Raw genomic sequence first — 70408 nt, forward strand, 5'->3', positions numbered from 1 at the left:
GATAATGCTGAGCTAGATGGCCTCAGTATACAGCAACCTCCTATGTACGGCAACTTCCTCTTGTGTGCTTCAGAAATGACCCATCAGAACAGACCAATGAAGGGCCAAGGTCAGAGGGTACATGAGGCAGCCACTGGCAGAAGCTACACGGGTTCGGGTTCGGCCAGTGGGGGATGCCTGGGAGCCTCCTGTACACGCCCCCCCCCCTTGAGTTTAACGGCAGAGAAAAAGCAGGATATAAACATTTGAGTGACAGCTGCCTGAAGCAGCTACCCTACCCACCAAAGTAAGGAAATTATTCTCTGTGTGTGTTCACAGAGGAAAAGAATGCTCTCTGTTCTCCTTTTGAAAAGATCCAGAACGACGCAGGAACAGTAGCAGCTCAGGTGTGTCCCCACCCAGCCAGTTTCAGGTGTCAATACAACGCAGGCTATAAAAAAAAAAAGTATCAAAGGACATTCCTACCGCACACTCTCATTGTTTAGTTGTTACCCAACACTGCAAGGCTCCCACTTCCAGCCTGCCGTACTCATTTACAGTAGGGTCTCTTACCCGCTGTCAATGAGACACAGGCGTGAATGAAGTGGGCAGGGAGATGTTTTCTTCTTTGGCAATCACTCGTAGCCAAGTAAGATTGTCATCCATAAACACGGTTTTAACAATGAGTCCGTAAGTGACTGTGGAGGCCAATTCTGGATCCACACGTCTTTCCACAGTGAGGACATTGGTTTCCAGGAGGGAGTTGATCACAGTGTGGATTTGCCAAGCATGCCTTCCTCTTAGCACGTTTCTCCCTTGCATCCTGAGTTTGAGTGTCTTCAAAGTCCATGACACCTTTGGTAAAGGCTGTTCTCCAACTGGAGTGCTTGCAGGAAAGTGTTTCCCAGTTGTCAGTGTTTATACAGTACTACATTTTTTTAGATTTGCCTTGAGACAGTCTTTAAACCTCCTTTGTTGATCACCAGCATTACGCTTTCCATTTTGAAGTTAGGAATAGAGTAGTTGCTTTGGAAGACGATAACCAGGCATCCGCACAACATGACCAGTCCAACGAAGTTGAAGAATCATTACTTCAACACTGGTGATCTTTGCTTCTTCCAGTACACTGGTATTAGTTTGCCTATCTTCCCAAGTGATGTGTAAAATGTGTCAATGAGACGCAGGTGTGAGTGAAGTGGGTAGGGATATGTTTTATACTGTAGGTAACAGCGCAACATCCTTGAGGCTGCCTCAGAACAGGTCACACTCTTTGCCCATCTAGTTCAGTGATGTCTACTCTAACAGGCAGCAGCTATGGGGTGTCTCTCTTTTTTTAAGGGTGATCATTAGTATTGCTTACTCACATCCTGCCCTAACTCCCAAAGGAGCAGCAAACACATAAGCGATAAAATAATTGAAACATGGAAAGCTACACACACCCATTCCAGTACAGATGCAGACTGGGAATGATCTCTACTTAAAAGGCTTGTTGGGAGAGAAAGGTTGTGAACAGGAGCTGAGAAATGAACAGCCAGTCTAATATTTAACAAGAGGGAATCCTAAAAAAGGTTGATGCCATAAATCTAAAAGCCTGGATATCTTCTGATCTTCCTTTTGAGAGGCAGGGACTGAGTCTAGGGCCTTCTGCATCCAAAGCATGCTCTCTGGCAAGAAAAATTACAATTCCTTCCCCTGACTAGTGCGATGCAGCCCCTGTTATTGGGAGATGGGAGCCCTGTCTGTGGGGCCCTGGAGTTGAGTAGGCAAGGCTGCAGCAAGGCCTCTCTTGCTAGGTGGGGCTGCAGAGCGAAATCATTTCCTCATAAACCTCCAAAACTGGCTGTGTACATTTTAACGCCTCTGGGTTGCTATAGCACAGGAAACACACAAGCAGAACAATAAAGTTCTTTTTTTAAAAAAACACACACCACCATACATTTTAATGTACTAATGCTGATTAATACCTTAAAAATGCAGCTCCCATGAACCTGACACGCAACTTGTCAGAGTTACAGGACAGCCAGCTTTCCCACATCATGAAAGCATGCCATAGGGGAGGGATCCACCCTGAGACAGGAAGAAACCCAAGCATGCGGAATTGGGGGGCGGGGCGGGGGGCGGGAAGGACAACAACCCTATTACCAGAGTTGGGGGAAGCATAAAAAATACACCAAGCTGTCAAAAAAAATTAGTGGGAGCTCTAATGTCACAGATCACAAAGGTGGTCTAAAACAAATGTATTAGAAAAGAGGTGGAAAACAAATTAGGGCTCTGGGCAAGTTGGCAACCCCCAAACCTCTACCCTGCCTCTAGTCCAGAGGTTCCCAACCCTTTTTTGGCCATGCCCCACCTAAGTAACTCTAAAATCCTGACCCCCCCCCGCCCCCGGTGACATATAATTCTTTATTATTCAAAAAGTGAACTCCTATTCATGTGGAGGAAGCCCAAAAGGCTATTAGGTAAAGGTAAAGGGACCCCTGACTGTTCGGTCCAGTTGTGGACGACTCTGGGGTTGCGGCGCTCATCTCGCTCTATAGGCCGAGGGACCCAGCGTTTTGGGTTATGTGGCCAGCATGACTAAGCCGCTTCTGGCGAACCAGAGCAGCGCACAGAAACGCCGTTTACTTTCCCGCCAGAGCGGTACCTACTTGCACTTTGACGTGCTTTCGAACTGCTAGGTGGGGAGGAGCTGGAACAGAGTAACAGGAGCTAACCCCGTCGTGGGGATTCGAACCGCCAACCTTCCGATTGGAAAGCCCAAGAGGCTCAGTGGTTTAACCCACAGCGCCACCTGCGTCCCAAAAGGCCATTAGCTTGGTCTTAAACAAGCTTCCAAAGAACATGGCACCCATGAAAGAGAAGAAGGAAAGGACAGTTGAAGTACTGTGGAAGAAATCACGAAGAAATTAAGAAGAAACGAAGCGATATGAAAAAATGGCAAATGAAGTTTCAAAACATGTAATAAAGATGTGTATGTCACAATATATATTTATATACTGCATATGAAGCCCCTAGAATACAAAAAGGTCCGTTAACTGGTTCTCGAATTGCCCCCCTTAAAAATCAAATTGCCCCCCTGTGGGGCGTGTGCCTCACGTTGGGAACCATGGCTCTAGTCCTTCGCATCCAAGAAGCCAAGACTATGAGGTGGTGCCAAAGAGGAACAGCTCGGACCAGAGAGAGGAGGCCGCCTTTCCTGCCTAGAGGGATGCCCAGATCCGATGGGTCACCCTTACTCGAAGGGTGACACCTTGCCACAGCATCCTTACCATTCCTGAAGGTTAGGTTTGGCCTGGGGAGGAAGGGTGGGGCCGAGACCAGCTCTAATTTTAGCCCAAGGAGGCTTAAGAACAGCCTGAATCACCCAGACGTAAGAACCTAATCTGGAGAGCTACCTTTTGTTTGTCCTGGGGGTGCGGGAGCAAGAGTTACGCAATCTTGTGGCAAAGGTCTTGGCACAGTGAGCAGAAGCGTCGTTTTGGTCTGAGTTTGGCAGAGAGCAGTGATCAAAAGCAAGGAGGCCGGATGAGACAAGAGACTTGAGCCCCATCTGTGCAAGAAGCCTGTAATTGGAAAGAACTGTGATTTAGAGGGACAAGGCCAACTGCAAAGGAGGAAACAGGTGTAGCTGAGCAAGCGAGAGCAGACAGGCCCAGCCAACACAAACTGACTCAGGTGCTCTAGGTCATAGCCAGGACACCTGGGTTTTCCAAAGTCGGCAGGCCGTTTCAGCCAGGGTTTTCCAAAAGAGCACACCTGCATGAGCATAAAGTGTTGATTCAGGTACTGGTGCTAATAACTGCTATAAGGTCCTGTATTTATGCCTTCTGATGTGGAGCCCCTTGTATAGCCATGCATTTATCAATAAAAAAACAGAGGGATCAGACCTAAGGTCTATCTAGTCCGGCATCCCGTTTTGCACAGCAGCCATCAGATGGCTCTGGAAAGCCGAGGCAGGGCACAAGAAACAGCCCTCCGCTACTAGTCAGGGTACAAATAATAAATTATTATTATTACTATTACTGTTGCTCCACAGCATCTGGGATCCAGCAACATCTAGTCTTTTGAATAGAGCTGGCTCTATTTAGCCAACACAGTGAAGAGTCATTGACACATCTATCTGGGTTTGTTGAACCCACAATCCCTGTAAAGTTAACGATCCATTAAAAACAGATTAAACAAGCCCTTTTCTACCAGGTGGGCTATGTGTGGATAGTGACTGCTTGAAGGGTTAGGACTTAAGGAAGAATTATAACCAAATCCAACATGCATTATCCACTAAAACAGCCTTCCAGAAATTCTGGACTACAATTCCCATTGTGCTGGTTGGGGCTGATGGAATTGTAATCCAAACATTTGAAAAGCAGCAGGTTGAGGAAGGCCGCACTATACCAAAACCAAAACCATGTACATTGACATGTTAAAAGAAATGAACACATCTAAGGAGCAATCTTTTTTATTTTTAATTATATTCAACACGGTAATTTCAATTCCCTGTTCTTTAAAACATATGCAGCTGAGCTGCTGAATAAACAAGTACAATATAGAGACTTCTTTGGAAAAAAAATACTCATGCGATATTGCACATTTAAGTTTTTCTGCATTTTTTTCTTCTTGTTTTTTTTTTCTTGGCGATGCAACCATATAGAAAATACTTCTGTTATGTACAGATATGTTTGGGGAGGGGGAGTTCACAGATCAGGGCAGGTGGAGAGAGAGAGAGAAAATAAAAATAAAAAGGGGTGGGCGAAGAAAAGAGAAAGGGGTGACATGGTAGAAAAGAAGGGACTTATTTATTTTGGCGGAGGAAATCTTGGCTCATGATAGCGCAGGAAAAAAACAACACACACACACACAGACAGGATTTTCAGGGTAGTACTTTGGACCCGTTTCTCTTGGAATTACTTCTAGCCCTCAGTTTCACTTGGAAGTACTTCTAGCCCTCAGTTTTAACATTGAAAATATTTGATTGTGTGCGTGCAGGAAGAGGGATGGAGGAGAGCCGTGTAAATGGACACCCCCACCCCCACCCCAATGCATCCTCTAGGAAAGCGGCGGCGGCAGAATCCAACAAACCGGAATACGAGAGGTCAAGGAGGCACAGGTCCTGGAAGAGGAGGAGTGGAGGAACTGGCAAATGGGACAATGACAAATGTGGACTTGTATGGCCAATGCTGTCCATTGCACAGCCCAGGGTTATAGACGTCTAGGAGATCCTCACAGCGGGACTGGGCGTTGGCAGAAGGCTGTGGGGAGGGGGGCACTGTCCAGACAGCGGGAAGGGGAATGAGACCGTTTCCCTGGGATTCGGCCTCAGGTTCAGGCAAGGGAACACTAGAAGCATCCTTCAGAGCCAGGCTGGACGCTATAGGACGCTGGAGTTTCCGAGAAGGGACCAAGCCACACTCGCACCTGAAAAATCGAGATGCTGAGGGAAGTGAAGAACAGGAGCAGAGATCTAGACCCTCCCCATGTAGCCCCACCCCTGCAGCTGTCTCCCCCAACCCCAAGCTATGGCACTTAATAGCCTCATCTTCACAGGCAATACTATCTCGGCTCCTAAATTAATGCCGCCGCAGAACTCTCCTGTCCGTCTGGCTCTAGAGAGTGGCAGCCAACCCCAAAAGACCATAAAAAAACCCCCAACCGTTACCCACAATTCCCCGCTGATTAAACAGTGCTAAGGCGCTTCTCTTTCTCGCTCTCGTACATGCACATACACACACCCACACACCCAGGGCTACCACATCCCATTTTTAAACTCGTCTGCTCAAGTTCTCCGACTTCCAGACCAGCTGCCAGCCTCGGCTCTAAAACCTGGCTGCCACCTTCAACTCTGCTGCCCTCTTGGGAGAACTAACCCAATTGTCAAATGCATTGGTTTGTTTTGGCAGGATGTGAGTGGGTGCTTGGACTGAGTCCTGCCACCATTTCCCTTACGCAGCCTTGAGATAGCGGCGCTCCTGAGCTGCAGAGCTATGGGGCCAAAGCTACGAGCAACACCGATGACCCAAGATATCCTGCCGGTTAACAGGGAACCCCTGTCAACTCAACTTTGCCCACAGCCTCAAAAAACTTCCCAACCTGTAAAGCAAACGCTTATTTGCCTGCTGTCAGGAGAATGACATCAAGGCCCCCCTCGCTCCTCTTGAGCCCCCAGAAAGACTGGCTCCCGTCATTCCCTCTCCCTTTGTTCGTTAAAGGAAAAGCAACAAGCAAATAGCATCACTTTTAAAAGGAAGCCACAAAATAAATACTGTCTCTGGAGAGGAGGAGGGAGGGTGGGGTGGGGAGAGGGGATGGGGAGGACATTGGGCTGGAGACATCACATCTGGTGAGAAAAACTTGGCCCCTCTGTGTAAAACAATGGATGATGGGTGTCTGATTGGCTGAGGCTCAGAATCCCCCACGTTTGGAGTGTTTTGAGTGGTGAAGAGGGAGTTGGCCATCCCTAGCCTTGCGTTATGTCTCCTGTTCCGATTGAGGATCTGGTACACAAGGAGGTGGGGTGCGGAATAAGGCCCCTGCATCTCCCCTCCCCGGGGGGGGGGGGAGGAGTCGGGGGCGGTGGCAGCGGCGGTCACTTGGAGAGTTTGCTGATCACACGGATTAGAGCGGCGTTTTCGTCTTTGAGACGCTGGTTGTCTGCCTTCAAATCCGAAAGAGCCTGCAAGAGAGAAGACGAGTAAGACAAAACCTGCACCACCTGGTAAAATCCTCCACCCTCCCCAACTGAGCCACAGCTTCTCTCCGTCAAACTCCAGGATGAGACCTGACGGCTGATCCAACCAGGTGGGAATTACCTTCAATTCTTCCTCTAGCTCTGCTGCTTTCCTCTCCAAAGCTCGGCGTTCCTGGAGGGAGAAGAGGCAAAGGTGAGGATAATGGGAAAGGGGCAGGGGAACTCCAAGAATGTATTTAGGGAAAGCCAATCCCTTCAGGGCAGAAGTGGGCTGACTTCGGTCTTGTGTGTCCTAAAATGCCACCTAGGTGTGTGCGTTATTTTTTATTTTTTAATATAAAATTTATTAACATATAAAACACATACATATACATAATACACATACACAACAGACTACCTTATTTTCCTAACATAAAACATACCTACATCACTCTATATAATACCTACCTATACTGTACATATCAACATACCTACACACCTACCCCACATGGACACCCACCAAGTGACTTGACTTCCAGCCGTTCTTGTAATGCTACTTTATTTTTCCAACTAGCTTAAACGCATTTCATTATTTATTTAATCTCTTCTTCTATATTGACTTTACTCTCCCTTTGCTCTAATCATTTTCTGGATTCACTCAATATCTATTAAAAATTCTGCTTTTTCCACATAAATGTTGATGTATTCCTTAAAGATAGCCCACTCCTTATTCACTTTTTGTACCATATCTCCTCTTATCCTCCCTGTTAGTTTGGCAATATGGAAGTATTCCATCATTTTAGATAACCAGTCTGTTTTAGTTGGGACACTGCTACTTTTCCAATTTTTGGCAATCAATAACCTTGCCGTCGTAGTTGCATACATAAATATTGGTCTGACCGTTCTTTTTATTTCCTCTGACATGATAACTAGGAGAAAGGATTCTGTTTCTTCCCCCAAATGAAAATTGAAGCATCTTTTTCAGTTCGTTATAGATATTTTCCCAGAATCCCACTCTCTGCACTCTCACCACATATGTAGAAAGGTTCCTGCCCCATTGTTGCCGTCATCACTGCAGTTTTTATACATTTTTGCCGGTCTGACCGGGGTCAGGTACCATCTGTATTGTGTGTGTGTTAGCTTTACGAAGCTCTTTACAGGTTAGCAGTAACTAGCCTACTCTTAAGTGATCCTGAACATACACTCTTGCTTAAGATCATAAGAAGCATCTGACTGGGTAAGACCAAGGTCGACACACCAAAGCGTACTTTGTAAAAATCTCAGAAACCCCTGGGGTACAACTGCATCTACCCCCACCCTGCTAAAGAACAAAAGGATAACCCCTCCGGGCCCACAGGGGGCAGCAGAGGGATTCACTCTAATCTCGTTTCCCTTCCTATCACTATCAAAGAGCTGGGTTCGTTCCCAGGCTTCTCCAGCAGGAGGCATCAAACAAGTCTTGCAATTCAGTTCGTTTGAAGCAGCAGAATCCTTAACACTCAGCAAGGGAAGAAAAAGAAGGACCAAAATAGGTACTTACAAATCTCTCCAGCTCTAGGAGAGCCGGCCGCTCAGCGAAACGCTCTTGCCTCTGTGGGTGAACAACGAAACAAAACACACAACGTAAGGTACGCAACACAATGAAGCCTCCAACCTTTGAGGGGGAGAGGGGATTTGTTTATCTGTTAAATCAGGCACCCCCAAACTCGGCCCTCCAGATTTTTTGGGACTACAATTCCCATCATCCCTGACCACTGGTCCTGTTAGCTAGGGATAATGGGAGTTGTAGTCTCAAAACATCTGGAGGGCTGAGTTTGCGGATGCCTGTATTTAAACGAAAATTCTACCCTCTTCAAAGACTGTGCTAAAAATGGGGGCGGGGGGCGGCACGGGATGAAGGAGCACATAAACTGTTTTCAGGAAACCAAAGGATTTAAATTTTACCTTCTGAAAATGTCAGGTAATGCTACATTAATAGTAATGATAACAACAACAACAACTTCTAAGTACTCGGCAATCATTTTTAATGATTTATATGGCATTTTACACACATTTTACTTACCAAGCAAAACTAAATTATATTAAAATGTCTTTTGAATTCCCAGGTCATGTTACAACTTTTTAGCACCCCTCATTGTTGGGATTTGAAAGCTGGAAAATTCAACACGCCCCTTATCTCAATAACGCTGTATCTCAATAGGTATGCATGGAAACCAGGTATATATAAAACACACCACATCTATCGCAGAGCTGCCTGTTGCTCTTCATGTCCCCACTGTGTCCCAGCTGCCACCCAACCGAGAAGCTTCTGCTCTGCCCTGTTCCTTACCTGGGTCACTCTTTCCAGCTCCAGCTTGATCTGCGTCAGCTGTAGCTGTGCTTCTTGTAGCTGCTCCTTCAGTTTTTCATTCTCGATCACGAGATCTTCATACAGCTTAGGGTCACAGACACACACACGGTAAAATAAGGTACTGAGATCCCTATGAATCCCTTTCCCACCCATATCCCTTCAACCCAGGAGCCCCAACTTCCAATCATGTGAGTTGATATAGAACTTGTGCGCTTGTGCTCCCTCCTCCCTCCCATTCCTTTTTCCTTGCGTGTCATGACCTTTTAAGAAATCTTAGTACTGATTTATGTAAGTTGCTCCAAGACCCTTTTTGGCTAGAGGGTGGGGAATAAATGCCTGAAATGAAAACATAAACAAAACAACTAACTTTCTTGTAATAGTGATCAGGTTCCTCTTTGCAGCCCAAATTGCTGTTCTGTCTCTGGCAGCTGTAGGGAGCTGTCCGGTTTGACAGGACGCTGTTTAGGTGTTCGCTGAAAAAGAAAAGGGGGACCAATATTATGGGAGGCCACCCCTCGGGTGGCTCCTCACACTGTGCAAACCAGGTGGGCAGTATATAATCTTAATAATGGTCAGAAAGTTAAGGCACGAGGATTGGGCACATTAGCAAAACCACGTGTCGAGTTTTGCATATTAAGACTATTGGATCTTTGGGGTTCACAGTTTAAAAAACCCCACCATCCTCTTGAGGCCAGCATTAATGTCTTTCTACAATATGAATTGGGACGCAGGTGGCGCTGTGGGTTAAACCACAGAGCCTAGGACTTGCCGATCAGAAGGTCGGCGGTTCGAATCCCCACAACGGGGTGAGCTCCCATTGCTCGGTCCCTGCTCCTGCCAGCCTATCAGTTCAAAAGCACATCAAAGTACAAGTAGATAAATAGGTACCGCTCTGGGGGGAAGGTAAACGGCGTTTCCGTGCGCTGCTCTGGTTTGCCAGCAGCGGCTTAGTCATGCTGGCCACATAACCCGGAAGCTGTACACTGGCTCCCTTGGCCAATAAAGCGAGATGAGCGCCGCAACCCCAGAGTCGGTCACGACTGGACCTAATGGTCAGGGGTCCCTTTACCTTTACCTTACAATATGTATGGCATGAGTACTAAGAAGCATTAGTAGGCAGGCAGGCAGCAACTCGTGAGTCAACCTACCCCCTTCTCCACAACCCAGCTTGAAGTGCTGGATCCCAAAGAGGAATCTACCTGCCATGTCCTGATGGATCTTCATTGTTGACTTGCTCACTGTCTTCATCATCTTCACCCTAAAGTGGGGGGAGAGAGAAGTTGGGGGGTTTAAGGTCTCCCCTACATTCCCTGTGCAGACAACTTGGGTGCTTGTACAAGGCAGCTGCCGCGTTCTCAGCAACAGAACGGGACTGAGCCTCATACAGATGGTCCTGAAACTCTGCCCTCCTTTCAGTGCAACAGCCCTGACCAAGTCCGCTGCTGTATTCACCTCCGAGTTCCCTCCTAGTCCGGAGACGATCCGTCGGCCTTTCCTGCGGTCCCTGATGGCGAGTCTGTTCCGTAGATCCGAATCTGCCTCTGAGCTTGTATCCTCGGCTTCTGAGACTGCAGCACGGACAGAAAAACACATGCAGAAAAAGACATGAGATGCAACTGAATATGTCACAATATCAGCAGTGGAGCTCAGGAGAGATTGTGGAAGGTTTAAAAGAAAGTTGCAGTAGTACAGAAGTTCCTACAGGCCCAAAGCTAAACATGCCAAATGAGGGAGTTGAAAAACAGAAAGGGAAAGAGGGTGCAAAAGTTGTTACCTTTTCTGGGCTGCGAATTCACCACTAACGGATTCACAGTATAAACCGAAGAACCTTCTGAACTCGGAAGCCGGAATCTTCTAGAAGAGTCCTGCATGAGGCAGCAGGGTTAGGATCAGGGAAAAAGCAAGAAGGGAGATAGATTACACACAGGCTGCACGCTGGCTCAAGGGAACAGGGCAGCAATTTGCGGAGGGCCAAACGAAAGCAAGGAATGAGTGAAACAGACTGGGTGATGGGCGCCACTGCACCATGAGATGTGCAAAAACACAGCAGGCTCTCCCCCAACCCAGTGCAGAAAAGGAACCCACACTGTGCAGTCTGATGGATACAAATAACCCAGCACCTGTCACGAAGGTTGGAAGTGGATACCACACACAATGCCTGCCATGACCTAGCCTGATTTTACCTGTATTGGGAAGATCTGTATCCTGAAAAGGCAGGTAACAATTCTAATCACCCAAGATCAGAGCAATAGCCTCGGAATAGATTCACCTATTATGGTTCCCTCTGAGCAAGCCAGAAGTTCCTCCATTGGCTTGGCTGCCACGTCCTCCACCCCACCAGAGCCCCTGTGCCTCCTGCCATCTCTACCGTAGTCTCCTGGGACTGCTGCTCTCCATCTCTGTCATGCTTCTCGTCCTCCTTATTTCGCTGCTCCGGGACTGCTCTGGAGTCCCCAGCCCGGCCCATGGTCTTCTCAGCCTCCTTCAGATCCGTGAGGGTGACACCCTTGAAGCGAAAAGAGAAGGAAAGGCACATGAAAACCATGCGCCAAACAGAGAACCACCCTGCCACCTAGAGGCTGATGCTGGCACAACAGAGAAAGAGTTCCTTTGCTAAGTCTCTTGGGCCAGACAAGCACATTCCCTTATGCCTGACACTCCCCTCTTCCGGTCTGCTTAGTGGTACCTCCACGCTTGAACCACCATGACCTGCACCAACACCTACCTGCGTGGAACGCCTGGACTGCCTCATGAGCCTCGAACGGGCCTTCCTCTGGGACTCTGACTCTTCGTCCCGCACGGGCGTCTGGTACGACCTGGCAGAGGAACGGAGGGTTTGGGCACTATTTACAAGGCTTTCTCTTCGTGCCCCTTCCGTTGCTCCAAGGGGCCTCCCCTTTCTTACTTGCCAACCACCTCAGAGCCTGCGCCCTGGCTGGTTGCTTCAGTAATGGGAAGGAAGCACTATGCAACCAGGCAGAGGGCCTTCTCGGTAGTGGCACCCACCCTGGGGAACGCCCTCTCATCAGATGTTAAGGAGATGGGTAACTAACATAACGTTTAGGAAACCTCTGAAGGCAGCCCTTTATAGGGAAGCTGATTAAGGTTTAATGTTTTACTATGTTTTTATACAGTCGTACTTTGGATCCCGAACGCCTTGGTACCCGGACGTTTTGGCTCCCGAATGCTGCAAACCCGGAAGTGAGTGATCCGGTTTGTGAATGTTCTTTGGAACGTCCGAAACGGGTCCCGCAGCTTCTGATTGGCTGCAGGACCTTCCTGCAGACAATCAGAAGCCACGCCTTGGTTTCCGAACATTTTGGAAGTCGAACGGATTCCGTTTAACTTCCAAGATACAACTGCAATGCTAGGCATGTCCCTTTGCCTACCCTGGTAGTTTCCTCCCAACCTTCTTGACTGTGGAGTGGGAAAATGCAAGCCTGCCCTCCCTCTGATGCCCTCTTCAGCCTGCCCAACTGGGCACAGAATGCTCTGAGACAGGTCAGATGCCTCGTAGATAAGCTCCCTCCTAGCTTCTAGGAGCCACACGGTGAGTGCAGAGTGCAGGGCGGGGACGAAAGGGGGACAAACTACCCCCGAAGGAGCATGACGTGTCCCCTACCAGAGATACTACCCCTCCTCTAACACTCCATGCACTGCTACCATGTTTGCAAGAATCAGGGACTGGTATGGTTTCAAATTGGATGGGGGGGCATGTGTTGAGATTCCTGTACTGTAGGGGGTTGGACTAGATGACCCTCAGCCCCCTTCCAACTCTACAACAACCGAAGCAGCAAAAGCAGCTGGTGAGCAAGCACTGCTCCGCCCTACCCCCCCCCCCCGCCGGGCACCAAGATGTGGCTGCCATTGTAACAGTGATGAAGAGTCAACAGAAAAGGAAAGATTATATAGAAACAAGAGAAGCAGCAGAGAACCGGCGGATGCCACATCAACAAGGAAACCCCTCTCCTTGGATACAGAGACGAGCCCGTCTATCGTGACCCTAAATGCTTTCCGTAGTCTGCCTGCCCCGGGCCCCACCAACCCTCACCTTCGGCGGTCCCGGGGATCCATGCCAGAGCTGATGGCAGTGGAAGAAGGGGGCTGGTGTGGGGCAAGGGCTGTGTCTATCTTCATCTGAAGGCCACCTTCTAAGTTTCTGCGGGGAGGGAGGGAGGAGAGAAAGGAGAGAGGGAGAAAGAGAGACAGCACGTGGAAGAGAGTGTGTTCGGAGGAGGTCCCTGAAAAGGCCTTTCACTTGCACTCCCAACAACCCCACGGTTACCTAGAACTCCTGCTTTGACCCAGGGGTCTCCCAAACTTGTGAGTTAAGCCCCCACCCTCGTCACAGGCTCTTGCTTGTATGAGCCACAAACCACCTAGAATTGACCACAGAAGCTTTTCCTCACTGGCTGGTCCTCCTTTGAAATTGCTATATACAGCATGCCTGATGCACAAATTATTTTTAATGTTAGTATTTTATTCGCCACCACTGCAGCAAGGCAAATCTTGAATTAATCCTGTCTTATGGGTAAGGGAAGACATAGCTACATTCCCAAAGCAACCCGACTTCTATTTAAAGATACTCAGTCTCAGAACTCCTCCTGCGAAGTCTATGCTGCCCCCGCCGCCAACCATTTGTGCTCAGTGATAAACTTTAGGAAGAGTGTTCTATGAAATAATTAAATAACCCAAGCACCCTTAAAATCCACTTCAGACCTTTTGTCACTTTGGACACTACTGTCAGCAGCCCCAAATTACAGATGGTGAAAGGGGAATGAGAACAAGATAAGGAAAAGGCAAGATGAGAGACGTGCTGAAAACAGACAACAGAGATTCACATCCGCCCGAGAAGCTGAGTACCCAAGGAACGCGGCCCATGCTCTTAACCACCAATAAGGTGAGTGGAGCTTGCAAGAAGGCCAGGCAGCAGCAATTTCCCCTGCTTCCCCTCCTATCTGTCTTGATTCTACAAGTGAGCCTTGCTTCATACCACACTTCTCTCTCAGGTGAACCCAACTCCAGGCTCATCCCAGCTAACCTGGCAACGAGGCTTCCATGGTTTAATCTTATGTCTCCCAACCTAGAGCCCATCAGAGGTCTCTGCACTACAACTCCCATCATCCCCTGCTTCTCATCACGCTGGCTGGGGCTGATGGGAGAAGGAAGCCCCATGACGTCCAAAGGTGACCCGGTTCAGGAAGGGATTACACAAAATTGCTCCGGTCTCCAGAGCGCAGAGAGGAATACAAAAAGGAATGTGGCCTGTATTCCTCTTGCACTCCTCCAGAGTCAAGGGCAGAATGCCTTACTACCAACTCAGCTCGTTCCTTTTCATCAAATTTCTTTCTAACGCCCAGGGTAGCATGTGAGGATGAAACAGAAGGGAAGATCCATCCCGTCGTGCAGCGAGCTTCACACTGGAGTGTCTCCCTGACAACGGTCAATGCTACACGTTGGCTCGCCACCGGTTGATTACTCACGCTCGCCTGGGATCCCGATGGGGCTCCGTGTCTGGGAGGGCAAATATCCGCCGAGTCGGGGTCGGAGTTACGCGGGCCAGGCGTGGCTCTTTGCTCTGTAAAAAGGGGGGGGAGAGGGAATGAGGGGGAATCCCTGTGTGCTGTTACTGTTAACACTGTGAATTCACGTTCTGCCCAAGAGGGGGAGCAGCTCAGAGGCCAGCTGGCGACCTGGGAAGCTTGGGTTGTGCTTTTGGCCAGATACCACAAGCTCTGGCTGTCTTAAGCGATGCTTCATGACTTTCTTGACGGATACCAGAGGCACTGCTCTACCAGAGAGCAGCACTGAGCCCGATGCCTAACACGGCAGCGACGCTTACGAGTAGCTGTGGCCGAGACAAGAGAAAGGTCAAAGAAACAAAGGAGCGAGGGCAGAGGGCAGAGTTAAGAGGAAAACCACACCAAAGGACGGAATGGAAAAGGGCATTCCGGATAAGATTTTTATTGTCCCCAATTGACCCCGGTAGGGGGGATCCCTGCCCAAGGGAATTCCATCCCGCACAAACCCATGGCTCTCAAACTAAGCCCCACACGCCTACCCCCCCCCCCAATGCAACAAGCTGTCTAGCAAGCAAGCAAGGTAATCAGCCACACCCTCTAATGGGCAGAGGCTCCTACCGCATCACCCGCTGGCTCAGAAGCTGTGCTCCTATTGGCTAACCCTGGGCCAATGGGGTTCTTGTTCCACTTCCGTAAGAGCTCCCGGATGTCTTGCTGCAGGTGTAACAGGCAGTGATGGGTTGGGGTCAGGAGGAGAGGGGAGGAAGGAGGGAGAGAGAAAGAAAAAGAAGAGGGCAAAGAAGAGGCTACACTCGTGGCAGAACCCCACACGCCTTGAAATCCCCTTTTGAGAAGCCACCTAGCTGGAATGAGGGGTCCTGCATAACTGCAGGCTCTCTTCCCGTAAGGCGGCTAATTCTTGAGATGGAAACTGGGGAGAAGGTCAGAAAAAAGCCTCCCCTCTTCTGGAACTCTCTGGCCTCCTTTCAATTTTGCCCTGGTGTTTAAGTTACAATACAAGGTGTGTTTGTCTCCCCAGCTGAGAAGCCGTATCTGTTTAAGACTCCAGAAATATTTAGGCTGGCTGAAGGAGACAAAAAAGGCATTCTGCACTTGTTCAGAGAAAACAGTCGCTCAGCTTACAGGTGCTCAGCCATTATGTGGGCGATCCCACAGCCAACGCCTCTGAGCATGTGCAGAGGCTATTTCTGAAGCTGCCTGCAAGCTTTAAGAGTTAAACCAGAGCACTAGAAGAATCTATCTTTACCCACATCAAAGTTAATTCAAATGCTATGCCATGATATCCAAAAGAGGCAAAAGGTAAGCCAATGAGGCTGCTTTACAATGAGCCAAGACATTGGTCCTTCTCGTCCGTATCTTCTCCTCTCATTGGCAGAGACTTCCCAAGGCCTCAAGACAGAGGACTTTCCAAGCTCTGCTTCCCAAGATCCATTTATCCAAGCAGAGATGCTAAGAGAGTGAACTCTCCACACGCAAACGCATATGCTCTACCACTGGGTTATGGCTTCTACTTATTTGCTTGCTTCCTATAACTTAATACTGCTTCTGTTAGCGGTGGGGAGTGGCAGGGTGTCCTATGCAGAAGACCCCGCCTTCGGATCCCTGGAAGACCCACCTGCCCTCCTCCAGCTGTGGTTTCTCCAAAATGCTTCCAAGAATACCTGTGCAGCCCTAAGGGCTAGCAGCTTCCTATTTTTAAACATTAAGAAAATGAACACCAAAAGCTAAATTCCAAGTGAGAGAAAGCAAATGGAATGCACACAAGCCTGCCTGTATCACAAGATGTTGCTAGGGATATGCAATGTACAAACAGAAATTCTCCTGTATGCACCTGTGTGTGCACTGAGGTTGTCGGCAGCTGCCCTGCTCTGGGTGCCCCCACCCCTGTCCTGATGCTGAAATGTCCTCCCCAAACATCTGCCTGTTACATATTCTGCCATTTTTAGGGTAAGTCTTGTCGTGCTTTCCCAATCTGCCAGATGAGATACAATCCGAGACTGCTTGGTAATTTTCAGTTGCTGTCTGCTGCACTGTTTTGTCTGTTGCTGGTTTCCTCCTTATCTTACTTGACACTGTTTTAAATCTAATCTCACCCTTAAAAGAAAAACAACCCAAACCATAAACTGCTTAGGAGGCCAACTGGTGGAAAGAAACAGAATGAATCTTAATTGCACCTAGCAGAGCCTTAAAGTGCAACCCTCTTCTCACTGCCCCATCATAGCAAATGGAAAGATCCTTGCTTCTGCTCCAATCCAATGCTGCCAAGCTGAATTGAAATGCTGCCCCCCCCCAAGTTACTCACTCGGGTATTGCAACGGCACAGCTTACCTTTTCCTCCGTATCAAGCCTGGGGCTGGATGCCGACCGCTTGATGCCACTGCCCTCCTTGGCAGCTGCCTCCTCCTCCAGCTTTGCATCCTGAAGCACCCCAAAGCTGCTGGTCTTCCGTAGGCTCTGCTTCCAGATGGCAGGAGCTGCCGTGTCCTCTGGCTCCATGGTGCGGCTGGAGCCTCCAGAGAACTGTTGGGGTGGGAGCGGGAGGGGAGGAGAAAAGAGACAGAGGAAGTGGGGAGAAGAGGAAGGAAGGGGAGTCAGGATGGATGGAGGGAACTTGAGAAACTCGGGACAATGGAGTTAGGAGCGGACAAGCAGGGAATAACCAGGCAGGGCTATGTGGGGATCCTTCGCACAGAACCTGACAGCTCCTTGGGCAGCAAGCAAGCACTGCGAGAGAACGGGGCTCTCAATTATCTAGAACAGGGTTTCCCAGACTTGGGCCTCCAGTTGTATTTGGACTACAATTCCCATCAGGGTGTAGCTAGCTGCTCCGGTACCTAGAGCGGTGGGGGGGGGGGAGGGTGAGCTGCCCAGGGGGGCAGTGTGGCGAGCTGTCCACGGAGTCCACCTGGTGGATGCAAGCCCCACGTTGCCGTTTCGGGCAGTGCGGGGGCCCGAGTACCCCTCTTCCTACGCTGATTTCCATAATCCCTGACCACTGGTCCTGCTAGCTAGGGATGAATGGAGTTGTAGCCCCCTAAAAAGCTGAAGACCCAAGTTTGGGAAACTCTGATCTAGGAGAAGGACTAGGGTGGAGATGAAGGATGTTATGAGTCCCAAATCAAGAAAAGAGGGCTCAGCAGGGTGGAGAGGAGAGCTGGGAGAACTCCTGATTTCCCTTGGGAAGGAACAACACCTATGCAACAGAGGCACGGCCAGAGTTTGGGGGGCTGTGCAGCCAACTAGGGGAGAGCCAGGCCTCCTGGGATTGTCTCTACAGGAAGACAGATTTAAAGCAAGTGCCCAGTATTGATTTCCCCAAACAAGAGGCACTAGAGGGAAGGTCAAAACCCCCAACTCCCTGGAATCCTCAACTCAAAAAGATTTGCATGTCACCAAGGTTGCTGGGAGAAAGCCACCCTGCACACGCTCAAGAGATGTTTCGTTACTGCTTTGCATGTTCCAGGCCAAAGTCTTGGCATGGAAGTAGGTTAAAGGACTGGATTTTGGCTCCGCTGGGTGGATGCAGCTCCGTAGCTTTCCCACCACATTCCCAAGAGAGATCTGGCCAGAACTGTGGAACAGCTCCTCTTAAACAGACAAGCTATGGAGGCCTCTCTCCTCTGCATAATGACATTCTTGGGAGTGCTAACAAGCAACGCTTCACTCAAGGTTGCAACAAGGAAGGGTGTATATGGATATTTAGCATCCAAGTCCAACATGGCATGTGGGGCAGGGAGGGGTGTGTGCAAGTGTCAGGGCTGCAACAAATGCCAGGGGCCACCCCCCACCTCCATGCACTTGGGGGGCCTCTCTCAAAATGAGGCTGCCCTGAGCTCCCCCTCTCCCCCCCCCCCGGCGGCTCTTGCTGACTGGGCATTCCAAAGCAGAGCAGCCAACGCTTTTAATGAGGAGGACCGTCAAGAGCCACATCATAATGCATCCGCCCTGGGGAATCTTGGAAAGCTTTCAGAGCAGAGTTCATGGCAGGTGAGCAGGCCTGGAAAGCTGCCTTGGCAGAACGGAGCATTGAAAGCTGGTCAGGAAGTTGCTGAGCTTTGAGAAGTTTGCATCGGCTTCCCTGCTGAGGAAGGCTTGGACTGCAGCCCTTTCAGTAACACATTCCGCATCGCCTCCCTTCGCAGGAAGCCTTTGGCTCAGTGGCCAGGCTTCCCCGTCCCACTCAGGCAGGCTCAGGCCGAGCCGTGCTGCAATCTGTGTCCAGGTTCCCAGCAGCCTCGGCCCCAACCTAGTATTGCCCCCCGAGTAGCCCCCCGGACTCCTGGTCCTCAAGCACCCCATCCCACAGGCCACAAACAGCTCACTTTCAACCTCTACCTCTTTCTCTCTCTTCCCAAGTACCAGCAATCTTATATCTGCAGGGGGAACCCCCTTCTCCATCAATAAAAATAAAATCCCACACCTGCACTCGCGGGAAACCACAAAGCACCAGCTGCCCCTGCTGCACACATCAGACTGAACACCCACCTAGCCCACTTCCACTCAGTGGCCAAAAAGACACTTTCAGGTTTTTCGCTGGCATATTTTTAAAAGTCTCTGGCCATGCCAAGTACTCCCATTTCTAGCAAATGGATCTGCCTTAGGAAATACAAGAGGGACCTGCGAGAAAACGTTGCATGGTTGGAACCCTCCTGTTCCAGGGTTCCAGCCAGCCTCTCAGGCCCCTTTCAAGGATACCCCAGTTCTTTCCCCCCAACTATGCCACCCCATCCCCCCACTGTCAGTCATCATTTCATGCCCACTGTTGGGGCACTTTTAGAACCCGCCCCGCCACAGTTCCCCTGCATCCCAATAATTTGGATTTGAAGAAGAAGAGTTTGGATTTGATATCCCGCTTTATCACTACCCGAAGGAGTCTCAAAGCGGCTAACATTCTCCTTTCCCTTCCTCCCCCACAACAAACACTCTGTGAGGTGAGTGGGGCTGAGAGACTTCAGAGAAGTGTGACTAGCCCAAGGTCACCCAGCAGCTGCATGTGGAGGAGCGGAGATGCGAACCCAGTTCACAAGATTACGAGTCTACTGCTCTTAACCACTACACCACACTGGCTCTCTAATAATTTCTTGAGGTTTCCCTCCAGTCTCCCAATACCTCTCTCTTGTATATACACTAGTTGGTGCTCTGAGAACGTGTTTGCTGTATGTGGCAGTGGCTTGGACTGGAGGTACTGAAGGCCCCTGCAAAAGCCTCCCAACCAGGAGTGGGGCCTGGTCCGCCACAATAATCTGATTAAAGCAGCTCTCAAAACACACAGCCAGTGGTGACTCACCAGGCAAGAAAATGCTCAGCTTCTTTTAAGGCCTTGGTCTCACAATGCCAGTCTTCTCCAAGCTGGTGCTGTCCAGATGTCAGGTTTCCAACTCCCATGAGCCTCAGCCAACAGCGCCAACAGGAATGATGGGAATTGTGGCCCAACATCTGGAAGGTACCAGCTTAAGAGGCAATTGTGCCAAACCATTAATGGGGAAAACGACACCCACAATGGCACATTCTCTCCACACACCCTCCTTGCATGGGACACTCACTGCAGCTTTTTGCTCCTTCTGGGGCACCAGAATGATCCCTGTTTTGCGCAAGCTTTGCCGCCACATGGAAGGCCCCAGAGGGCTGGGGATGGGCAGAACAGGGGTGATGAAGGCAAACTGTGGCTGGAGTGGGCAGGCGGAAGGAAGGAAGCAAGAAGCGGGACGAGGTGCAAGCCAGAAGCGGATGGAAAGCGTACGAGGAAATGTGAAAAGGAAAACAAAGGCAGAAAAAGAAAACACAAAAGTCCGACGTATTTCACACAGTGCAGGCAGAAATGGCATGCGGTGGAAAGGATGGCCGACTGGGCACCAGAATGTCCGTGTGTCCAAGGCCCAACCATCTCGGCCAACTTATTTAGGAGGCTTCTTCTTGGAGAGCCACCTGCCAATCAGATCGCCAGACTCGCCTGTGCTGGCGTCCCAAACAGGATGACGGCTATTCTGGCCTCATCCCAGGGTAGGTGCAAGAGAGGTGACTGGTTAATCAAGCATGCAAGATGAAGGTGTTGGTGTGTTAAGACAGGAGAAGTTATAAATGGGGACTCAGCAAGTGTTGCGTGCCAGAGGGGAGGGGAGCATTCATGCAAGGACCCATGACAAGCCAACTGAGAGGGGAAAGAAAAGAAGCTAGTCCTTAACAGGCAAGCAGCACCCCATATAGGACCGAGGTCTTGTGGCTGTCTGCTCCCCCTGTGTCCAAATCCCGATTCCATAGAAACTCTGAGTCCTGGTTCCCAGGACACAGAAGCCCTAACTACCTTCACTCTTCATTCTCCCTCCTCCCAAGAGAACCCCTTAGTAAAGTGACTACTCAAGACGGGTAGGCTGAGGCCTGCAGCCTCAAGTCCAACACCATGAATGCAAAAGTGACTGGAAACGTCTCTTTAAGAGGCCCTGCTGCTCGTCACCTCTCAATTCTCAAGAGCTGGATTTCGACAGGAGTCCAGCAGCTCCCAGGCCTACACTGTGAAAGGTGATAGGGGGGTGAGGCATGGAGATGCGCCAACCCCCCTTTCACCTAAGGGAGAAGCTAAGGGTTCGTGCAGGTGAGCAAAACCTCACCTTCTGCCCCATGGGACTGGGGGACACAGGGCTGACAGGGGTCACGGAGACGCCATTCACTGCACTGTTGTCCGTTGGGGGAGCGGCCTTCACCTCTGCCAAAGGAGAGAAAGCAGTTAGCATCTAATTGGCTGTGCCAGACCCTTCCGAGATCTGGGCCAATGAGGGCCATTGCCCACCACGTAGCTCCGCCTACCATTGGATTGCGGCGTCTCCTCCCCCTCCGAGGCAGAGCTGGTCTCCTCCTCGCCGACGGCAATGGTCCCCAGGGTCTTGCGCTCCTTTGACTGGTCCTGGACGGAGATCTTCTCCTTGCTGCTCATGCGGCACACAGAGCTCCTAGGAAGCAGAGAGGAGATGCAGGGAGTTAGGGGTGCTAAAGGAAAGTGGATCGTTTTAAAAGAAGCGAAGTTGCTCGGCCCACCACGGTTAATTACATCAATGGTGCATTTGCCCAGACACAGCCAATGGGAGCCATTGGAAGGTTGCAAACTTCAGCCACACTGAAAACTGCTTTGTTCCAACAGCCCTCATTTCCCTATTTATGATCGGGTTCAAGCAGAGATCTCGAGATGAAAGAGGTTACCTGGGCTGGGCTGGCATACTCTGGTGAACTGGTTTAGGCCAGGCATGGCCTCATGGCAGCTGCCCTGCAGGGGAAGACTGGTTTCTTGCATGAACAGCTGCTCTAGAACTCAGACAACTCAGGCACATGACATGCCATTTCTCCTGAAATTTGGCTTTCATACCATGCAAGATGCTGCCAACCAGCCTAAGCCTAAGGGCTTGCTCCTATGTGCCAATCCTGGAAGTGCTGTACACCTGTATTTCCGTATTAAATCTTTTCCTGCTCTTCAGCCAAAAAGGCTCTCGCAGCAGCTGACAGACAGATCAGTGGAAATTGAGATTGTTCTGATCCTCAGGCCTGCGATGTGACTGAGCAACAAGAGTATCTACAACTCAACGGGCAACGTGGAGACTGCACCCCAAATCTTGCGCTTCACACGCTTCGTAACTTCACACAGGGGAGAGGTGTCTGAGCTGGCACATGGCCTCCATGTTTGAACATGCGCGAGCTAGCGCATGGCTTGCTTTTAGAAAACAACCACTGAGGTTGCCTTGGTGACGTCTCGTAACGAAATGCCCAACCAACGCAAGTTTGAGGCAAGTGAGCCAATGCTTCCTGCTAACAGGAGAGGCTTTGCTTCCCTGCTAATGTTTGTGGGACGACAGGAGACACTTGCAATTTGTACAGGCTCGACGTCTGTAACCACAAAACAGTTGGATAGCCCAACCTGACGTCTGCAGTCTGTAACAGTAAACACTTCTGCAGCAAACCGGGCTGCCAAACTTGCTGCGCACCAAATAAAGACTTCTCTCTAAACCTGTTTTGCAACGTGCACTTGGCGTGGGGTTCGCATGCGCCTGTTCCCATGCCGCTGAGCCATAATAAGCTGCATCCTAGATTAAAGAACCGATAGCCGACAGAGCTGCAAGCCAGGGCCTTTACCAACTCGTGGGAAATGACGGCTGGGTACAAGGGCGGAAGCTGTGGACTTTAGAACCAGAAATTCAGCATTAAAAGGTTGGGAACCTAAGAGACAAATGCCCCCACGCCCACACCTCACCTCCGGTGCTTGCTTGTGTACGATGGGGGCTGCTCCAAGCTGGTGTCAATCACTGCCTGCTTCAGGTGAGCTTCCTTCTTGCTGCGTAGCTGAAGGTTAGGGAGAGAGATGGGGGGTGAGGGTCAAGCTCTCATTCCCTTTGGCTACGTGACCTTCGTAATGATGAACAGATTTTGCCAGGGTAGCAGAGGGCAATGGCACCTGCCCTTCTGGGCAGGCATACCTGGGGCAAGAGCACTGCCCCAAAGCTTCTGCTTTCTTCAAGGGATCCGCCAAATAGAGAAGAGGAGTAATGGCTGAGATCTGTACTGAACAGGCTGTGGGAATCACGCTGAAACGCTGTTGCTGAATTTAAGGGGGAGGGCGATGTGTTTGGGAAAATAAAGCGCAGGTGTGCCCACAGTTGACATTTGCATTGAGTGCAGCCGAGAAGGAGCAGAGTTCTTGCACGGCTTAGGAGCTAAGAAAGATCCGCCACAGGGATGGTCATGGATACAGGAAGAGCCTTGCTGGATCAGAAGAGTGGACACTGGTACTCCTTTGGTCTGCTCAAGCAGGGCTCTTTTCATGTTCCCGCAGCAACCAGGCGGATGCTCCAGGGATGCCTACGAAGAGGAAACACCACCAACCTTCTCCCCCCTCCCCCCAGCCACAAGTATTCAGTATTACATTACTTTCTCTGGAAAGTACTTATGTTCTGCTCTACAACTGCTAAAGGCTCTCAAAGCAGCTCGTGAATCAACCTGGACTCAAATCTGGTACGCTGCCTGGAGCTGATAAGAGATGGGAGTCCCAACAAACCCAGGAGGGCACCACAGGCTTCTCGCCTTCGCCACATGTGATTTTGGAAACCTCCACCATGTCCCCCTAAATCAAAACGCTTTAAGGCCAGGCTTTGCCAATCTGGTGCCTTCCAGGTGCTGTTGGACTACAACTCCCATCATCCCCAGCCAGCGGCCTCCAACAACACCTGGAAGGGGCCAGGTGGGTCAGGGCTGCTCCAGGCCTTTCCCTGTTGGGAAGCTGCTCCAGCCCCTTGCTTCTTCATGTGTCCTGTGTGCCAAGGCTTCTTTTCCTCCTTATGGCTTACAACCTGGCTCTCTCAAGACTGGTTCTCACAGGAAAACTCCCAGAGGGAAGGAGGAAAGCCCTTAAAAGGTTTCCAAAGGGCCCGGAGGCTGATCTGGTTTCAGTCCACTGGTGGAAAAAGAGCATGCAGCTGACAGGCGGGTGGGAGAAGCCCATGCTGCTTTCCATCCCCTTGGGAACAAGCCTCTCTCGCCGCGGAAGGTTTTTGCCGGGAGCACTGGAAAAGGGAGGCGTGTGGGCTTCGCCAGCAGCCGCCGCTCCGAGGAGGCCCACCCTGCGGTTTCAGAAACACTGCCCTGGGCTGGTGAAACTCAAATTAAGCTGACAGGCAGGACTGGCCTCGCTCCCTGACCTCCTGCCCTGTGGGGTCGTTGCCGTTCCTCTCTACCTTCTGCTCTTGTGGCTGATGCTGCACAAGGTAGGAAGGCCGTGTAAAATCACATGAACCAAGACTGAGCCTCCCCTGCCCCCCACCCCAGAATTTTTATTTATTTTTTAAAAAGTCAATTGGAAAAAAATTCTGGGAAGGGAACAAAAATGTAATCCATGCCCCCATGATGAGAGGAAACAGTTACACAAAGAAAATATAGGCTGCTGCTTCATTTGCATGCCATATACATAGCCATCACAGAAATCAGCTCCACTTGGTGTCTTTTTAAAATTGCAAAGGGCACACAGGTCTGGATGGGTCAAGTCAGCCATTGCAAGAAACTTTTGTCTTTCCTAACGCACCCAATAAAGGGTGATGGGGGGGCAGGAGAAAAATTACCCCTGAAGTTTACTGAATTAGCACACAACCTCTTAAAATATTGTTTGTGTGTACGTGCTTCTATGTAAACACACACACACACACACACACACACACACACACAAAAGCAGCTGTTAAGATGGGAGTCCTAGATAAATTGCAACTATTCATTAAGCACCTGGGCAAATGAAATGTCTTCAGCTGGCACCTAAAACCCACCAGGTGAGGTGCCAGGTGAGCAGCCCTAAGGGAGCTGACAGAGGAAGAAGCAAATGGCTTCGTCCTCCGTTGCTGCCTGACTAACTGCCGATGGTGGGAGCCACAAGGACCTGCCTGTGAAAAGGGTCAAGAGGCTTGGGTTTTTTGGCCCAGGGACACCTTTTGGTACCCCCAATTTTAGCAGGAGACATTCGTGAAGCACGCACACAGCACAATGCCACCCGTACAACCGCCTCTTAATGGGACTGACAGCAGCAACGACGGGGCACAAACAGCTTCTATTTGGGACTAGGGATCTTGCAAGCTTCCCCCAAAGCAGCTCCTCTCTCAGCCCAACCTGCAAGGTTTCCCTCCCATTCCAGAAACAAGGCGTTCAAACGCTGTCTAGCTCCACACAAGAGCGAGGGCTCCACGTGCCACACGCTTTCCGCATAGACCCAAGGCAGCAGTCCCGATTCTGTTGTATCTGCCACACACGGGGGCAGGGGGAGAGAAGGGTAAGAAGAAAAGTCACTCACGTCGATTTGCTTGCGTTGGAGATCCTCCAGCAGAGCCAAAGTATCCTCATCCGCAAGGTCGCAGGGACGCTGGCCCTAGGATGGGGAGGAAACAGCTGGGGCTGAGAAGGGCTCCTTTCGTCACGGTTTGCCATCAGAATAAAACTGGGAAACATGGTGGGTGAAGCAGCTTCCCTCTGGTGTAGATGCGTCTTCTTTCAACTCGCCACCTGTCCTGCCTGCCTCCCTCCTCCAAGCCCACCCACCCACTGAAGAAAGCAACATCCAGGGCTTCTACGAGTTACACTCGATTCCCCACCTGCTTAGAATTATTGGCTGCTGTTTTCAATGAGGGGAGTAAATAGACCCACCTTGGTAGGTACAAATGAAGAGCTTCTGGTTCTAAGCAAGGGGGTAGCCCTTTCAGAAAATAATCTAGAGGGGAGGGGAATGAGAAATAAGGGGCTACCCTCTCACAGCTTAAGGGGGGGAAAAGCCTCGAAGATGGGAGAAACATCCCCAGCCATTTCAAAACGTTCTCCTCTGTCGTACTCCACAACCAAGTCAAGCCTTTCCAGGTCTCTGTCCTTCTTCCAGCATTTTGCAGAATCCACAAGCTTCTATTTGTGGCTGCAGTCAGCAGATTTAGAATTCCAGCCTCCCACATCTCCTTCCCCCTTTGGGTTTTGGTTTTGTAAACCTTTAACTGAACAACGCAGAATAATAATCTATTTCTTTTTTAAAAAATAAAACAAAAAACTCTGTAACCTTAAGAGGCAACATTTTAATTTATTTTAAACAACCTGCTTAGGACACGATTATTAAAAAAATGCAGATGGCATTTCAGAAAAGGTATTTTCCCTTCACCTCGTGAAAGAGAACAAGCCTCCCCCACAACGGTATCGGCTGTGACACCATCTAAAACAACGCACCATCTAAAAACAACCTGATGTTTCCCCCTCCTTCAGAACCATATTTTTATTCAAAAGAAAATGTATACAGATGTAGTCAATTAACTGACCCATCAGAATGCTTTGACACTAGTCCATTAAAATTTCCTTAAAATCTGATGACGGTCCTCATTTTGCAGTCCTATAAACCCCTCTGCACCAAGAACAGCTGCAAACATATGAAGTTGCCTGAGACCAGGCTGGAGTGCTGGGCCACTTAGCTCAGCCAACCTACTCGGACTGGCAGGGCCTTTCCAATGCCTTGGGCAACACCAAGTCCTCTCCAGCCCTGCTGTGTGGGCTCTTCTAACGGGAGCCACAAGAAGCCTGGGTTCTGCAACACTCTCTCTCTCTCTCTCTCTCTCTCTCTCTCTTTCTCTCACCAGCCACCTCCTTTGCTCTCACCACGTTGTTGAGTGCCTCCATGTCACAGAAGTGCTCTGCCAGGAGGCGACAGGCCTCTTCCACTCCCCAGTGGGCTGCCGCATGCAAGGGAGCCCAGCCGTCTTTGTCCTGCACATTGGGGTCATATCCAGCCTGCAAGAGCAGCCTGCAACAGGGCAAGAGAAAGCAGCCGTCAGGGGTTTCCTGGACTGAGGCATGGTGCCTTATGGGAAAACTAGATATTAATAGACAAAAGAGGGGAAAGGCAGAGCAAAGACGGTGCTGGATACAAGAGCTACAGGGTCTTCTGTGAGGGCTGGGTGGGTGGGTGGGACAGTGGTCCAAGGGAGATACAGAACTCAAGAGTCCCAAATTATCCAGGGACAAGAATTCTCCTGAATTCTTCTGTGAGGTACATATCTAAGGGCCAGGAATTTGAGGTTCTCGTGGCAGGGAGAACAGGGGGGACAGGAGACTGGGGCTTTTGGAAGAGCGAGTGAGTTAGAGAAGCAGCGTGGATGGAACTTGCTGGAAACCTGCTGGGGTCATCTCTCTTTTTCTTTTCTTCTTTTTTGAGGGGAGGGGTCCAAATGCTCAAAGCAAGATGGCTGGGAGCAGGATGCCAATATCCTGGATTCTTATCAGCTCCGAGTCACCATCAGGAGGCTGGGGTGGGGACTGGCACTGACTTGGCCTACGCTTTTCCCTAGGCCCCGCCTTTGCTCAGGGGATGTTTGGCAAGGCACGGAGGAGAGGGGGGGAATCAGAAGAAGTGGCGCAACTAAACACCTGGGCTGGGAGAGTGGGTATGGCAAGTGCCCAAACCTGTTGAGGCAAATAGGAACCTGAGGTGTGACGTTGGCAGCCATTTTGTAAACCTACGTGCTTCTATGACGTTCGACATCTAGCTTAAAACTGTGAGAGGGAGACACGGGATCCCATTTCCTGCTCCAAAAGGGGATTTATCAAAGGGTTTCATGTGCTCAGAATGCATGTCCCTCGGGGCTGGGGGAATCGAGGACCAGGCTCTCACCTCATGACCTCAATGTAGCCTTTGGCAGCTGCCACGTGGAGGGCCGTGGCCCCTGTTTTGGGGTGCGGCTCGTCAGAGATTTTCCCACCGTTCATCCACTGGCGTGCGTCACGAAGCATCACCTCCTCCTCCTCTCGCTTGGCTACTTCTACATCTATCCCTGAAAAGGAGAAGGAGGTGTCACGGGAGAGCCAAGAAGGCGACGACTACGAATCTGAACAGCTGCGGCCGCACCAGAGAGCTGCGAAGAAATATGTCTTCTCCTAACGATGCCGAGGAATCCTAACAACTGGATACTTTTAAAGTCCTTCCTCTTCCAAAAAAACATGTAGTCATCGTTGTTTTAAGGAATTTATGTATGATGTAATTATGGGTGGAGGGCACAATTACATCATACACATATGGCTCAGGGATGGGGAACCTGTGGCCCTCCAGATGAGGCTGGACTGCAACTCCCATCAACCCCAGGCAGTATGGGTCAATGGCAAGGTGTGATGGGAGTTGTAGTCTGGCAACATCTGGGGAGTCCCAGATTCCCCATTCTTAATCTTCACTGGGTTTGGATGCAGAATAAATTATGTACAGTAAGCAAATATGTGCAAAAATAATCTTGGTAGACACTGTATTTTTAAACTGTTCCAGAGCCAGAGAACTTACCAGGTTTTGGAAGTCGTCGTTTCGCTCTGTCTGCAGTAAATAATCCAAGTTGAAAATATTTTGATGGGCCATATATTACAACCCTGTGGTGTAAACCAGGAACCATTTAATTAATCCATTTGGGTGTGTGTGTGTGTGTGTGTGAAAACCTGCAAAGCTGATTCTATAATCTTTCTGCAGCACCAACCCCTAAGGAAGGGGAAAAACCCAGGACCTGGAGGGCTGGTTGGAGAAGCCTGGTGAAGCCCCGAAAGGGTCTACAGAGGGACAGAGCATTAGAGGAAGCAGAGCTACACCATGCGCGGCAGCCTGCTCTCTCCTTACCTCTCTTCCCAATCTCCGAACGCAGTAAGGCCTCCATGTTGTCAGCCTCCGCAATGTCCAATGGCACGTCCCCGTCGCTGTTCACTGCAGCAATGTTGGCACCGTGGTCCAAGAGGTATCTGGGCCAGACAGTGATGCCCAGGGTCAGATCCATGGGCCCATTTAGCCCCCCACCCCTGCAATCCCGGATTAGGCCACACAAAAAAAGCCCGTCTCGTGGGGTGACAGTTGCCAAGTGCCAGAATCCTTTGCACCCTTGCCTCCTGATTGCAGACAATAAGCCTCCCTCCCTTTCAAATGCAGATGGGGAGAAAGGACCAGAAATGAAGGCTAACGCGGGATGCCCTTGGCTTCCGCAACCTCCCCCTGCACCTTAGATAGTTGTGTGCATGATGACTGGCACCTGCTAATCTGGACAGGAGCCCTGTCCCCTTCTGCATCTGGCTATCCTGTGTTGGGAAGGGCGTAGGTTTTGTGACCGCCGTTCAGCCCCAGGTGAGAAGCACTGAAAGACCGGCCTGCGGATTTATTACTGCAATAACTTCAGGCAAAAGGCGTTTTATCTACTGCAAGGCCAATGAAGTTATCCGTGAGCTGGCATGGTTTTGGAAGGCCGTCTCCCCTGCAGCCCCAAACTCACTGTGCAATCTCAATGTAGCCGCAGGAAGCAGCGACGTGCAGCGGAGTCCAGCCCTCATTGTCAGCCTGGTTCACGTCGGCTCCGTTTGCCACCAGAAATTCCACCACCTCCATGTTCTCATCAATGCAGGCCTGGAAAAGACAGAAGACTTGTCGCAAGGAAGCTCCCAGCTCCCCGTTTCTCTCTCCTCCACAACAGGGCCAAAGCTCAGTGGCAGAGCGTGTTCTCTGCACACATAAGGTCCCGGATTCAATACCTGGCATCTCCATGTTGGGAAAGTCTCCTGTCTGTCTGAAACCATGGAGTGTGGACAATACAGAGCTATATGGACCAATGGTTTGATGTGGGTGGAACACAGCTTCGCATGTTCCTAAGGAACCTTCGCTCCCCTGAGCAAAAAGAGCACTTCCCTATTGTTCTCCATTGCCCAACGCAGCACCTTGCCCTCCTTTCCTGGTGCCACAAGGAAATGTCCCATTGCACCACTGTCCCCTAGACATGCAATGCAGACGATGACTGAAGCTGGCAGCCCCTAGCAGAAGGGCAGTGAATGCCACAAACCCCTTCAGAGCTTTTTATTTGCCACATGGTAGGCTAAATAAGGGACGCGGGTGGTGCTGTGGGTTAAACCACAGAGCCTAGGACTTGCCGATCAGAAGGTTGGCGGTTCGAATCCCCGCGACGGGGTGAGCTCCCGTTGCTTGGTCACTGTTCCTGCCAACCTATCAGTTCGAAAGCACGTCAAAGTGCAAGTAGATAAATAGGTACCGCTCCGGCGGAAAGGTAAATGGCGTTTCTGTGCGCTGCTCTGGTTCGCCAGAAGCGGCTTAGCCATGCTGGCCACATGACCCGGAAGCTGTACAGCGGCTCCCTCAGCCAGTAAAGCAAGATGAGCACCGCAACCCCAGAGTCGGCCATGACTGGACCTAATGGTCAGGGGTCCCTTTCCTTTACCTAGGCCAAATAACACCCCAGCCGCCTGGGAATTTTATAGTCAATGGTTTGGGCAGATTTCTTTTTTCGAAATTCCTCCCCCAGTGCTTTACTTTTCTGCCAATAAAAATCCTTCCTTTTCATAGACTCATTAGTAACAGTAAATGGATGACAACTACAAATACGAGGCAAGCTTGTCAGCTTCAAAGCTGCTTTTAATGTTTTCCAGGTGTTTATACCTAGTGAGTATGAAAATGAGCATATCCGGCAAAGTTCTTTCAGCTGCCAACATTTATTAGTTTTCAGCACTTTTGTTTTCCTCTTAGATTTAAACAAACAATGTATAGGAAAGCACACCCAATTGCCATGGAATTTTTTTTACATGTACTGTATTGAAATACAAATTGCTACATGATACCACATTCAAACCACAAGAAGTAAGTGTGCTTTAATTTCTCCTCAGATCCTCCGGGTCAAATGTTTGTGGTGTATTAGGACAAAAAAGTGACATGCGGATACTTTTTCTAAGGCTTTGTTTACCAGATAGAAGTAAGATAAGCAAGCTAAATCTAATCTTGGGATCAGAAAAAAATCTGATGCAAACCACACACACACACACACAAATACTATGCAAACCATCCTAATTTGCATAAGAAAATCTTCCCAGTTCATTCCCCCCCCCCCCGCCCAGGAAAATCCCCACCCCTACTGGCAGCCTGATTCGCACAACACGCTCCACCAAACCCTGGCTTAGCAACTTTGCTCGGGCTCCAGAAGAGGAGCTTGCAGCCGCTTTCCCCCTTCCTGGTCTTTTCAACTGCTGTGCTAAGCCGAGCCAAGGTTCGTCTTAGCGCGTTGCCTGAGCTGGAATTTGCGGTTAAGCTCTCTCCTCGCTAACCGTAAGCTGTAGCCAAGGACAAACCATGAAGAGAGGGCTTAACCGGTAGTCTCAGTTCGGACGGCACACTAAACTAAGCCTTGGCACTGCAGCGAAAAAAGACAAGGCAAGAGCGAAGCAGCTGTGAGCTCCATTCTGGGAGCCTGCACAGTCTCCAAACCAGCTCAGTGCTCCAAAATGCGATGCCAATTGGTGGCGGGGAGAAATCCTGATAGGGAGGCAGGTTTTAGGTAAACATCAAGAAAAGCTTCTAATGCTAAGAGGATTGCAGCTCAGGAACAAGCTGCTCAGGAAGGCCACACAATGAATTCCTGGCCATGTAGGGTTTCAAAGAGAGGCTGGAAAGACAATGCTGTCATTGGGCAGGAGGCCTGACAGGATGGCCCACAAAGTCACTGGTATTTGCACAAATACAGGTAGCCTCATGTGTTAATAGTTAACATGTGTTACGGGTACAATATGATTTAATTTTATAATGTAGGGCCCAATGCTGACCAGTTAACCCTGTGCATTCTTTTGCAAAAATCCCCACCACAAATGGTAGGCAGGAGAATCCAGCTACTTCTTGAGCAAGGAGGGAGAATCCTGCCTTAATGCTTTTCCTTATCCACAGGTGAACACACCCAAAAAAACTTTCAAGAGAAAAATGGGTGGCGGCAGCTAGTAAGCTGAACATTTGGGGAAGAGAGTAGAATATCCTTTGGTGTCCAGGCCCCACTCCCACCCCTGTTGCCGCGATCCATAAGGGAGTCACATGGCGGCATTATCACCATCTCTTTAAAAAGGAAGGAAGAGTGCTTCTGTTTGCCCTTTTTCTTTTCCCCCAAGAGGACAGATAGAGGGATGGTGACCAGATGCAAAGGAGGGCAGACCTTCTGTACCAACAACTGCCTTGCAGAAGGGGGAATTTAACAGATGTTGCTTCTTTCATCTCTGCATGACAAGCTGTACACCCTCCTGAAATTACTCTTCAGGGATGATAGGAGCCATAGCTGGGCAACATCTGGAGGGTCTCAGGGTCCCCACCCCCTGAATTAAAGGGGCAGGAAGCAGGTCTTTCCGATATTCCAGGAGGATGGTCATACACGGGTAAAATAACCTTTAAATACTTGGTTGTAAGTTCAGCTGGACTTACAACCTGGGTGCAGACATCATTGGGCTTCAACCAGTGGGCCAGGTCTCCTAATGGGATGCAGTCAGATAAGGGGAACTATAGCAGAGCCACCAGCAAGACTTGGTAAGAAATTCTGAAGAGGGTCCCCAAAACGCATATTTGGCTAAAATGCACATCCCAGGTCTGAAAAGGCCAACGCAGCCCATTCCCAAACTTCACTTGGGACAGTACTGACACAGCAAGCACCCTCTTCCCTTTCTCAAATGCACAAAAAGTGTGTCTGCTATTTACTGCTCTCTGTGTGCCTTCTAATCTTAAGGGGTTGGGAGAGAAAGCTGCAGGAGGCACCAAAACTCTGGCATTACATCTCCCTGGCTTGGGAAATGTATCGCAGTGCTAGGGCGGCAGTGGATAAGCAGCAGATGCTGTTTGTCACTTGGTTGCTCATTTGAAGGCAACTTCATCTCAGCCCAGCTGAGATGTGGCTTTTCCCAGCCACGCAATAAAAACAACAGGAAACATGGGCATAGCACTTTCAAGAGTTCAAAGCCGTTCGTGCGCATTGCCTATGACAAGGTAAGTTTATTACAATGCCCCATGTTACAGATGGATGAACTGAGGCTGAGAGAGAGAGGGGGGCCACCCAGTAAGTTCACTGCAAGATGCAGGATTCAAACCAGGCAGTTCCTGATTCACAGCTTAAGTCTCTTGGTCTCTATGCAACATGAGCTCCGCTTAGAATGTTTTGATGTATTTTATACAAGTTGCACAGGGGAGTGGTTGGTCGTTTGACTTTCAGTTTAGCACAAGTTAGGAGCTGCCAGTTCTTGAAAAATGTGTCTCTGCTCCACTCATTAGGCGGCACAAGTCCCCCGGTGCAGGCAGGGCAAAGTGAAATGAGATATATCACATGAGCAGATGGAGGAGACCAAAGAAGGACCATAGCTTCCCCACTCACAGCACAGTCCATAACGGCGGTGTGCTCGATCCAGAAGCCAAACCATGTTTTGCTGTTACACCACAACCAGCAAACTGTGGTTTGTACATGCCCTCTAAATTGCAATTGAAAGCCACAGTTTGCTGGTTTGGATGCAACAGTGAGCCGCAGTTTGTCTTGGATCAGATACAACATCAACTGGGCTGCACTCTAACCGGGGAACCGGAGTGAAATGCCAACTGTGGCTTGGGCCAAAGATGAAATAATTACATTAGAGATGGAACAATACATCAGGGAGCACACAAACAATGCTCTTTTGTGTAGCGTCAACCATAATTTGGTGGCATTATGTGCAAAGGAGAGCCGCATTAAATCCACCTAAAAATGCAAAGGGGTAACCAGCTTTTCTTTTTTTAACAACAAAAAGATTAAATTCAGATTCTCACGGATCTACATTCTATGCCGAACAGCAGATGTGTTGCAGGATTCCACATGCTCAAAAAAAGTGTCACAGAGACCTGCAGCCTCTTTTGAGCAGTAGTTTAAGTATACTTTTTTTTGGGGGGAGGCGTTGTTAAAGGAAGAGAATTTGGACCAAAGAGCCTTTGATGTCTTTTCGAGTGCCAGGAATATGCAGCTGCGATACTTTTCTGCTTCCAACACAAAAGACGTCAGAACTGAAGGCAGCAGCTTCTGCTAGATTTCATCTGCCTTTAATAACAGGCTTTGGATTTGCAGTCAAGAGACCACGCAGAATAAAACTGGTTCAGGCAACAAGCGACAGTTATGTGGGTGTATCGTATCAAGCAGCCTTGAAGTAAGAATTTGGGTCATCTTGAGTTATTTTCAAAAAAGAGAAACACCAAGTGAATGAAAGCATGGAGAACTAGGAGATTAGACACCGGAGTCCTCTCAGAAAAGTATTAGGGAGAAAAGACTCCTAGGTTCTTTGGAGAGAGTTGATTTAACCATCTTAACCTACAACAACTACCCTGATTAACAGCAGCTCTCTAGGATCCTAGTCAGAGTAAGGCTTCTCCCGCCATCTGATGCCTTAACTGAAGATCGGATATGCAGGTAACACATGTGCTCTACCCAATGAGAAATGGACCCTCCCTGAGGCGGAAGGCACATTGTTCCACATGTGGTGGAACTGTAAAAAGATCAGTGTGTTGGGAAATGATACAGGGTGCCCAAAATTTTTTCAAAGAGGGCCTGATTTGATGAACATGCATGAGGGCCGCCATGCGTGTTGAGCTTTTGGGGGGGATTTTTACCCCAGAAAATAAACTGCCACAGGGGCCGGATTAAGCCCCCAAAACAGACTTTGGACATGCCTGATCTATAACAAACTTAAGAAAATGTTTAAATGCTCTTTCCCTAAAAAGCACAAAGCCTTCCTGCTAGGAATTATGGGTAACAAAATCTCAAAGAAGTTCAGGAGAGTTTTCATGTACGCCACAGCAGCTGCCGGAATTCTAATTGCAAAAGGCTGGAAGGGAGAAGTTATCCCATCCAAATTAGACTGGTGAAATAAATTGAGGGAGTATGCTGAACTAGCGAGACTATCAGTAAGGCTACAAGACGTTACAGATGAAAAATTTACCAGAGAGTGGGATATATACAGAGTCTACCTAAAAGAACACTGCCAGAATATCAATCCGTTGGCAAGTCTTGATTGAGTTTCTGCATGTAATAAGGCAACTTTATAAATTTAAAGTAATTAGAATAACGTAGAGAAGATAAAGCTAAGTGTGTAACTAAAGAATGTAATTTGGGAACACAATGGGGAGATCGGAGGTCATGCCGAATCTAATAGCAAATTGATGTACACAACAAGTATCAACTATGGAATGTTTGTTTATTTTTACTTTGTCTTTAACATCTATTGACTATTTGTGTTATACAGTCTTAAAACCAATAAAGCAGTTAAAAAAAAAGAAAAGAGAAATGGTCCCTCCCTGACAGTCTGCATTTGCTAGTGTGAGAAAGAAAAGAAACATAAGAGACAAATCACACAATCTAGCTTAAAGTCAGCTAACGTAGGGCTCTCCAGAAGTTGTTGGGACTCCAGCTCCCATCAGTCCCAGCCAGGATGGTCAAGGTCAGGGATGATGGCAGCTGTAGTCCAGCAACACTGGACAGATATCAGGTCAACTATCCTTGATCTGGGACACAGGTGGTGCTGTAGTCTAAACCACTGAGCCTCTTGGGCTTGCCGATGAGAAGGTCGGCAGTTCAAATCCCCGTGATGGGGTGAGCTCCCGTTGCTCGGTCCCAGCTCCTGCCAACCTAGTAGTTCAAAAGCACACCCAAAAAGTGCAAGTAGATAAATAGGTACCGCTCCGGTGGGAAGGTAAATGGCGTTTCCGTGCGCTGCTCTGGTTTTGCCAGAAGCAGCTTAGTCATGCTGGCCACATGACCTGGAAAAACTGTCTGCAGACAAACGCCGGTTCCCTCGCCCTGTAAAGCGAGATGAGCAGCGCAACCCCACAGTCGTTTGCGACTGGACTTAACTGTCAGGGCTCCTTTACCTTTACACCTTACCCTTGATCTAGCCTGTTGCTTTTAAAATTCTCAAACCATTTATCCGGGATAATCACTGTGTTTAATCATTGTGTTCAACTTGGGCTCCAAGGCTGGGTTTGGGTGAACCTTGGTTCAAACTGCACCCACTCTGGACTTATGACTGGATCCCCTGAAGAGAAAGGGACGCACTGGAATTTCTCCCTGCTCCCACCTTCCATTGCATGGGCTTTGGGACAAAGGAGACCCCATGGCGTCATCCTTGCCCGCAGCCTGGGTGCAACTAGGCAAGGAGTTACTAGGCATGGAGAAAGATGCTGGCTGTTTCACCCAACCAGCTGAGCACTGATATTAATAGCCACTGCCTGGAATGCAAAGATTTCATTTTCCACAAACAAGAGAGACCGGCTGGTGTTGGCTGAAGCTCTTCGGAAACATTCCCTGACTGGCTGTGCTGCGAAAGAGCTACATTTCTCCTTGTTAGGCCCTGCTTCTTCGCAATGAGTTCAGGAATCCTCCTTCTCAAGCTCTGCACCTCCACTTTAACCCCACTGGAACCATGAGAGGCAACACGGAGGTAAACCGTGGCCAAGTCTCTGCCACACCCCAAGTCTCTCCTCTCGGCAGCAGCCCCCACCTGAGAAAAGTCAAGGGAACCGCGTATATTTAGAAGGTACATTCTTTGGAATTCAGATGGGAGCTGACTTTTATTTAAATTTGTTTGTTCCAAAACTGTACCTTCCAAAAGCCCTTCGTCAGGGAAATATTCATATTTAGAATCTAAATATACAACTAGTCCCCTGATGAAAAGCCCTCTATGGCATAAGATGTGTAGGGTCTTCTGAATTTTGATGATAGTGTTGGTATATCTAAATGCATTAGCCTTTCTGCCTTTGCACTGAGGATTCTTCTAACACATTAGGAAAACCTAATCTGATACTCTCTCATTTCTAAGTACTTAGAAGACAATTAAGCACTTGTGGCAGAGCTATACCAAATGAGCAAGATTTACATAATTTTGAAAAAATCAAACAAGAGGCCATAAGGGGTTCTACAGCGGCCATCTGTGAAAAATTCTCCATTTTTGTTCTGGCGAGGTATGAAACAGGATGAAACCCAGGAGATATTGTCTAACCACATGAAGTGTTTGGAGAAATTGTTGTCGTTGTTATGCGACAGTGGCCATCATTCATGTGTGCACATCTATCTATATCCATTTTACATGTAGATTTGTTTAGTCATGAACCACCTTTTATATTAAATTTTTTGGAGTTCCTGCGACCCATTTTGAGATTTATTCCTTGACATCTACTAGCCTGAGCGAAAGCCAGTTATCTAACCCATGGCAGGTCTGCAACGAAGGAGAGTCTCCTGCCCTGGTTCTCCTTTCCCGTTCCCTCTTCTGAGAAGAACATAAGATAAATAAACAAAACAAAAAACTTAAGAATCCCATGCCTGCCCGTCGTGCTGCCTATTTATGGCTACACCTTGGAAACTGGTCCCGCATCCAACTCCCAGGCTTATTTTTTCCTTTCCAAAATCCAGGGAAAACACGTTGCAGAAACAGGCTTCAAAATCCACCACACTCCCTGCCGTTCTCAGAACGTGGTAGAGTAAGTTTGGGCCGTTCCAAATTCTGCCCTGGCCAGAAGCCAGAGGAGCATCAGAGGCACAACCCGGCAGTGAGGACAGGCACAAGGATAACTCTGGGAACATAAGGCGAGCAGAGGACTCACGGGTTTGCAAAGAAACAAGAGGACTCGAAGCCAAGTGGGAGGCAGCTAGAAGACAAGACTCTCGGTTCAGCTTAGAAAACGAGAAGACAGCAGCAGTTCAGTGGGGCCATGGGTGCCCCATTCTCCAGCCAGGCATTGTGAAACAAATAGATAAACCCTACCTATGTCTTTTATTTGTTTGTTTGATAGTTGGTTGGTTTTATGCTCCACCTCCGGCTAACAACCTAAACCTGTTTAGTTTATGGACCCCTACATTGGTTCATGCACACAGTAAGAATACAATATTGAAGCCATTACAAAGGATTGCAGCAACTTTGACTAAGCTTAGCATTGACAATTATCCGTAATGCCATCATACGGAAACCACTGCCACCTTACTAAAATCACTACCACCTATGATCCCAACACCTGGACAAATAAAAAATGTGTTTCGCTTTCATGCAAATGTTTCCTGTTGTGGGGGCCAACCGGATGTCAGCTGACCATAAATATGGATGGACATATGTAGCTGTTAGAAGAAGGATGGGGAAACTGTGGCCCTCCAGATGTTCTTGGACTCCAGTTCCCATCATGCCCGACTAGTGTCCACACTAGCTGAGACTGATGGGAGTTGGAGTCCAACAACACTGGAGGGACTGCACATTCCCCAGCCCTGCACTAAAGATACCTGGGAATTGAATGGTTAATGAAGAGAACGCCCTTAAGTATAAGATGAATGTTGTTCTCCCCACCTCTTCATCCTTTACCACTGGGAGAGAATGACCGGCCCAAGGTCACCCAATGAGCTTCACGACGAAGTGGGGATTTGGACTCAGGGCTTCCAGGTCCTAGTCAGACACTCTAACCACTAGACTACAATACACAGGCTCTTTTTCAAATAAAAGATTCCACACAGTGATTACTCAGGAGTTTGCTTTTAAGAAAAAGTTTCAATGCAAAGTTAACCCGAATCCTGCTCCCAGGAAAATGTGGATTCCTCAAACTGTATAAATGAAATTGGCGGAAAATAAACAGGTTTGAACGTAGTACATCACTTATCTTGCTTCAAGCTGGTCACAGGGAGAAGCGAAGAGCTATAAAAAACGAATACCGAAGAACTACTCCAACACCACAGGAAACCCTCCTCAACCTTCCCACTGGCTTCTGAAATTTCACAATGTTAAAGACTAGAAAGTTTCATTTGTGTGTGTGTTTTTAAAGGAAGCCAGTTCCAGCCCCCGCAATTCCGTAACTGTGGGATGCACAAACTTTCAGTCTTCAAAGTGCTTCAGTACCCTCACATCTCAACTCACTTCTATCACATCTCCATATTTCTATTTTGAAGCAGGATTAAGTGAGGCCAATCTCTGCAAAGCCACCTGCGGAAATCTTAGTATGTTAAGTGCCCCCACCATGCTCTGTGGCTTGGAGATCTGCTCCAAATCAAAACCGTTTCTGAAAGGCTTAGCAACCCATTTGCTGACGGCTTCCTCCATTAGGGACCCGGGTGGCACTGTGGTCTAAACCACTGAGCCTAGGACTTGCCGATCGGAAGGTCGAATCCCCACAACATGGTGAGCTCCCGTTGCTCGGTCCCAGCTCCTGCCAACCTAGCAGTTCGAAAGCACGTCAAAGTGCAAGTACAGTGGTACCTCGGGTTAAGAACTTAATTCATTCTGGAGGTCCGTTCTTAACTTGAGGTACCACTTTAGCTAATGGGGCCTTCTGCTGTCACCGCCGCCCGATTTCTGTTCTCATCCTGAAGCAAAGTTCTTAACCCGAGGTACTATTTCTGGGTTAGCCGAGTCTGTAACCTGAAGAGCTGTAACCCGAGGTACCACTGTAGATAAATAGGTACCGCTCTGGTGGGAAGGTAAACGGTGTTTCCGTGTGCTGCTCTGGTTTCACCAGAAGCGGCTTAGTCATGCTGGCCACATGACCCAGAAAAACTGTCTGCGGACAAACGCCGGCTCCCTCGGCCAGTAAAGCGAGATGAGCACCGCAACCCCAGAGTCGTTTGCGACTGGACTTAACTGTCAGGGGGCCTTTACCTTTACTTCACAGCCCCCCCGATTATTTCTAAATCCTAAGGTAGAACCCCTCACATGGGCAGAAGCTGCATCTTCTCCCTAGACCAGGACTCATTCCTTTCACCACCCCCCACTCTGCCAGAGTTTGACAGACTGGTGTTTGGAGATGGCGAGAGGATGGGGACCAGGGCAAAGAGCCAAGCAGCATCAAGAGAATGAAGTAATGGAAAATTATCCAGGAGTGTGTATGTGGGGCGGGAGAAGAGCATGGAAGGGGACAGCAGTCCCAGAGCCTCCTAATGAGAAACCCAGGAAAGGGAAATGTGTTCCAGGCCTAACTGATCTTCCGCACATTGCTATACTGTGCACACTTTGTGGATGATAAATCTGGTGGGAACTCCAAAGAAGGGGGGGCATAATGCATCCACGCAGCCAACAGAATAACATCAAGACTAAGGCTGCAATCTTGAAACACGCTTACTAGGGAGTAAGTCCCAAGGAGCACAGTGGGATTTACTTCTAAGCATACGCAAGGCTCAGTTAACACACTGGAACTGTGCCTTGGACTCGCACTGTCTCCCCGCAGTTAAAATTCCCTCCCTCACTTCCTGGTTCGGGCACAGCATGGCTTGCCATTTCATCTGAAAATGGCAAATACATTTCGGCTGGACCAAGTAGCGATGGAGAGAACTACAAGGGGAAGGAGGGAAGGCATGACACCAAAGCAACATCTGGATGGCCACACCATGGTTTGGGTGTGACCAAACCATTCATAAACCACGAAGCGTTCATACAGGATATTCTGCTAACCTCAACGTAATATGAGCCTGGTGAATCAGGCCAATGGTCCTAGTCCAGCAACCTGTTCTCACAGTGGCCAACCATATGCCCCCATGGGAAGCCTGCAAGCTGGACATGAAGCACAACAGCACTCAGTCCAGCTGCAATTCCCAGCAATTGGTATTCAGAGGCATAACCTGGTGCCTTCCAAAAACATATATAGGGCACAACATTTGGCAAAGGCTGATTTACATTGTCAAGCACAGGATACAGGCTTGCATGCAGTCATCCCCCTGGATACCTGTAACTATTTATTCTGTCATTACCAGGTTGGGCACTGCTTTATTTTTGGGTGAAGACAGAAGCAAAGTAGGTGTTGAGCAGTTCCATCTTCTCTTTGCCACTCAACAGCAGTTCTCATGCAAAGGACACTTGCTTGTTCTTCCTCTTGTTTTGAACACAGCTGAAGAAACATTTTTATTATTATTTTCAATCTCTCATGAAAGCCGGAGCTGATTCTGAGCTTGGGCCCACCTGACATTCACCCTGCAACTGTTGGCTACTTGTGTATACACCTCCATTGTGACTTCTCCTTCCTTCCATTTCTTATACTGTACATGCCCTTCTTAAATCTCAGCTCATCGGTAAACTCCTTATGCAGACACATCCATTTCTTTAGTTACATTTCTTTCTTGCTGGAATTGTCTGCACATGTGCCTTCAATATTTCACCCCCATCCACCTTGGACTCACTTTCTTTTGAGAATTTCTGACCATGGTATCTCACCCAGCAGTTCCTTAAACTTTCTGAAATCAGTCCCAAATGCATGTCTGACTACACTCAGCTTTCCCTTGCCTCTATATCATGAAACCCAAGAAGCTACATTCTTTTCCTCCCTAGGTTTCCTGTACTTCCACTTCACTGATCAGTTCCCAACCGTTGGTGAGGACAAGGTCCAAAATAGATGACCCCCTTGTTGCTTCTTCTACCTACTGGAAAATGAAATTGTCAATGAGGAAACGGAGGAATTTGTTGGACTTTACATTATTAGCAGTTTGAGTTTCAATAGATACTGTATTGGGGTAGCTGAAGTCTACTATGACTACTATATCTCCCCTTTTTGAATGTTTTGTAATCTGCTGTAGGAAGGCTTCATCCAAGTCTTCAGTCTGGCTTGGAGGTTTATAGCACACAACTACAGTAAGCTCACTGTTGCTTCCCTCTCCTACAATTTTTACCCATATACTGTACTCTCTATCTATTCACACATTATATACCGTTCTCAAAACAACAGCCTGCAGTTAGGTGGTTCCAAAGTCCTACGAGCAGACTGGTAGCTATTAAAGTGTGGTAGAAAATAGGTTTTTCCCACCCTTTTTATTTATGCTTACAAACATAGCAAGGTTTCTGATCTGTGTTATCATTTATCCAGTAAAAGAATAAGAGATGGTGGCATTTGATCTCTCTATGATGGTGATGGAACTAGCAGCTTAACTTTGTACAGTGGAAGTGACTTACATCACTAGGTGAAAGGTGGAATTATATTAAGAAGGAACATAGGAAGCTGCCTAATATCTATTCAGACAATTGGTCCATCCTGCTCAGTAATGTCTAAACTGGAAGCTGCTCTTCAAGGTTTCAAACAGCAGTCTTTCCCAATTCCACCTGAAATTGCTGAAGTTTGAACCAGGAATGTTTTTCAGGGAAAGCACTACAGCACCTGTATCATCAGCACAATCCTACTGATACATAGAATTTGGCACATAATTTTTGACATCTGCTGTGAAAATAGAGCTTAATAAACTGGACCCGAGAACCCTGGGAGAATGATGTCAGCCAAGACAGGCACTATTGTGACAGAGTGAATGGTCACTGGTGCAACTTGGCAAAAAAGCAGAATGTATGTGTGTACCATATAATTTATCAATTAATCTAGTGACCGAGAGCAATCTCAGGCCAGAAGTGATTGAGATGTGCTTTACAACCTCCTTGAGGATGTTTCCACAGGCAGTGCAATTTCCATTTACTGGGTAGCTGCTACATTAACATTTATCATGCAGAGCATTCTTTAGCCGTAATCACATGCCAAACTGGGGGATCATCAAACCTTCATTTTAATTTCACAACTGCTAGCCTCATATAATGCAATTTTTGCGCATGGACCTGGAGCAGTATTCATCTTACAGAGAGCTGTTGGGGTTCAAACCTACCCAACCATTAGCCGATAAAAGGGAACAGATCCTTCTAATTTCACATGAGCCTGTGTGTATGCGTAGAGAGAGATAGGGTGGAGCTGGTTGCAGCTGCTTAATGGCAGAAAATACATACTCTGCAGATGCTCAGAGGCCATCCTTATACACTTCACAGCCAGGCCTTGGCAACAGTAAAATAAGGGCTCGGGAGCATTTCTTAGATGCCCAGAAGTACTCTCATCATATAACCCTAAGCCAAGCCTTGACATTAGTTATACCAAAGCCGGGGCTGCAGGCAGGGGGCTTTCTACACCAGCCTCTCCCAAACTTTGGCTGTATAGTTGTTGGACTCCAGTTCCCATCACCCCTGACCATTAACCACGCCAGCCAGGGCTGATGCTCGCTGCAGTCTAAGAAGCCTGACGTGCACCAAGTTGGGGGAAGGCTGCTTCACACGTCTCAACGGGGGGGGGCACTCTGCGCACGTTCAGAGGCACCCTTTTCCGCTAAGGGGTTACGTTTCCAGATTTGAAATTCTGTCGCTTATTTCGGCCAGGGGAAAGGAGAGAAAAAAGCTTAATGGGAAGGCGGCAAAAGCAGGGAGAGGGAGGCAGGGAGCTGCCATCGGGGCGCCGCGTACCTGGTGGAGGGCGCTGATGCCGTCCGCGTTGGTCCCGTTCACGGCGCCCGGGTCGGCGCTGAGCATCTCCCGCGCCGCTTCCAGCTCGGCCCCGGCGCAGCAGGCCAGGAACTCGGCGGCCGCCTCGAAGCGGACGGCGCGGGGCCGAAGCCCTCTGCCGCCGCCGGACCCGGAGCCCATCCCCGCCGCGGGCACAGCCTCGCTCTCGGCCGCCACCGGCAGCCCCGGAGGAGGCGGGGCCGGGCACAGAGAAGCAGCCGCTGCTGCTGCCGCCGCCGCCGCTGCCTCGGCCTCCGCCCAGGCTCGGAGCTGCTCCCGCCGCCGCGCCCGGGCTCCTTCCCCCTCGGAGAGGGACAGCAGCGGCGCCGCCATTTTCCCCCTCCTGCCGCTGCTGCCGCCGCCAGCCCGGCTGGGCGGCCCTCCCGGCCCAGCTCTAGCTCTGGGCTGAAAAGCGGCGGCGGCGTCGACGCCTCTCGGCTTCCGTATCGGAAGCAAGAGGGGAGGGGGCGGCGGCGGCAGCAGCAGCAGGGCGGAGGATGTGGGAAAGGGAACGGCTGCCGCGCGGCATGACGGGAAGTGCAGTCCTCCAGACGTCGGGGGCTTCCAGACATTCTGCAATTCCCATCAGCCCCACACGGCACGGCCAACGGCAGGGAATTGTGGGAGTTGTAGTTTCAACGACTGGGAGGTCATTTCCACACACACACCCCAAATCTCTAGGGGAAAATGCGAAAAGCACAACCTAAGAAGTGCGGGTGGGGATGGAAAGCGGGGGCACTTGTTTATGCCGTTAAAACCACGAGAAGAAAGCAGACCCTGGTCGTGATTGCAGGCGGAGAGCAGCAACTATGCGGCGAAAAGCCCTGGCTGCTTTGTCTCGGGGGTTGCAGTACAAATCATTAGCCCTACGTTGCCAATTACGGATGTAACAGTGCGCAACTCTCAAACTTTCCATCTCTTTGGGGGAAACGAAACAGATGTGTGTGGCATGGTGGGAGATGAGCCTGAAGTCCCCCCCCCCCAAGTGCTCCTGGGAGATGGAGTTTAAAAGAAGAATTTCCACGGGATTACCATGGAAATATAGTAATAATAATAATAAACCCTGACTGCAGGTCTTCTATCAAGGGTGTTGCTGCATTCCAGCTACTATTACTATTATTGTTTATTTTATTTTACATTCTACCCTTCCTCCCAGGGCAGCATACAAGCAATAAACAAGTAGGCATCTAGAAACATCTAAAAACAATTCCTATACTGTACAGATCCAGACTGGGGAAGATCTCTACTCAAAAGGCTTGTTGGAAGAGGAAAGTCTTCAGTAGGTGCTGAAAAGACAGCAGAGACTACACTTGTCCAATGTTTAGCGGGTGGGACCAAAAGTCAGGGAGGATGGGAGCAGCAATCAAATAACATCCGAAGGCTCACAGGTTTCCCATCCTTGTACAGTGGTACCTCGGGTTAAGAACTTAATTCGTTCTGGAGGTCCATTCTTAACCTGAAACTCTTCTTAACCTGAAGCACCACTTTAGCTAATGGGGCCTCCTGATGCCGCCACGTGATTTCTGTTCTCATCCTGAAGCAAAATTCTTAACCCGAGGTACTATTTCTGGGTTAGCGGAGTCTGTAACCTGAAGCGTCTGTAACCCGAGGTACCACTGTAATGTAATATGTAGCATAATATATATGAAGATGTGGAGTATTGTTTAGCTCACCGACATCTCCATAATGAAAGCCCTACATGTGTTGCCTTGGAAATGAGAGTGGAAACAGATTCACTTTCAAATGCTGACAGGAACTGGTGGGCGCTGTGTGTGTATTTCTCTACCTATTTCCTATTTCTGAGCCCTCTTTATAGACTTTATGGAACCCTAAGGAAGAGGAAAGACTCTGCAAGTGCCCACAGAAATATGAAAAGAATGGGGTCACACTATGTCAGCCCTAATCAGCATCTAAGCTTGAGCTGGCTTTCAACTTCCACAAGATATATAAAAATAATAACAGAAATGTCAACAGATACAGCATCACCACATCCCTAGAGAATCACAGCCAATGCCAGTTTTAATTTTTACCTGAATTTCAGAGGGGGGCTGTATATACGCCATACACGCATAAAGCCCATGACTTCCCTCACAGAATCCTGGGAACTGTAGTTTGTTAAGGGCACTGGGAATTGCACCTCTGTTAGAGGCAAGCTAAACTTCCCAGGATTCTTTGGGGAAGCAATCCAATTTAAATGTATGGTGTATACACAACATGTGGGCCACTCTGGTCTTTTTCTAACTTTATGCAAAAAGACCCTGATTCGACACCAGGCATCTCCTGGTAGGGCTGGCAAAGACCTGTAGTCATGCCTTTGACCACTGTCAGAACAGAATGCTGGACTCAGCCTTTGCTCTGAACCAGCAGAAAAGGGAACGAGGATTAGCTTGTACTTTCCCCAAGCACCTCCTCCAAATTCCAGACTCTTTCTGCTTCTTGAGGCTCAGTCTCATTGGTCTTCTGGTTGTGGTCTGCTGCTGGCCTTCTCCAGCACTCAAGAAAGACTTCTCTCTTAAGGCCTGGTCTCACACTACTAATGTCCCTTTTTGCTGTATTAACTGCCACGGAAAATTACTTTTCAGTGGAACATTTGCCTGGAAATCTTAGGCATCCCTCAAGCAACCATTGGTGACCAACGGCACCCAGAGTAACCGAGACAGGGAATCCCTGGTTTTGTGAAGGCCTGGGGCTATTTGCCCCAGTTGCCCCATACCTCCCTTCCACCCGCGGCCGGCAGCCCTGCAGCTTTGCAATGTTGCCAAACGGTATGGCTTGCGCAGGATTGCAAAGCATAGAAGTGCAACAGGCCTGCTGCTATCAGGCTTTCCCCCAGCAACGTCTATGAAAAGGGCCCAGACTGAGCTACCTCTTACATGCTGCTTTGCTTTCAGCGCACTCCTGCTCCTCAATTCTAGTATCCCAATGAAGCCTCTTCTGAAATGGGATGCGGGTGGCTCTCTCGTGGATTGCAGGCCTATGTTCAACACACACACACAAAATGGCTCCCACTGCAAGCTCTCTCCTCCCTGAGCTCCAGCGCTCCCTCCTTAGCTGCAATAAGTAGGCCCTCTGTTGAAGCGGTACAGCTAGTCTTAAAGGGAGAGTATCGCCATGCACCAAAGTCTCCCAGGTTGTGGTTTCTTCAATCTTCACCCCTTACTGCTTTTTTTAAACTCTGAGAATTCCCATCGCTCCAAAGTAGTATAGCAACCATGTGACCAAGCCTAGCAACTGCCTTGTTTTGCTTTCAATGTTTTTTTGTTTCATAACAGTTCCTATCTTTATTTTAGATTATCTATTTTTACCTTCTTTAAAAATAATCAAGGAAAGTTATAAATTTAAAGGCATTCAGATGACCTCTTACAGCTTTGTTGCCAATACCGCATGGCCTTGAGTACCCCCAGAAAAAAGCACTGATTATTATTATTATTATTATTTACCTGCCTTTCACTCTAATGTCCCAGTGTGAGTTACGGCATTAAAACACATTAAAAACAGTTTAAAGCAACTTTGCAAGGTAGGCCCTCAAAAATATAGACCTCAAGTGTCAAAAGAGGTGGGGAAGCTGTATAATGAAGGTGCCAGACACACCTCTCTGGGGAGGGAGGGTCACAATTTAGGGGCTGCCACAAAACATGTTGTAATATACAGTTACTGACTCACACTGGCGTACATGAAAATGTTAATCTGCACCCTGAGTTCAAGTTACCAGTGTGGGTATGGCTTAGTAGGCTCTCAGCACCCTTCTCCGCACCCCTTCTCAGTCTTTCCTCTCTTCACGCTTCCTGGAACAAGCAAGAAGCCACGTGACTATCTATGGCTCCCTGCAAATGAAAAGAACCTCTCCAAAAGGGATACTTTATAGCTTGCTTATTATAGCTAACACAAAGATTGCCTGATTCACTTTGTATGGAAGCCAAGTACTTTTCTTTTCAAGTTGCTTGGAACCCTTTTTTTCTTCATTATATTTCCAGTGGATGGAGACTTGTTTGATGTAAGGTCTGGAAACTATTCACCTAAAGTGGTACCTCGGGTTAAGTACTTAATTCGTTCCGAAGGTCTGTTCTTAACCTGAAACTGTTCTTAACCTGAAGCACCACTTTAGCTAATGGGCCTCCTGCTGCTGCTGCACCGTCGGAGCACAATTTCTGTTCTCATCCTGAAGCAAAGTTCTTAACCCAAGGTACTATTTCTGGGTTATCGGAGTCTGTAACCTGAAGCGTATATAACCTGAAGCGTATGTAACCCGAGGTACCACTGTATTTGCAAAGCTAAGGGGCTGCAATTTATTGTAGCCTAAGCATTTTTGTGGGGAACATTTGCTTAAAGGTGGATGAGGGCAAATGCAAATCTAACCAAGTTTTAACGTGCTTGGAGCAATCGTCATTGTGCTGCCAGTCAGTGTAGACAATAATGTGCTTGATGGACCAGAAGTGTGACTCAGTATAAGGCAGCTTCTCTGGAAAGCGAGGAGAAAGATAGAAAGAGAGATTCTACATTCTTTCCACCAATAAAACACAGGAAGGCTGTAGTCACTAGGGAGGTACCACAGAGGGGAGAGTTTGGTTTATTGGGTCTGGCTTGTGACAAAGAGCTTGTTACAGGCACACATGACAGGGGTGAAGAAGAATGGACAAAGGGCAGGCTGGCCAACTTTCAACATAAAACAGGGCAGGGGAAGCAGTGGGATGCTGCACTCAATAGTGGCTCCCAGATCTCCGCATAAATTGTAGGCGGGTGGGTGTCTTCTTTTTTACTTCCAGCGGCCACCAAGTCTGGCTTTTCCAGCACCTTTCTTGCTGCAAGGAAGAAATGTACAAGTTGTAAAATATCCACATTCACCATCTGTCTGTCTGTCTGTCTGTCTGTCTGTCTGTCTATCTATCTATCCAAGAAGACTCACACCCAGCTCTGTGTACTGCTTGCATATATACACTATGTATTTGAAATATAATTTGTGAGGGAAACTCAAGCTAAGCAGTCACAAGACCAGAATATGACACAACAAATTTCCAAATATGAAATGTTAAAGTTTGAGAGAATTCTACAGCTGAATTTCAGCTTCCAATTGGTGCAGATCTTGAGATTTTGGTGACCTGCATTCCACCTCTCCAAAATAGTATGTTATCTATTTGTTTCAGAAAATTTATATACCGCTTGATTGTAAAAACAACAACCCTCAAAGCAGTTTACATAAAGATATAACAATAAAATCAAGAAAAAAAATTACAATTGTATTTTAAAACATACAAAAGTTAAAATGCTGAAACAGATTAAAATGACCTCAACTTCCTAAGCATTTGGGTAAGCTTGTCTGAACAAAAAACTCCTCAGCAGGTGCCAAAAAGAGGATTTTTAAAATTTATAATCTGGCAGTTGTGGACTTTATGAATTCATGCACAGTTCCACATGAACACTAGAACCTGTTCCTCAAGCAGTTTCCACACTGTGGATTCCAGTTGTGAAAATGCACAAGTTTTGTGGCTATAAAACATGCGGTGGGTGGGTGGGTAATGGGATTTGAGGCCAGAGTAATTTGTATGTGTGTTGCTGCCGGAACCACAAAGTCACTCACAATTTCTGGGCGTGGCTGATGCGGTTGTAAAGAACATTGATCTGGAAAGGAAGGGAAACACAAACAACACAGAGAGAAGGAAATTGATGTTAATATCATTTTGGCAGCAGGGAAAGTTCCGTATCCAAAAGTATATTTCTTTTTCTCCCTCCTTACCTCATACTTCTGACATTTGTATTTTTCCATCAGGTCAAATTTCTCTGATTCTAGTTGATGGATCCAGTCATGTAGCTCCTTGGCTGTGTCCCTGGACAGAGAGAGGCAAATTGTATTGGGGTTTGGGGGACTTATCTGATTTTTTAAAAAAAACCTTTCCCTCCCCCCCCCCACATCCCTCATGCCCCTCCCTGGCCAGACACTCAATGGTGCCAAGAACTGCTGGTGGCCATGGTGGGGGCTTTGGCCAAGCCACTTTCCCTCCCTCCTCTCCGCCATTCCTGTCAACTGATGGTGCTCCTCTGCCTCATCTTGGCTGCCAGACAGAGCCAAGGCAGCAATATCTTCTCCCCGCCATTGCTGTGTCTGCTTCTCCCCTTTGGGCTGTTATAAGACTTTTAAGGTCTCACATATAGAATAAATGTTCAGAAATGCACACATATCTAAATACCGTATTTTTCGCACCATAGGACGCACTTTTCCCCCTCCAAAAATGAAGGGGAAATGTGTGTGCGTCCTATGGTGCGAATGCAGGCTTTCGCTGAAGCCTGGAGAGCGAGAGGCATCGGTGCGCATCGACCCCTCTCGCTCTCCAGGCTTCAGGAAGCTATCCGCAAGCCTTGCAAGCCCGGCGGGAGTTCCCGCGGGCTCACAAGGCTTGCGGGCAGCAGCCTGCAGCCCCCGCGAGTGTCCGCAAGCCTTGCGCGCCCGGTGGGAGCGCGCGAGGCTTGGCGCGGCAACCTGTCGCCCGAAGCACCGGGAGCCCTCCGGAGGGCTCCCCGTGCTTTGGGCGAGTGTCCGCAAGCCTTGCGCGCCCGGCGGGAGGTCCCGCCGAGCGCGTGAGGCTTGGGGCGGAAGCCTGTCACCCGAAGCACGGGGAGCCCTCCGGAGGGCTCTCCGTGCTTCGGGCGAGTGTCTGCAAGCCTTGCGCGCCCGGCGGGAGGTCCCGCCGAGCGCGTGAGGCTTGGGGCGGCAGCCTGTCGCCCGAAGCACGGGGAGCCCTCCGGAGGGCTCTCCGTGCTTCGGGCGAGTGTCTGCAAGCCTTGCGCGCCCGGCGGGAGGTCCCGACGGGCGCGCGAGGCTTGGGGCGGCAGCCTGTCACCCGAAGCACAGGGAGCCCTCCGGAGGGCTCCCCATGCTTCGGGCGAGTGTTCGCAAGCCTTGCGCGCCCGGCGGGAGCTCCCGCCGGGCGCGCAAGACTTGGGGCGGCAGCCTGCAGCCCGAAGCATGCAGAGCCCTCCGGAGGGTGCCCCGTGCTTCGGGCAGGTGTGCGCAAGGCTTGGGGCGGCAGCCGCGGCTGGGGGGGGAATAATTTTTTTTTATTCATTTCCCCCCCAAAAAAAGAGGTGCGTCCTATGGGCTGGTGCGCCCTATAGAACGAAAAATACGGTATATGAACTATGTGTCTGAAATAGTACGGGAGAGCAATCCTGAAGCCATTTTGACTCACCCACTGACCTCAAATATTCCTCTGCAGTAAGGGAGGCAAATGGGGAAAGCTTTCCCATTGTCTTTTTGCTTGCAAATCCTGCCTTAAGGCCATATTTGTGTATGAATAGGGTGAGCCTGTGACCTGGACTCAGGAACTAAAGTATTAACCATCACAAAAGAATGGCCAGGCTGTCCAGGTAATGCAACCAGTGACCATTATCAGGTATCCTGGCAGGCAGGATTTCTGCTGGAGACCGCCTCCTCTGCTTTAGACTGCCTCCTGTGATGTATGTATGTATGATGTTTCAGGGGGTTGGTCTTGGGCTACAGGGAGGGCAATTTCAAAATTCTATATAAGGGCTTGTGCACCAATGTTCTGGGTTCTCCTCCCTCCTGCGTGTGGTGAGTGTGGAACGCTGTTGCCACTGTTCCCTGAATAAAGATCAGGCTTACTAGCCGCTTTGCTTTTCAATTTACAGTCGCACCTCAGAAGTCGAATGCCTTGTGAGATGAACGTTTTGACTCCCAAACGCCGCAAATCCAGAAGTGATTGTTCCGGTTTGCGAACGTTCTTTGGAACCCGATCATCCGTTGCGGTTTCTGTAGCTTCCCGAACGTTTTGGAAGTTGAACGGACTTCCGGAATGGATTCTGTTTGACTTCTAAGGTACAGCTGTTCTCTGGTTGGCTTCTGTTATTTCTCCTACCGATAAGGAACCCACTTAAGAACTCTATATGGGCTCTGGAATACCCCATAAGGAAAAAGGAGCAGCCCCCCCCTTATAACAGGGCCAAAGTGTGAGGCACATGAATAAGCCAGCTGCAATGGTGAGGAGGGGGGCAGGGTCAAGGGGGCTCTTCTATGGGGGACCCTTGCAGGGGACCCTTGGTGCCAGTCTTGCAGCTCCACTCTGTTACCAACCTCAGCTGTTGTTCGCTTAAGTTCTCTACATTGAGCGGCTTCCTTCGCTCCGATAAGATCCGGATCTTCATTTCACGGCCTGTCTGCCTCTTGCCACGTTTCTGCTCGGCCTAAGAGAGAGAACCCAGGTGGGAAGTGTGTACAAAAGGGAATCACCTAGGGAAAACTTTTTAAACCAGGATTTTGACCCTTAATTTGAAGGCTTTTAAAGTATTTGCGGCCTCTTTTGGTGGGGGAAGGATCTGTGAGAGCTGTGAGATGCTTTTGTTTTTTAGGCTTTTATCGATTGTGTTTACTGTAACTGGGTTTTTTTTTTGTATTTTTACTGTGTTTGCAAGCTTCTTACAAACTTTCCAGAACAATATGTGAACCAAAACACAGCTACCCTTCAAAAATTGGCACTCATCTGAATTTTGCAGTTCTCCAGTGAAACAACGTTTACAAAAATGCATGTATTTGGAAACTGTGCACATCAATGAATATATTGGTGAAAATAACATAAAATTCATTAGGAGAAATTTGCAGTAAAATGCTGGAGAATTTTCACTGGGATTCCCCCCCCCCCTTATATATAAAAAAAGAATTTGCAAATTGCTGCATGTGAAGAACCAAAATGAAGATTGGAAAAATGGGGGAAAGGAGAGAAGCAAGATGCACAGATTCTTCCAACCCTAGTTGGGAGTCCAGAAACATCTGGATCGGCTACAGGTATCTCTCTACCCTCAACAGACTGAATCACAGGAAAGGGATGGTGGCTGCAATTGTGAAAAGAGCCACCTGATGGCATCGCGGTGCTATTATATATTCCGTCCCTTCCAGAAGATCAGGTGGGAAGCAGATTCTCAAAGGCTTGAGAATAGTTGCAGAGGATGAACCTGAATAGATAAGGTGGACATCAGGTTTTACTTGGGGCTAGGGTGAATTTGCTCTCTCCAGACTGTTCAGCCCACATCTCCCTTTCCCTGTTAGAAACACCAAATATCCCCCAATCTTTAATAGAGAATGGGGGAAAATATATAATTTATCTGGGAGACCACTGTAAGCAGATGAAAACATTAGCAGGACTGCAATAACACTTGTAATGTAGCAGATACTACAAAATGGAGTGACATAAAGTATGGATTATGGAATAATATGCAGTTGCAAAGGTTGGCAATTGGACCCACGGAGGGGAATGTGGGAAGTCCAGAGATTCGGAGAAATCTCTAAGTGTGGATATATATTTTGTATTGTTATAATTCTACACTTGAAAAATCAAATAAAAATTGGTTCAAAAAAAAGGCGAAAAATCAAAAAAGAGGGAAAAAATAAGCACCAAATATCCTATAGCAACACTCCCCGCCCCCCCTGCAAAGCACATCCTCTACTATGAAGCTATGGTTTTGCAGTGAGGAATTAGCTAGCACTGTACACCTCTAGAACAGGTCCAATTGGATGGCATGCAAGTGGTTGAAATATTTAGGAAGCAAAGCAAAGCAAAGACTTGATTATCCAAAAGAGTAAATCCCTCCTTACTGTTACCCAGCAACTTACCTTTACCAGGTACCCGCCAAAATGAGCACCCATATTGGACAGCACTTTCTTCTTCTTGGCATCATCTTCTGCCCGTTTCTTGGCCTCCTCCTCCTCCTTCCTCATCTTCTCTTCCTGCACAGGGTGACCGTGTGGAATCCATTATCCAATGACAGAACAGGGGCAGGGAACATGACAGTGGTGGGCGGGGCAGAAACAACCAATGTAAATCTCACCTTTTCTAGAGTGGGCTCATTTCATACTCTCCAACATGTCGCCCAGTCAAATCAGCATGTGCATTTTTCAGGGCCACACTCCTGTGGGAGCCACGTGACTCGCACAAGATTATGACCCCCCAAAACGGGCATCTTTTGGGGCCCTGCTCTCGTGGGAGCCAAAAGGGGACGCCCTGGGAGCTAGTAAATCTAGGATGTCCCACTTAAAGTGGGGCAGTTAATGTAAGGTTACCATATTTATTTCAATGAATCCGGGGACACTTTTGAACTTCAATGGGGACTGATTTGTAAATCCGGGGACTGCCCCCAGGAAACGGGGATGTCTGGTAACCTTAAGTTAATGGGTATGTCCAATGGTTTTTGTTTTAAATAGAAAAAGCTGCCATGAAGTTGTTACAGTAAGTTTTAAATAGAAAAAGCTGCCATGAAGTTGTTACAGTAAGTGCATTTGCAGCGGCGGGGGGGGGGGCAGGGCGGGGGGGGTGTACCGTTGAGTACCCCCCCCCGAAAAAACCCGCACCGGTATGTAATTTCTATGCCCAGGCCTTACACACCCCTGTCTGTCCTGTCCAGGAAACCAAGAGGCACTTCCAGAGCTCAGGGGTATATACGTTCCAGCCAGGCAAAAACAGGCACAGAGCATATGAAGTGAAGCGTGGCTTGGGGAGAGTCCCCAGGGCTGGGCCAAGAACCCTGGAGGGCCGCATTCAGCTCCTGGCCTGAGGTCCCCCACCCGTGAGCTGGAATGGGAAGCTGCCAGGCGATGGCAATACTCACGGCCAGTTTGTTCTGCCTCTCCCGTTCCTTCTCAGTGCGGACTCGCTGCTGCTCAGCACGTTCCGCCCGCCGATGTTCCTGCCGAATGACACGAGAAACGACTCAGACCTTTGCGGTCCTCAAGGAGAAACGTGAAAGTGACTTTGCAAACAACACTGACTACTAGACAGGAGAAGCTTCTTGTTATGTACTGAAGTTCTCACCCTGGGCCAGCAGGGGGATACTGTAGATAGTTATGCAAATAAGGGATCGAAAGTGACGTTCAGTGATTGGATAGTTTTAGAAAGTTGTTACAGTTACGTTGTACTGGAGCTCTATATAAGCAGGCTGGCTGAACCCTTCAGTTCAGTTCTGTTCTGGCCTCTGAATAAACAAGAGCTGTTTGAAGAATCGCTGTGTCGTCTGATATGTTCACCCACAACTTAACACTTCTGAAAAGTAAGAGGTGTTCAACAACAGAACTTGGGAAATGGGAGGCTTTCCTTCGCTGGGTGGAGGCCAGATAGGCACCTATCTGGATTGTTGCAGTCCAAGGGTTGCCAAACCAGAGAGCGTGAATGCCATGGTACCCATGAAGTCTTTCTTCCCTTCCTTTCCTGAATTGTCCCGTGGAACATCCTTGTCACTTGGGATAACCATGTGTATGACTATTTCTCTTTTTCCAGTACTGGTGGACCAGCACCCTTTTTGTCACACAACCTGCGACACCTGAATGTTCTTCAGTAGATTCTGCAAGAGAGCAACCCTGTTTGGATTCAGCATCTAAGATCTTATGCCTACACAGCTAACCAACCGCTAGGTGGGAGCAAAGAACAACCATTCCCTGCATCACGGTCTGTCTTTGTGTTTTTGAACATGCCATGCTAGCTAAGGCTCATGGGAGCTGTAGTCCAAAAACATCGGGAGAGTGCAAGGTTGAACAAAGCTGCCCTAGAGAAAGAGAGAGAGATCCTAGATCTCCAAAGTGCATTCACCCCAAACATAGACTTCATTTTTCTGCTCTCCCCCTCCTTCCCCTTCTTTCCAGCTGCCAACATCTGTCTCAGACTCCACCTGTTTGTAAAAGTTTGAACAGTGGCGTAGCGTGGGGGGTGCAGGGGGGGCCGGCCGCACCGGGCGCAACATCTGGGGGTTAGGGTTAGGGGGCGCAAATCCACGGGTTAGGGGGGGCAAATTACTTGCCTTGCCCCGGGTGCTGACAACCCACGCTACGCCACTGAGTTTGAACCTATAGATTTTTTTTTTAATGAGCCTTTTGCAGATCTGAGCACTGTTCATATTTCCATGAACCCAACAAAGAGGTGGCCAAATAGCTAAGCCTGGAAGAGGTGAAAATAAAATAAAAGGGTGGGGGGAGGTCAAAAAGGTAATGAAAGGAGTGAAAGCAAAAAAGGAGAGAAGGTGGTGGGAGAGAGAGAAGCCTTTTCATACTGCACAGATCTGCACACTTCTTGTTGTTGGTTAGTCGGTTAGTCGTTTAGTCATGTCTGACTCTTCGTGACCCCATGGACCAGAGCACGCCAGGCACTCCTATCTTCCACTGCCTCCCACAGTTTGGTCAAACTCATGCTGGTGGCTTCAAGAACACTGTCCAACCATCTCATCCTCTGTCGTCCCCTTCTTCTTGTGCCCTCCATCTTTCCCAACATCAGGGTCTTTCCCAGCAAGTCTTCTCTTCTCATGAGGTGGCCAAAGTATTGGAGCCTCAGCTTCACAATCTGTCCTTCCAGTGAGCACTCAGGGCTGATTTCCTTCAGAATGGAGAGGTTTGATCTTCTTGCAGTCCATGGGACTCTCAAGAGTCTCCTCCAACACCATAATCTGCTCACTATTCCCCTGCATATCTTGAGAGCAGGTTGGGGAAACCGGGGCTCCCCAGATAGAGGTGCACCTCAGCTCCCTTGTGCCTTGGAAGAGGAGCCTGCACACCTTGCCTGGCTACCCAGAGCAGTGAAGGAGTGGCTTGGGCAGCGTGTGGATGGGCAGACAGGCTCCTAGTCATTCCAAGCCAGAGTGGAGAGGCCTGATTTTCGTGTCCCCCTGTGCTTGGGACCTTGACGGGGGACAACATGACCGACCCCTAGGTACACCGCTGCACCCGGATGTCACCGGACTGCAGCTCTCATCACCCCTAAGTGTTGGCCTTGCTCTCTGTCGTGGTGGGAGCTGGAGGACTCCAAGAGCATTGGGGGGGCCACCAGCTCCCCCACCCATCCTTTACACCCACACCTTGATTCTTCCATGCTGTGACTTTCTTGGCTGCATCTGTGTCAGGCTTCAGGGAATCTGATCCCACCCCCACAGTAGGCTACCAGGAATAGACAAACAGGGAGAGTTCTTACCAAAGTCTTTTATTCAATAATCACAGAGAGAGGCTTAGAAACGCTTAGTAAACTCCACCCCCCTCCTCTCTTCAAATGTCAACAGCACCACCCACCTTACGGTGGCTGCTTAGGGCCATTTGTCTCTGAGCCCTTTGCTCTCCTACTTTCAATGCTCGCTGGGTTCTGGGAGAAGGGGGATCTGGAATGCTTTCTAGTGATAATGTGTCAGCCAGCTGCTCCAACTCTGCTTCCCGCTCCTCCTCCTTCTCTCCCATTATTGCCCAACTCTGCTCTTCATCTGCCTCTGAGCCGTGACCTTCCTCAAACCACTATTGTAAATCTATACTGTCTTCCTCTTCTCTGGAAGGTTGGGGTGGGGGGAGGCGGTCTCCACCATTCCTTCTCTGTACAGTCCCTGACAGTCTGGCACTCTATGTATGGTTTTGTATTTCCTGCTTTTTAGCAGCCAGAATGGCTCTTCTAAGCCAACCCAATGGGTTTGGTTAACAACAACAACAACAATTTATTATTTCTACCCCACCCATCTGGCTGGGTTTCCCCAGCCACTCTGGGCAGCTCCCAACTGAATATTAAAAACACAACACAGCATTAAACATTAAAAAATTCCCTAAACAGGACTGCCTTCAGATGTCTTTTAAAAGTACAGTAGTTACTTATTTCCTTGACACCTGATGGGAGGGCGTTCCACCGGGTGGGTGCGACTACCGAGAAGGCCCTCTGCCCAGTTCCCTGTGCTTCATGTCTTGCAGTGAGGGAACTGCCAGAAGGCCCTCAGTGTCCGGGCAGAATGATGGGGGTAGAGACGCTCCTTCAGGTATACAGGACCGAGGCCGTTTAGGGCTTTAAAAGTCAGCACCAACACTTTGAATTGTGTTTGGAAACGTTGAAACAGACCCCTAGAATCATAGGCTTGCAAGCGAAACTTGGGGGTTATTTCGCTCAACATCCAGCTCGCTACATGATTTGCAACACAGGATGCAGCTACAAGATTCAAATATTGCTTGGAAAGGTGTGCCAATTTATATTTCAAAAGGCCATTTCTCATATGTCTCTGGAACTGGATGAATACATTTTACCCACATTTTGAAATGTCTCTTAAAAATACCTCTCAGATCCTTATCTACACCACTGCTGGGTGAATCAACATACACTTGCAAGTCAAGTCGCCTGTAAAAGCGTCAAGCAGATCAGACCCTTCGATGTAATCTTGAAGAACAGGTTGCGTGTCTCGTATAAAAATTTGCCTTTCTGTGTAACCTTAAAAAACTTATTTTCCCTCTGGGCAGCTTCTTAGCTGCCAGCATTTCTTATCATTACCCCCCCCCAATACCCCTTGCCAACCCAGTATTTGTCTTTTAGGCCAAACTGGGCATAACAATGAAGATCCCTGAACTGCCAGCCTCTTTAAATTTCTGAAAAAAAGCAGCTATGTGTACCAATATGTTTTCTCAAATGGAACAAATAGCAGTGGGTGGTGGGACAGGAAAAGTAACACGGAGAAAGGGTTAAAGAACACCAGTGGAATTATTTTTCCTAAGTGCAAGATGGGTGGTGCTGGTTTCATTTCAGGTGTGTGTGTGTGTGTGTGTGTGTGTGTGTGTGTGAGAGAGAGAGAGAGAGAGAGAGAGAGAGAGAATTAAAGCTCTCATGGGCTACATTCCCAAGTCACAACCAAGTTATACATTCAAAGCCGATCTGTGCCACTTAACAGTCATGTCTTCCCCAAAGAATCCTGGGGAAATTTATTTACCCTTCATAGAGCTACAATTCCCAGCATCCTTAAACAAACAACAGGGTCCAGGATTCAAGTGGGGGAAGCCACAACTGTCAAAGGGGCGGAAGAGTGCCTTAAATGTATGCCAGTGGATATTGCCTCCCATGCCTTTAATTAAACAAAGGAAAAACCACTACAGTCATTCCTTGGGTTACAGTCGCTTTGGGTTGCGTGATTTCAGGTTGCGCACTGTGCCGAACCCGGAAGTACCGGAACAGGTTACCTCTGGGTTTCGGCGCTTGCGCATGCACAGAGGCGCTAAATTGTGCTTTGCGCATGCACAGAAGACGCAGCGCTGCGGGTTGCGGACGCTGCGGGTTGCGAACGTGCTTCCCACATGGATCACATTTGCAACCCGAGCATCCACTGTATGTGATTGCCACGACACCCTTAGAAGTAGGTGGTGTGAGCAGGTAAACTGCTGGACCGCTGACCAATTTCAAATGAGCCACCCAATGCAGGGATGGGGACATCTGTGGCCCTCCAGATGTTCTGGGACTCCCAACGCCCATCAGTCGCAACAGCATGGCCAACAGTCAGGGATAATGGGAGATGCGGTCCAAAAACATATGGAGGGTATCAGATTGGGGAAGACTAGAGATGAAACTGGAGGGAGATTTATTCAGGTGTGGACAGCCTTGTGAAATGAATGGGCGCCAGTCTACACACAATACACAAGTGTGTGTGTGTGTGTGTGTGTCCCCACACTGACCAGATGCCCCTCTGTTGCCAGCTACCCACAATCCTTTGCTGCCCAGAACTCACAATCCTTTAATAACATTTAATGACAGATAAGGAATAGCAGATTGTACAGTGGTACCTTGGGTTAAGTACTTAATTCGTTCTGGAGGCCCGTACTTAACCTGAAACTGTTCTTAACCTGAAGCACCACTTTAGCTAATGGGGCCTCCCACTGCTGCTGCGCCATTGGAGCACGATTTCTAATCTCAACCTGAAGCAAAGTTCTTAACCTGAAGCACTATTTCTGGGTTAGCAGAGTATGTAACCTGAAGCGTATGTAACCTGAAGCATATGTAACCTGAGGTACCACTGTATCATTTAATGTAACAAACCAGAGGGGAAGCTGAAGGAAGTCAACGGGAAGGGGTGTGTGGAAATGTACAATGTATGTTTGGAAATGGTTTTGATATTTGTTGTTAGAAAAGAAACCTAATAAAAATTACATACAAAAAAGAGAAAGAACTCACAATCCTTGACATGAGACCAACGAGCTCCTCCTCTTCTTTCTTCCTCTGCTCAAAGTGCACGTCAATGAGGGTCTGGAGCTCCAGGAGGTCCTTCTCCATACGCTTGCGGTGGATGTCCTGTTTATCAGGCAGAGGGAGAGCTTAGCTTGAAGGGGATGTAGTCACCCAGATGGTCCTGTGCATGTCTCTGTGGGCTGGCCTAGGGCAGACCCTTGAAAGGTATTACCGTATTTTTCGCTCTATAGGACGCACCGGACCATAGGACGCACCTTGTTTTAGAGGGGGAGAACAAGAAAAAAAAAATCTCCCCCACTCTGCTCAGCGCCCCTTCAGCGAAGCGGCAGGAGAAATGGAGGCCCTTCCATTTCTCCTCCCGCTTGGCTGAAGGGGCGCTGCACAGCTCTCCCTCTCTGCTGAAGCAAGACTCTCCTGGCTTCAGCGAAAGGAACCTGAAGCCTCCGGAGCACAGCGGGAACTTGCGCTGCGCTCCGAAGGCTTCAGGCGGCTATCCCTGAGGCCTGGAGAGCAAGAGGGGTCAGTGCGCACCAACCCCTCTCGCTCTCCAGCAAAAGCAACGCGAAGCAGAGAGGCAGACCACAAGTCTCCTTGTGCCCGCTTGCCCACTATCTCTAATAAGTTAAGGCCAAAGTACATGTTATACACACTGCGGGCATTGTCTTTAAAAATTAAAAGCAAATATAAATGGAAGAAAGGACTGTTTAATGGTTAAATTTTCATTTCCAGCTATTTTTCCACTTAAGAACCACCTTGTTTTTCACCCATGGGGAAAAAAAAAGATGTGTATTATCACCAGCTAGTGTCTGTAGATGTAGCTGCTGTTGCCGCCACATGTTTATAGTTGCTAGCAGAGGATCAGGCAACCCCAGGAACCAGGTCCCCAATTTGTCTTGTGAGAACCAATTTAATTACTAAGGTTGACTGAGGAGGGCATCTGTGCTAGTTGGCTAAATGTCTGGTCTTTTGGCAGAGGCTGTTTGTTTGAAAGGCTCGGGGCTGTCTGGGAAGTGATGCAAAAAAGAAAAGGGGAAAAAAAACCCGGGGATTAGGACAGTTTAATAAAACAGAATACTCACATCGAAATCTACTCTCTCCCCCTCAGGGATTTTTGGAGGAGCCAACTGTGGAACCACCGGCCTTTGCGTGCAAATACAGACAAGGAAATAAAAATATAGTTAATATCTGAAAATGCTACTCACCTTCTCCCCCCCCCAAAAAAAAACCCTGCCAAAAATTGATACAAATCTCTGCTACCACTTCCCTTGAATTAGACATGTCAGAGCTAAAATGAATTGCTGTGAGTGTGTTTTGTTTTGGGGGAGGGGGAGAGAGAATTTTTAAAGTTGCGTATCAAAAAGCGGAATCTCCAAGTTCCAATTTTGTGTTGGGGTGTCCTTTTTTCTTATAGAAGGATCAATACTTATTGAACTTATTCATCACCTTAACTCTCTCTTTGCACCGTACAGTAAAAAAGAAATGCACATCAAATAGACAAACAACTGCATACAAAATTTAGAATTTAATTGTAAAAATATCAGTGCAGTCACAACAAGCTGCTCTAGTGATCACACAGAAAGTCATAACATATTTATTTTTTTGTAAAAACCGCCTCCTCCCAACTACATAACACGATCACTATGAGATTAATCAGCTAATCTAATCAGGCCTCCACAGAATCAACAGTTAAAAAATAAAAATCAAAGCCCATCAACACTCAAAAGGTTTTGCAGAAATTCTCAGGTGTCAAAAAAGGTTATTTATGTATGGCACTACTGCTGTCCGTGTGGTGGAACGAGGGAGGTCCCAGCTAAAAAAGAATGGCAACTTAAACTGATGGAATATGTGCAGCTTGTGGACCAAACATATAGAATAAGAGATTGGAAAATGTTTATTGAATATATGGGGGGAAATTGTGTACATTTGAAAACGTGGGTGGCATTAAGATAAATTCAGCAGTGGAAATAAGATTTGATGGATGTAATAATGGAGTACTGAATGGTTTAGTTTATATAAAATATGCAGGGATTTATGTTAAGCAAAGTGAACCATGGAAAGAGAAGAAGGGGTGTCATTGGGTTGTTTAAATGAATATTCTAAAATGTAAAACAGAAAATTTAATAAAAATTATAGGGGGTGGTGGGAAACACTCAAAAGGTTTCAGGGCCTTTTAAAAACTAGACATTCTAGGCAGTGATTCAATAATTACTGCCTTCCCTCACTGTGATGATACCACCCTGGGCAGAAAACTCTGTTGACTTTCAGCCTGTCAGCCTGTTGACTTTCAGACTTACAATTAAAGACGCAGGAGACTCTGATGGGGGGGGGGAATGGCAGCAACTCTGCCTTTGTGTACACACTGCTTCTTCCACCCTCCGGCGAGAACGTCAGCATCCAATGATCCTGTGGTCAGTGAACTTCTGTGGAAGAAGGACCTTATACCTGTTGCTTACCTGGGCCTGGGGCGTTCTTCCTCTGCGAGAAACAGAAGGCAAAGAATGGTCATTAATAGACGCAGAACAAACCATCATCAACTGGCTGTACAAAGAGAGCCAGCTCAAAAAACTCTGGAGGGCAGGAGGAGGGGTGGGGAGCTGGTGTCTGTAGGTAGAGCTGAGAAAGGCTTCTGCATGAGACCCTGCAGAGATGCTGCCTGTCAACAAGTGTACACAGTACAGAGCTAGAGAGACCAATAGGCTGACTTGGTATAAGGGAGCTTCTTACATCCCTGTGGCTGTCAGCAAGGCACTGTCTCTGGGGCCTTCCCAGCTTCCAAGAATTAGATGCCCGCATTGAGAATTCTCTCGTTCTGCCTCCAGCTGTCCTGCATTCCCCCTCTGCAAAGTGAGAACAGCTCCCCTGCAGGGCTGGTGGGCTCTTGGCCAGGATTAGGAAATGGCTGTCTTTGCTGCCCTCCGGAGCTAGTTGCGGAAGTGGGGTTTCGACTACCATTGGTGAAGCACAAACCGTTACGTTCTCACAGAGATATACTGTACTTTTCCATGTATAAGACAAGGTTTTTTTAAAATTAAACAATTGTGTAAAAAATTTGGGGCCACCTTACACATGGATAGTGCATAGGGGGATGTGGGACTGGTTGCTGCTGCAAGTCGGAGATTGTCAGTGGCTAATGGGCGTGTTATTGGTGGCTGCGGCAAGGGCTGGTGTTGATTGGCTGTCGCTGCGGCAATCGGGCAGGTGATTGGCGGCTTCTGCTGGCGAGGGGACAGACGATAGGTGGATTTTGCCACGTGTGCGAGTGGCAGCGTAGGTCAGGCGGGTGAGCGATTTTTGCTGATCCCCCCTAAAAGAAGCTGAACTCTGGACCACTCCCCCCAAAAAGCTCAACAAGTCTGGACAATCCTTTCCCCCAAAAGCTCAATAAGTCTGGGCAATCTCCCCCCATTTTCTTAATTTGGAGTCCCCCCCAAAAAAGCACGGGGCGTGTTATACACGGAAAAATACGGTATACCAGTATCTGACTGCAGGTCAATTTGAAACTTATAGATTGTTGAACTGGAGGAAATGAAGAATGTAATACCGAAATTGTGTCGTGACCAAGGAGTTGATGCATGGCAGTGAGGTTACTGGGTCTCTCTGCCTATCGATCCATCTGCAACTCTGAGGAGGACACTTGATGTAGCTGGTGGACTATAGTCCACAGAGGCTCGTGTCAACTTTCCCCATCCTGGTGCCCTCCCAACATTTTGCACTAGGACTCTCATCAGCCCCACCCAGCATGAGACTGGTCTAAAACAGCCTCCTCAAATTATTCATGATGTTTGGTGGGGGTGAAATGGAGGTGGGGCAGTGGTTGTGGGGTTTTTTTGGGAGGGAGGAGTAAGGTGAAATTCTCCAACAGTTCTCAGAAAACTCTCTTCTGAGACACGTCCGTCTCATTTAATTTTGAATGAAACTCTGCTGTTAGTCCATATGGTTGGGTGGAGGGAGCAAGGGGCTAAGAGTGTGAAGTCCATCGCTTTCTTCAAAGATATTAAAATGATACCAAACCATAATACAACTAGATTAGGGTTGCCGTACATCTGGACATACCCAGAATACTGCAGTCGGAAGCAGGAAAATCCAGACATGTAGGCAACCCATGTTGGCATACACATCTGGCCAATAATAATAATAATAATAATAATAATAATAATAATAATTCTCAACAACTTTTGTGTCCGGATTTTCACTTTTTGAAATATGGCAACCCTAAACTAGATCCAAAGTTGCACCCAAAATTCAGGAATGGTGAAATTTTTCATAGAACCCAAAACTGGGGACTATTCTCATCCAGGGGATGATTATTTATTTATCTATTCATTTATTCATTAGTGAATCTATTCATTTATTCAGGATGCTCTCTTTTTGGGAGGTGCTAAAAAAAGAAAGTCAACTGCCACAAACTTTGTCTTTTGAGATATTTTGGCTCAACCCTAGCTGAAAGCAGAACGCTTGGCCGTACAGCAGGTAAATATTCCAGGGTCAGCCTAGAGGAATCCAACCCAAATTTCAGGGCTGTTGGCAGGTGAGTCCAGACAGACACCAGACAGAAGACGGTTTTCATGATCATGGTCACAGGCATGTCCATAGGTACTTGAAAATATCTTTTACCCACATCTGGGCTTAGATATGTTGCTTCCCTTATAGACATGATGGGGGTGCACATGTTCTCAACACAGATACATAGAGAAAACACATGACTTGCATGTATCCAGAACATGTGTGGCACACGGACAACACCAGAGGCCTGTAGATATATCTCCACAAAATATATCAACAAGGCATATTCTGTTAGGAACCTGTGCACATCCTCCTGCTTTGAGGGGTGTGGATGGCTGGGGAGATAACTTCTTGGAAGTCAGAAATACCTCACGGGAGCTGCCGGAGGTGTGTGCGTATGTAAATAAAGTAAGCTGTTAAATTTAACTCAGAAGGGTGGTGCACTCGGCACCAGACTCAGGCCAAGCCTACTATGCATCAGAATGAGGCAGAGCTTTTGGCCTAGTATTTCATGCGAGAAGGGCAAAAAGAAAACCCCCTCAAAGACTGAGGGCAGAAAGTTGGCTAGCCTTAATTTAGACATAGCAGCCAATGTCTTTTCCATTCTCTTTTGTAAAACCTTGTGGCAACTTGTAAAAGCACCAGAGCTCCCCACATTCTCCTGACAGTGTTTCCTGGACCAGAACACCCATGAGAATAATGTCCTCAGATATTCTTGGGTAAAAAAACCCCAATAGCTGCCTCTGTGGGTGTCATATGGCAGAGAGCAGATCTCATTTATGAATGCTCCCCTACATTAACAACTCTTTACAAGTAAGACAGATAGACAAACTGACTGACTGACTAACTAACTAACTAACTAACTAACTAACTAACTAGCTAACTAGCTAACTAACTAACTGCTAGTGCAACTGGATCTCTTCAGGCCTGGTGTCTTAGCTGCATAACGGCAGATAAGTGTTTCTGTAGGGGAGCACTCAAAAGCAACCCTTCACCCACATCAGGAATGAGGAATCTATGTTCTTGGACTGCAACATCCATCAGCCCCAGCCAGCCAATCAGTCAATAGCCAGGGATGATGGGGGTTGTACTCCAACATCATCAGTAGAGTCACAGGTTTCCTAGTCTCTAAGATATAGCCTGTTCTATCACCTCATCATGTGTAGAGCAGGGCATCAGAGACCATGTGTTTATGCTTTCTTTCCAGCCATTTGCCTGAGGTTGTGTGGCCTAGCTCTGCCCATCACCAGGCTGTGACATGCCAGATTTTGCTGGAGAGGAGGGGAAGTAATGTTTTGACTTGCCCCCTCCTGTGACCCCACCCCCACCCCAAAAAGGAAGAATGGAGTGAAGAGGAAAGATACCTTGCTCAGCAGCCTGCTCAGGTTCGTCAGCCACTGCAAACAACATATATCACAGGGGTCAGGAGGACGGGGAACACAGATGGAGCAAGGATGAGGTGGAGCAAGGAGAGAGAGGGAAGTTGTAGGGTAGAGACCCAATTAATGAGAGAAATGAAAAGGCAGATCAATCCATCTACAGCAGAGGTGAGGAAGCTCTAGTCTTCCAGACATTGTTGGACTCCAATTCCCATCATCCTTGGCCATGCTGACTATGGCTGATAGGCTTTGAAGTCCATCAATTTCTGCCAGGCCAAAGTTTCCCAAACCCTGATCTACAGGTTGTGGATAAAAATGAGAGGGAAATGTCATTAAAATAAAAAAGACATTAGCCGAGGGGGAAAGAGGAGATATGTAGCATAGCTGTCAATGTTTCCCATTTTTTTAAAGGGAAATTCCCTTATTCCGAATAGGATTCCTCTCAAGAAAAGGGAAAAGTTGACAGCTATGATATGTAGGCCACTTCTCTCCATTCAAATTGAGAGTAATATTATTTGTTTGGTCTTAGCGATGTCCCCATGTAGCAAAATCTGAATGGCTACACAGTGCCACCTTCACATTTTGCACTTTATGTGATCCCTGACTGGTACCGTGATGCCATCATACTTTCTCTGCTTCTTCCCCACAATGGATGCCTTCAAATAATAAAAAATGGCAAGAAGAAGAATAGGAACCATTTCCCAAGAGGCACAAAAATATTGAAAAGAACCATTTACACTTCATGGCTCAGCTTCCATTTAGAATAATACACAATCCTCAGAACTGTTTCCAGGTGCACAGGGAATGGTACCAGAGGACAAAAATTTGAAGGGGAAAAATAATGCTCAGTTATAATTGGAAGGCAAAATTAGCCGCTGCCGCCATCAAGCATTGTCACCTGGTTAAGCAAACGGGTTGAAAAGGGGGGGAAAGGAAAGAAAGAAGTTACAAGCATAAATAAAGGGACCGGCTTCAAGCATCTAGGAGGTGGAATGCAGATTGTAAAAAAAGAAAAGAAAACAGCATTGGACCCAGTTATGAGACAGAGTTATTGCACAGATGTCAGAGACTGGGCAGAGGAGGAAGAATGGTGGAGACTGCCTGCCCATCCTGACCCTTCCAGGTAGAAGGAGGAAGAGGAAGACAGTCTAGATTTACAACAGGGGTTTGCAGGAGGTCAGAGCTCAGAGGCAGATGAGGAGAAAAGTTGGGAAATAATGGCAGAGGAGGAGGAGCTGGCTGACACGTTGTCACTAGAAAGCATTCCAGACCCACCACCTCCCAGAACCCGGCGAGCCTTAAAAGTAGGAGAGCAAAGAGCTCAAAGACAGAGGGCGCTTAGCGGCACCCGTAGAGGAGGTGATGATGGTGACAAATAAGGAAGTGGGAGAGAAGGGGGGGGTAGATTCACTCGTGACTATGCCATTATCCAAGAGGCTGAGTTCTATAGCCTCTCTCTGTAAAGCTTGAAATAAAAAAGGGCTGTAAGAAACTTTCCTTGTCTTTATACTTTCCTGGGCAACCAGCCGGGAGCTGCTGACAGCATCCTGACAACATGTGACGCTCAAAAAAGTGGCCTGTGAATTTCATAACAATAAAGGGAGGCTGAGTCATCCCAGGCTGAAAACCAGAAGGGAGAAAATTTGTGAATGACAGCAGGCAAACCTTTCAGGCATGGGGGGGAGAGAAACCGGACATCCTGTGTTCACACAGGCCCCCTTTCCCAGTTGAAACAACCCCATTCTCCTCCCAGAGAAATGGAGCCCAGACCCCAACTTTTCTGAATCCTAGTCACTAAGATTTGGAGCCACTGTGGGGGTCAGGAGCACTCTTGGTTCTCCACTAAGTAATTCTGTGAGAGTGTCTTAGGCCTGAAACAAAACAAAGGATGCTCAGCAGGAAGAGTAGGGAGGAAATAGATGTGCGATAATACCTCACCTTCTTCTTCAGCTTGTTCCTCTTCTTCAAGAAAGAGAGAGAGAGAGAGAGAGAGAGAGAGAGAGAGAGAGATACCAAAGAAAAAGAGAATGAGACAGAGGGAGGTTATGAGTTTGGCAAGGGTGGTGTCAACAGATATGGGATATTGGTTGCTGATTACCACAAGTTAGGGAAATGCTTTGGGAACAAGGTCTGAGTGGGAGAATGGCCTGCCCTGTAAGACATTTTGCTGGAGGAAAAAGTTCTTACAAACAAGCAAATACACACACACACACACAGACACACACACGAGAGTTCAGGACTGGAAAGAATGAGGTGTTCACTTCTTGCTCTGCAAGTAAAAATATCAATCTAAGGGCACTTCAGACAACCTGTTTACCCAGCATTCACCATCATTTGTTTGGAGGGAGATTAGATGAAGTTGACTGTTTCATTCATTCTGATTTTTTTTTTTTGTGGGAAGCTTAGATGACATTGCACCTCAGCTGGCGTGGGTTTCAATTTTGGTTGCTGAGAGAAGGCTGGGCAAACTGGTCATGGCAGAGGCAGGCAGAGAGGAACCTGGAGGAGCTGAGATAAAACTTTGTCGTTTGTTTATTTTTTTAAAAAAAGAATGAATCGGGAAAAGCGGGGGTGGGGGGAGATGCTACTCAGATGAATTATACCCTCCCCGTCCCCACCCACATAGCTGTGGAATGCCATGTGTGGCTTACAAGGGAAGAATAATGAATGGTTAGCATTAAGAGCTGCCTGCCTAGATGCACCCTAGGAATGCCATCAGGAAAGACAAACAAATCTGTTGATAGGCAGATGCCAGTATATAAAAAATATGCAGCGCCTTTTTAAAAAAACACAAAAACAAAACATCCACAGCCAGAAAAGATTGTGGAAAAGATCACAACTGATCATGAGTATTAATGGATGACTTAGGAATCTCTTACCTTCCTGCTGCTCCCTGGTGTGTGGGAAATGGGGTTGGCAGGGAAAGAGAAGGAGAGAAGGCAATGGAGACATATATTAATGCGTCCTTGATGTTGAACTGTGGGCACATCTCAACACCATACAGCTAAATAGTCTTGAAACAATTTTGAAATGTACTTTTGGATGTTATTCAGACTAACGTCTTGGGGAGGAGGCACACGAAGGAGGGCCTCAGAAGATGATCTGAGGGTCCAGGTAGGTTCATATGGAAAGAGGCAGTCCTTGACGTATTGCGGTCCTGGGCCATTTAAGGCTTTATAAATCAAAATCAGCACTTTGAATTGGCTCTGGAAACTAATTGGTAGCCAGTGCAGTCAGACCAGTCTTGCTCCGGTGAGCAACTTGGGCGCTGAATTCTGCACTAGCTGAAGTTTCCAAACCGTCAATGAATTAACAAATGAAGTCCAAATGAAATTCTTATCCACCCCTAACCCCTAACCCCAACTTGTGTGCATTCTTAATTACACATAGGTAACCGCAGTCTAGGGACGCGGGTGGCGCTGTGGGTTAAACCACAGAGCCTAGGGCTTGCTGACCAGAAGGTCGGCGGTTTGAATCCCCGCGATGGGGTGAGCTCCTGTTGCTTGGTCCCAGCTCCTGCCCACCTAGCAGTTCGAAAGCATATCAAAGTGCAAGTAGATAAATAGGTACTGCTCCGGCGGGAAGGTAAACGGCGTTTCCGTGCGCTGCTCTGGTTCTCCAGAAGCGGCTTAGTCATGCTGGCCACATGACCCGGACGTCGGCTGTACGTCGGCTCCCTCGGCCCATAAAGCGAGATGAGTGCCGCAACCCCAGAGTCGGCCACGACTGGACCTAATGGTCAGGGGTCCCTTTACCTTTACCTAACCTCAGTCTGGATATTACTTACTCCTCGTACTCGGCTTCCTCATCAGACATGGTGGTGGTTATTGGGTTTCACCTGGAAGAGAAGAAAGAGGTTTGGCCAGGGTGGGGGATGCATTGTGGAGTTAAATTTCAGAAACTCTTCAGCAATGACAGCAGGGGAACTTGTGAATACAGAACTAAATATGGCCCCCTTCTCAACACACTGGCTTATCTTCAGGGGTACCCAATCAGGGCAAAAATTAAATAGGAGATGATGGCACAGAGCAAAGGTCATCGCCATTCATCCCAGCCCCTTCCCCGGCAGTTCTCCTGAGAGCCCATCCTAATTCCATCTGGAATCCCTTTCCCTTTTATGGTACGAACTGCAGGCAGGGCAGTGGACAGACAAAGAAGGATTGTGATCAAAGGCTGGAGCAGGCGGAGTATGTGGGGGCAAAGTTAGGGGCGAGAATAGTTCCAAGCCTTCCATCACTATCTATTTATAACCATTGTCACTGCACGGCTCAGTGTGGAAGGGAACAGAAGGTATTCCCCTTGTAGGAAGCAGTGGCTCCCATCAGGGATCCTGGTGGGGGTAGATTTAGGGCTGTGCAAGTGGGTTCTGAGCTGAGGGGGCTCCGTCTTAGAGCCCGGTAAGCAAGGTGCTGGGTTTTGGGAAGGAGGCGTGAGGCCCTGACGTGATGTCCTCCTCCCTCTTTCCCAAAGCCTAGTTAGCGCCTTTCCAGCTGCAAAGCCACCACAAGCATTGATGCGAGTACAGTGCTATAATCTCGCTTTCTAGCCAATGCGGAAACATTGTACCAGCAGGAAGTGATCTGATGCAAAGATATCACCGCACACATCCATGCCTAAAGGTACGTAACTGTTTAACCCCAATGGCTTCACTCCAAAGTAAACCCATTGGTGCGATAAGGGACTTTTGTGCCACATATTCAAAGCCAAACAGTTAAACCCCTGTGTTGCAAACAATTATCAGTAATATCAAAGGCAACACGATGACCAAGTACAACAATGTGATATCAATATACACTCTTTATATAAACTATACGGAACATTGAATGATATGAAATATGCATATGATTTGCAGAGAGTGCATATTTCATATATTTCATATTGTTCAATGTTCCGTATAGATTATATAAAGAGTGTATATTGATATTGCATTGTTGTACTTGGTCATCGTGTTGCCTTTGATATTACTGACATATTCAAAACCAGGCTGGCGTGAGGTGTCTGAAGCTCAAGCAACTACGTAGTTCAGGGATGGGGGGATTTTGTGGTCCTACAGATGCCGCTGAACTGCTCTTCCCATTATCCCAGGCCACTGGCCATGCTAGCAGAGGCTGATGGGCACTGGAGGACAACAATATCTGGAAAGCCAGCAGCTCCCCATCCTTGGCCTAGTTCCAAACGTATAATGGCTGATGAAGACTGCCATCCTTTGGTTGACTGGTAATGAGGCTTCTAGACTTTGGATTCCCCCACGACTGTCATGGGAAACCAGCAAGTGAAACAGGAAACACCTTGTACAAAGAGGATCCTCTTCTTGTTGGGTTTGTGCAGTGGATGCTAATTCCCCTGCTGTACGTTTAAGATCAGTAGTGCCTTGCCTGTCTCCCTGGTTTTTGCCACACAATCACCCAGCAGAGCATTACAACCTCCCTGTAACATTCCAGTATTTGATGCTGTAAAATCAGCAG

At 48.3% G+C, this 70408-nt stretch overlaps 2 protein-coding genes across 8 annotated transcripts in view; both read right to left on the reverse strand.

Moving 5' to 3' along the window:
* Positions 1–4419: 4419 nt before the first annotated feature.
* PPP1R12C (protein phosphatase 1 regulatory subunit 12C) lies at positions 4420–43580 on the reverse strand. Of its 4 annotated transcripts, XM_053361978.1 has the most exons (23): positions 43073–43580; positions 29308–29438; positions 28668–28786; positions 27687–27846; positions 26675–26819; positions 25341–25415; positions 22767–22855; positions 21335–21477; positions 21139–21233; positions 16862–17053; positions 15131–15226; positions 14474–14568; positions 13042–13149; positions 11716–11806; positions 11359–11496; positions 10765–10855; positions 10443–10558; positions 10190–10248; positions 9358–9463; positions 8970–9074; positions 8181–8231; positions 6783–6833; positions 4420–6646 (listed from the first exon to the last, which is right to left on the reverse strand). In XM_053361978.1, the coding sequence occupies exons 1-23, from the start codon at positions 43442–43444 to the stop codon at positions 6560–6562; spliced, it is 2715 nt and encodes a 904-aa protein (XP_053217953.1). In that variant the 5' UTR covers positions 43445–43580; the 3' UTR covers positions 4420–6559. The 4 variants fall into 4 exon arrangements, with proteins under 4 accessions (XP_053217953.1, XP_053217955.1, XP_053217954.1 ...); XM_053361980.1 differs by lacking the exon at positions 13042–13149 and having other exon boundaries at positions 43073–43578; XM_053361979.1 differs by lacking the exon at positions 15131–15226 and having other exon boundaries at positions 43073–43577.
* Positions 43581–47643: 4063 nt separating this feature from the next.
* Positions 47644–70408, reverse strand: part of TNNT1 (troponin T1, slow skeletal type) — a 27802-nt gene continuing 5037 nt past the window's right edge. For 2 of the 4 annotated variants that reach the window (XM_053361672.1, XM_053361673.1), the window contains exons 2-13: positions 68731–68781; positions 67823–67836; positions 64929–64961; positions 61515–61536; positions 60141–60201; positions 59047–59163; positions 53720–53797; positions 52728–52841; positions 51195–51304; positions 48843–48933; positions 48687–48727; positions 47644–47910 (exon numbers count right to left, since the gene is read on the reverse strand). In XM_053361672.1, coding sequence (XP_053217647.1) covers positions 47865–47910; positions 48687–48727; positions 48843–48933; positions 51195–51304; positions 52728–52841; positions 53720–53797; positions 59047–59163; positions 60141–60201; positions 61515–61536; positions 64929–64961; positions 67823–67836; positions 68731–68759 — 756 coding nt within the window. In that variant the 5' untranslated portion in view covers positions 68760–68781 and the 3' untranslated portion in view covers positions 47644–47864. Of the gene's footprint in view, positions 47911–48686; positions 48728–48842; positions 48934–51194; positions 51305–52727; positions 52842–53719; positions 53798–59046; positions 59164–60140; positions 60202–61514; positions 61537–64928; positions 64962–66881; positions 66925–67822; positions 67837–68730; positions 68782–70408 lie in introns of those variants that run through there. The other 2 variants (XM_053361674.1, XM_053361675.1) reach the window with 2 other exon arrangements.

This window comes from Podarcis raffonei, chromosome 13 (assembly GCF_027172205.1).
Source record: "Podarcis raffonei isolate rPodRaf1 chromosome 13, rPodRaf1.pri, whole genome shotgun sequence".
Classification (NCBI taxonomy): Eukaryota; Metazoa; Chordata; class Lepidosauria; order Squamata; family Lacertidae; genus Podarcis; species Podarcis raffonei.

Excerpts from the sequence above, each read along its gene's own strand:
- PPP1R12C (XM_053361978.1), bottom strand. The coding sequence starts at position 43,444 with ATGGCGGCGCCGCTGCTGTCCCTCTCCGAGGGGGAAGGAGCCCGGGCG. Across the intron at positions 11,497-11,715 it reads AGTCCAGGCGTTCCACGCAG|GGTGTCACCCTCACGGATCT; the intron begins GTAGGTGTTGGT and ends TTTCGCTTCAAG. Across the intron at positions 8,232-8,969 it reads AGCTGGAAAGAGTGACCCAG|AGGCAAGAGCGTTTCGCTGA; the intron begins GTAAGGAACAGG and ends GTTCACCCACAG.